The sequence below is a fragment of the Panicum virgatum genome, chromosome 2K (assembly GCF_016808335.1).
Source record: "Panicum virgatum strain AP13 chromosome 2K, P.virgatum_v5, whole genome shotgun sequence".
NCBI lineage: Eukaryota > Viridiplantae > Streptophyta > Magnoliopsida > Poales > Poaceae > Panicum > Panicum virgatum.
The window spans coordinates 29414747-29486835 of NC_053137.1; the positions used below are offsets into that span (position 1 = coordinate 29414747).

At 43.9% G+C, this 72089-nt stretch overlaps 1 long non-coding RNA gene and 2 other non-coding genes across 3 annotated transcripts; 1 reads left to right on the forward strand and 2 right to left on the reverse strand.

Annotated features, from left to right (window-relative positions):
- Positions 1 to 27474: 27474 nt before the first annotated feature.
- Positions 27475 to 29343, reverse strand: LOC120672975. Its single transcript, XR_005674432.1, has 2 exons — positions 28121 to 29343; positions 27475 to 27680 (listed from the first exon to the last, which is right to left on the reverse strand). It is a non-coding gene; the product is annotated as an uncharacterized LOC120672975 (long non-coding RNA).
- A 7489-nt stretch (positions 29344 to 36832) lies between these two features.
- LOC120696295 lies at positions 36833 to 36939 on the forward strand. The gene has a single exon (XR_005684073.1). It is a non-coding gene; the product is annotated as a small nucleolar RNA R71 (small nucleolar RNA).
- Positions 36940 to 45157: 8218 nt separating this feature from the next.
- On the reverse strand, positions 45158 to 45264 carry LOC120696332. Its single transcript, XR_005684109.1, has one exon. It is a non-coding gene; the product is annotated as a small nucleolar RNA R71 (small nucleolar RNA).
- Between the last annotated feature and the right edge of the window lie 26825 nt (positions 45265 to 72089).

The window sequence follows — 72089 nt, forward strand, 5'->3', positions numbered from 1 at the left end:
AAGTTGTTCAGTTTTTCAAGATCTACAACTTTAATGTTATGCAAATTTGCACTAGATCAAAGGACTTGAAGATATTTTCAAAAGTTCAAATGAACTCTAATTAATCGAAGAGAAATACTTTTTGGTAGCAAAATACAACAAATTTAGGACTAAATTGCAATAAAGTTGCCAAAGTAATGATTACTAGCACAATTGCAAGAAAGCCCTTAACAAAATTGAAATTACTCCCTAAGTTAAACTCTTTTGCAAAAAGGGACTGGTAACTTTTCATAATTACAAATATACCCCTAATTTAGCACTGAAATTTTTGTAACTATCAACAAGGATAAACACCAAGTTCACACATCATTTTATGTTTTAAAAGCTAGACACCCGAGGTGTCACAGGTATTTCATGGCCACGAATAAATTCGCAAGCGCACGGAGTACCGCCGTAGAATTTTACCCGAGAGTAAACCGGAGTGTCATTTATATTTCCACTTGTCAATGGTTGATGTTTGGGCCTCTGTTATGTTGTATTTCTTCTCTGGTGGGCCCTCCAATCCATGTTGTGTACGTGTAGCGGCGTTTGATTGGACGACGTCTTGCTCCTTGACTGAAAAGGGTATGATTGCCCTTCATTTCCTGCTAAATCCTGCTCTCATAGAAATCTAGAGGGATATGTATAATTCGGTGATTTATTAGTAGCATGAGTGTAAGAAATGCAAGTTCATCCATTTATTATGGCTATATTGACCCTTAGAAATGGTCGTTAGTGAGCGTCAATAAGAACCCCCCAAGCTGAACTTTGCTCGTCCCTGAGCAAAGCTAGACTTTAGGTTATTGATTAGGAGTTGCTGTAATGTTTTATTTCTTCACCATGCATAAGTTACATAAAAACATTCTACCTTGAATTGAATAAGTTGGTCAAAATTTGCTCACCCATTTTACCTTAATCTCCATGGGGCTTTTGACTTTCTCCTTGTCTTGGGCTGTTGAGAGATAGAACAATTCATAAAGCACCACTTACCCATTCCTTGCTCAAGATTACATCCGGAAGTTTTCAAAAGGTTTTTGAAATAAAAAATCAAGTTCCTCGAATTACACTCTCATTCGCTCAAAGTGTTTGTATCCTCACCAAGGCCTTTTTGTATGCCTTCTTTTTCCTACTTCTAAAATTCTTCTGTGGAGCTCAAGGTAGGGAAAAGAGCTAAGGCATGCTTGTTTCAAATATTTTGCAAACCCAAAGATCAGACCCAAAGAGTAAACTAGTCATACAACCATGATCGAGAAGTGCATGTGTGTGGTTGTTTGGTGGATGGAGTGAAAAGCAAAAAAAAAACAAGATGCTCCATGTTTTAGTCTCTCCCTTCTAATTATTTTGGGCACGGCCAAACTCCTTATATTTGCATGGACCTTCATGTGTCCATTTTTTTTATAGGCCTTCATGTGCCCTCATTTTTTTTCAATACATAGCTCATGCCTTTATTGGAGAAAATTTTGGGGAGAGACTTCATGGAGTATGGAACATAATAGGGGCATGAATGAGTGGATGCTATGGAAAATGCTATCCTTCTGGTGTGGAAGTTTTAGCATATAGAGGTGGTGTGTACGTGATTCTCGATCATGAGAGTATGAAAAGAAACTCACAAAGGTCACAACATTTGACAAAATTCAAAATGATGCAAGCAGCATGTAAATAGATTGTTTCTTTGTACGATTCATGCATATGGCTCTGGTAGGTATATTTCATCACCGAGGAATTTTTTATTTTGTGGTTTTCAAAGATAAAAGTTCCGGACATAAAATTTTACTCAGAACAAGCTTATAGCAACTCTAATTCATCATATCGTATTCCTCAACAGCTTAGACTCAGATCATGCACTCGCAACCCACAAAATTTCAGGTTCAGGATAAACCTTTTTTTTAGACCAACGAACTCAGCTCCCAGAGAATATAAGTTGTAACTATGCATGAAGAGGAAATTAAAATAGAGAAACTGTTCATCATTTCAACTGGAGAACTTAGGCATTCTTACTGCTCATGAGAAAACAAAGCAAATGATACTAAGGGAAATAAAGACATACAACTTCTCTCTTTTTTTAGCAATGCAATGTAATATGATGAAAAGGAAAATATGCAAATGAAAGATACATGTTACCTTCGGGGACTCCTCCCCCCCGCCCCCCCCAAGCTGGCTTACTGACCGGGTGCGGGGTAATACCCATAGTACCGGTAGAAAGCTTGAGCTTCTTCATACTGCTTTCAAAGCAGTTCCATGGTGGCTTCGTGATTTGTTTGTTGCTGCATGTGGTGTCGTGCGGTGTCTTCAATATGTTGGGAGAGAGTTCCTCGGGTCTGCTGCATCCTTTCATTGATTTCACCGACTTGGATGTTGAGGTCGTTAAGCCCTGAGTGAGGTCGCAATAACCTCTGGCTGAAAATGTGCAACGAATAGAAAAGAGTGGGGGTGCTCCACCTGAACTGGAACCACTGGCGTATGCCCAGATGGTTTGTGTGGTTTGTTCCCACTCAGAGCTGCCAGCGCTCTGCCATGATGAATCTCCAGCTTTAGGTTGTGAGACATATCAGTCCCAACCGGACTGCTGTCCGGATGAGGATCCGGTCACTCCACCTGCGGGTGCATGCCCTGCATATCCGTGAAAAGCTTTTGGTGGAGGCGGCGGCATATCCATCGCAGCATTCTGGAATCTACTTCTGGTCATCCTCCCTAACACACTACTCCTGCGAGGTGCTTTGATGGGCTGCTACTCAAAAGTGTAACCACGGCTTTTGTATAAGCGAAGTCCCGGGTTAGGAAGCGGGATGTCGTTTACATAGCCGGGGAAGAAGAATATGATGGAGCCATCTGGAGCACTCTTCAGAGTGTGTCCTTGAACCAAATAAGCCAAATCGATTTTTGGGCGAGGAGTAGAAATATAAGTAATTTGAGCCCAGTTCAAAACACCCAAACTTGTGGCAAATCGAGTGACCAAAGAAGTGCACTCAACGGGTCCGACCATTCAGAAATTTCCAAGCCACTGGCGAACCATTTCTTGCACGGGGGCAATCTTTATTTTGTTCACCATGGCATAAAGAATACGAAGTTCATCAACACGAATGGTCCGGACATCCTCTCTGGGGAAACACGTGCGCGCAAGCCACTTATGCATCAGATGCAAGGTCGGATGTTGGATATCATTGCAATGAGACTGCGTATACGTGTTTAACCCAGAAATGGAGTGCCAAAAACTCTCTTTGTGATTACCGCGGGTTACTACCTCAACATCAGCAGAGCATTTGTGGTGAAAACCCAAGACCGTGCTTAAATCCCTCCAGGACATGACAAACTCATTTCCGAAAAATCGAAACGAAACACCCGTGTCTGTCTCCACAAGAGTGCAAAGAAACTGAATTGTCAAGTCCCGGGAACCCATTTCGGTAACATCGGCAGACGAAGACCAGCCCACTGCTTTCCAAACACTAGCAAATTCAGCATCCATACATGTGCTCTCGAGCAGTTCTTCAACGAACCCCAAGTTTTACCGAAGGTTCGGCCCTTCGGGATGTTGTAGGCTTGGTGTTCGTGCTCTCCTCGGAGGTCGATGTGGGAGTCGTCCGGCACCTCTCTTCTTGTTGTTCGGTCTGCTCCTCCGGCGCTTGGGACTCGGCCTGCTCATCACGGTGAGAGATTCTTGGTGCAGGAGTGGACGATCGGTGAGAGCTCGATCGACTTGAGCTCGACTCCATCACCTTCTTGAATGCATTCGAGAACTTCCTCCCGACGTTGCTTATACCTGACATTGCAGCAAACAGACAAAACAAAACACTCAGAAGGATTTTGTGAGAGTTAGTGAAAACCAATTTTAGCCGTCCGAGAGTTAGTAGTCCTTGCGGGGCATGGTTGCCTCTCACAAAAATCGTCCTTGCTGGTGATAACACTCCACAAAATCGTTCTTGCGGGTGGTGACACACCACAAAACCGTTCTTGTGGGGTAGTAGTATCTCCACAAACACGTTCTTGCAAAGAGAAGAAGGTAAACACAAAATGCAAATGGAATGCAAACGAAGATGCAAGGGAAGGAAATATTTTTCTTCTTTTTTTTCTTATGAACTTGGAGAGAAACAAGAGCAAAGAGAGTAGAGGGGAGGAAGAACACGAGGTGAAACTGGTAGAACTCGGGCAAGGGGAGTGCCATTGGCTCCCTGTACACAAGGTTAAATAGAGGGAAGCCACCCCATGGTCGGCCGACCAAGGTGGTCGGCCGGCCATGTGTCTAGGCCAATTTTCGTCCTCATTTTTCAGTGATGCTTAATGACTACCACATGCTCCAAAAATGACTAAATGAGTGCAGGGGTAGACCTGTGCAGGCCTAGGAGTGGCCCCAAGTGCACTTGGACAAGAAAATCATCCAAGTTCATGCATGCACTACACTCCAAATTTTTGTGGTTGCCATTTTGTTCCAAAATTGCCCCTTGGGCATTTATCTAATTCCAAAATTCATGGTGGTTTATGATGCAAAAGATGGGGAAACTAAATTTTAGAGTCTTTTGAACGAGACATTTTGTTTCGTCAGCCTTGATTAGCTTGATGAAAAAAAATTCCAAAGTGTGGCATCACATCGTAAAAGTTGTCGGAAAAATTCATACCTTGATGTGGTGTCTGGGGTGCTTGGGATTATCAGTTGATCCTCTTTTGATCGGGTTGAACTTCTCATGATACATATCATCCCGTGGTACTGCCCCTAGAGGTAAAGTAGAAATTACTTACCTGGATTGCATCGTGATGTGGTCATTTTCTCGGTTGATGCAGTGTTCATTGTTGTTGGTGATCAGGCAACGACAATAGAGCACATCATTCAAATGGAGAATTTGAGTCTTTTTCAGGGTTGGATGCAATCATGATCAATTCAATTGCCGAAATGTTGACTTCTCGAAGTCAAGAGTGCCAAGTAACACTTGTCTTGAACTCGACTCGAATTCATCGTGAAATTCATTGGCGAATTGAAATTGATCGGATACTACCCCTGTCTTCACACAAAGAAGGACAGCATGGTTGTCCTGGCAGACCACTGGCCACTAACCATATAGATTTTCCTTAAATAAATTCTTTGACCTACACCTTCCCCGGCAACGGCACCAAAAATGCATGTTGATGCCTACCAACGTCACCACTGAGCATCAGCGATGATGCCCGTAGACGTCAATGGAGTGATAGGTATTTCATGGGCCATGAATAAATCCGCAAGTGCACGGAGTATTGCCGTAGCATTTTACCCGAGAGTAAATTGGGGTGTCATTTATATTTCCCCAGGGAAGGCGGCGATGTGTAGAATTTAGTTAAGTTAGGGGGAATCAATATGGATTAATGTCAATGATCCGAATAGGGGAATAATATTTGTGATAAAGGGGGTAGTGAACACACAAGCAGAACTAGATAATTCTGTCTAGGATATCACAGAGGAAAGAGCAAGATCAAGGGAGACTAGAGCCATAATCTATCATACTCTCATGAGCAAGCTGAATTGAGTCGTTCATACACAAAGGAAAAGCCTGATCGATGGACTAGGGAGACCGCATCCAGATGAATAGGAGGAGCCTGAACATCCAACGGCTTTATATACCTCCTACTCCTCTATCCGAACGTGGAGGATTGCTAGGACTCGAATAGGGCTGTCACCACCTGCCGGCTACCTCTACAAATTGTGGGATAGATTTGCATTCAAATGTGGTTATCATCCCAAGCACCACGCCTATGCTAACAAGCACCACTCTAGCCTTGCGCAAGGACACCCTTTTTCTAGCCGGGGCCTTAGTTCTAGAGCGCCCAATTAAGGAAGATGAAACAAAGCCATGATACAAGAACTAGTCAACGCATATGAATCACACAAGGCAATCATAACTCACGAGAAGAATCACATACACAACATGAGCATATGAACCAAAGTACTAAATAAATAAATAGACTCTAGTACAAACTCAGAGCGTTACATAAAGAGAAGGTAAAAGACATACCAGACACTCCATGAAGACTCTAAGACCTCGAACTACGACTCAAACCCGAACTCCTCTAGTCCTGAGACCTCTACATGTGGAGATAGACTACATCTTGAGAGAGTAGCTTGTGGGGATGACGGAGATCTTCCATCTCCTCCATCTCTTCTCTTTCTTCCATGCCTTGAATTGGAGCCCCTCCCCTCATATATATAGAGGGTAGCCACCCTCACCTCAGCCAGGATTTAAGCATGGGGCTCCTTGAACTGACATTGTGAGCCAATGAGGGACTGACACGTCGAAGCCTGAAGGCAGTGGGGCCCATGGGGTGGTCGGACGACCACCCCACTGGGCCCACCGACCTTCCCTTTCTTCGGTTGGGCTGCTCTCTGGGTCCACTTAACAATGGTTGATGCTTGGGCCTCTGTTATGATGTATTTCTTCTCTGGTGGGCCCTCCAATCCATGTTGTGTACGTGTGGCGGCGTTTGATTGGACGGCGTCTTGCTCCTTGGCGGAAAAGGTATGATTGCCCTTCATTTCCTGCTAAATCCTGCTCTCATAGAAATCTAGAGGGACATGTGTAATTCAGTGATTTATTAGTAGCATGAGTGTAAGAAATGCAAGTTCATCCATTTATTATGGCTATATTGACCCTTAGAAATGATCGTTAGTGAGCGTCAACAACTACCCATTCGAACAAACCAAGATGCCCTGGACACCTAAATGCAGTCTTATGAATATCCTCTTCTGCCATAAAAAATTGATTATACCTAGCATTACCATACATAAAACTAAGCACTTTATGCCCTGCAGCAGCATCTACTAACATATCAGTTATCGGCATAGGATAACCATCCATCGGTGTAGCTTTGTTGAGATTTCGGAAATCAATGCGGATCGGCAATTTCCTATTTTTCTTGTACACAGGAACCACATTGGAAATCCATTCAGTATATCTATACTGAAAAATAAATTTAGTCTCAATTAGCCTTGTGATTTCAGCCTTTATATCTGGTAAAACATAAGGGTTGCAACACCTTACTCCCTGCTAATATGGCCGATATCCCGGTTTTATAGGCAAACGATGCTCAACAATGGATCGGTCCAAACCAGACATCTCATAATACTCCCAAGCAAAACAATCTTTATATTCCTTCAGTAAATTCTTCAACTCAAGTCTACAAGAATCTTGGGCTTCTGTAACGATCAGAATATGACGAACAGAGCATGTTTCCTGTCACTGCCTGCCTGCAGTGACAAAGTGGCTGTCGTTCGTCATAAACAAATCGAACATAATAACGCCACGTGTATGATGACATGTGATGTGGGAGCTGACATGGCGAGTGATGTGGCAAATGATGTGGCAATTCACATTCGGCCCATATAGCAATGGGCTTTTTTATTTGCGATTACAATAGGGCCAATTGGCTCAAATTCTTTTTGACCCAGCTACAATACAATTCGAGCCCATATTATGTGCCAGCCCAATTAACTAGAAAGCAATCACAAAATATAAACAACCATTTGCATAATTATATTATAATCACATTCTAGCCATAACAAACCATATATTCCAGCCATAATTAATTTTCCATCATGTTTCCATACAAAAGCATATAGAATACAGTTTCCAACATGTTTCAATGCAAAAGCATAAAACATGAATACAAAATGATCCATCCACCATCCAACTACATAAGTCCCAGCCGACTAAAAAGTTCATACATGTAGTGCCAAGTTCCTGCACAAAAATCCCACCTAGCAGCCACTATCCACCTAGCAGCCACTACTATATGCCAGTAGCCAACCTGCATCCTGCTAGCAGCCAGCCAGCAACTAGTGCCAAAAAAAATCCTGCATTCCAGCAATCAACGTAGAAAGAAAACTCCATCCACCAAAAGCGCAAACCTGCAAGCAACCAGCAACTAGCACCAAGTTCTAGCAGGCACATACACCACCATGTTCCGAAGTACCAAAAGTGATCACAGCCTCGAAGTTCAACTACACTAACACCAGCCATCAAATTCCAAGCTCAGCTACCACATTCCTGCCATCAAAAGGTGCATGTTTTCAGTTGCTAGTGAATAAAAAGTCCATTTTGTTTGGACATGGAGGCAACCAAATGAACAGACAGTGTTTAGAGAGTAATAACAATATCTTGATATGGCTCTTTTCCAGCAAATCCAAACAAATAGCACTTTTCCAGTCACAACTAAATCCAAACAAATGGCTCCATTCCAGCAAGTAATAATCTAGAAAAACTAGGGTATCTAGATCAATGTAACAACTTTAAATAATCCAGCAAGTAATTGAAATAGCAGAGTAATAGGCAATTTTGATACACGCACCATGAACCCAAAATTCAGCCACCATTGAAACAGTACAATAGTCTAGATATTGTAACACTCTAATTTAAATTTCATCTTTTAAATAATAAATTTAATTGGCTTTATTTAATTTTCTAGAATTTATATAAAGTAATTAAAATTTATTTTAGGGCTAACATGTTTGTGCATTCATGCTGGTGCATAATTTTATTTGATTAAGTGTGGTTTGAATTAGAAATAGAAAAGGAAAGGAAATAGAAGAAGAAGAAGAGCAGAACCAAACCCAGCCCATCAGCTAACCCAACCCGGCGGCCTCCTTCTGCACGCAGCCCGCTTCTCCGTTTAGGCCCAGCTGTCAGCGTCTTTCCTCCACAGACAGCGCCGCTCCGCGCCCTCCTTTTCCTTTCCGATGCTGATGAACCGGCCCCACGCGCCCAGCCTTGCTTTGCGCGCTCACGCCCCCGTGCTCGCATGCACCCCTTACCCTACCCAGCGCCGCCGCCAGGAGGCCATCGCCCCTGCATGCCCCTACTCGCCTCCTCATTCCCCGGTGTGCTCCCACCGCCCATGGTCCAGCCTCGAACAAATCGATGCTGCAGAAGTCGAGCAGAAAAGCTATCATCGTCAGCTGCTTCAGAAATCCCCGACAAACCCCCCCCCCTGCGTGGCATGCCTTGCCTCTCCGTGGGGCCGTGGCGCCGTGCCCTTGCAGGCGTGGCCCTCGCGAGGCCAACGAAGTACCTCGCCGCCACCGCAGTTCGTTTTCCTTCTCCATGCTGCCCTACGTACCTGGCTAACATTGATCCTCCGTAGCCTCATGGGCACATAGGATGGCTCATCCTTTTGGTTGCCGTCATTGGTTCAACCTGCTAGCTAGTCCTGCATCAATTAATCTATCACGTCATGCCAGGATGTGTTGGAGCCCAGAACAGCTGCTGCACCCCTCGCCTCACTCCCTCTCGCTCATACTCGCCGGCGACCTGAGGAGGAAGATGAACAGCACGATATCGACGATGAACGCCCTGTATGTTGGCCTTTTCATTTAACACAAATTGGCACCTTACAATGGAGGACGAACATGGTTATTTATCACCCGTGCACACACCCTGGAGCCATGACCTCCATGCATGCGCTCGCCACGATCCATGCGCCACGGCCTCCACGACTCCGCGCGTCGCGCGCTCGACCCGGCCGCATCCTGCATGAACGGCTCCACGTTCCCAGCCTCCATCATCTCCTGTCTTCACGCCTAAGCCCCTAGACTCGATCAACACGACTCGCTATTCACCTACGACCCGGTCAGCCTCACCAGCTCCTTGCATGACGATCATGCACGATCACACAACATGCAAACATGCAGCGAGCCAACATGTGCCACCCCGCAGCAACCTCTAGCGCAGCAGCGCCGTGGCCCGCGAATCAGAGGCCGCAGCATGCGCAGTGCACCACACCGCGACCCAAACTCACTGTCCCCACCTGGCAGGCAGCCGCGCTGCGTGCGCACCCTGCAGGCCCACTGCCCAGCGACGCAGAGCTGCACGCTCTCTTTTTCCCGAGCCGCTGCCGAAGGCCCTCCGCTCCACGCCGTGACCCCGCTGCCCAGTGGTCCATGGCCCACTCGCCAGACCCCTGCACGCCCTCTTCCTTCTAGAAGCAGACCCCGAGTCTGGGATCACGCCGCATGGTTGGTGCGATCCGCATCCCCCGCGCATGATCAGCACCCGTGCGCCGCCGTGATCTCCGTGATCACCTTCCGCGTACCCCTCTCGCTCTATAAACCGAGGCACCGCCAGTCGCCCTTCCCATCTACTTGAGCTTCCTCCCATCGCCGAGTCATCGCAGCCCTTCCTCTCGGTTGCAGTAAGTTGCCGCCGCCGCCCACTTCCTGTCCATTGGCACGACGCCGCTATGGCACCGTCTCATCCATCTCGCACCCCCTTTCTCATCACAGGACCGCCAGAAGGAACCGCCGCCGCTCGACGTCGCTCGTTGTCGCTGTTCTCGGAAGTCCCAGTTCGAGCTCTCCACGTCCCGAGATCAGCCCGCGCCGTCGTAGCTCTCCCCAGTGCCCTAGGTGAGATCCCCGTGCCGAGATCTTTCCGTTTTGACATTTCCGGGCGTTTTCCGTGAAGCATAGATCTATCTAGGGTGGAGCAGGGAGCTTCTGTAGGTGCGTTCATGGAGTATAAGCCTGTTCATCACGTTCTGATGACCAGAGGTAGGAGAAAGGCTATGAGTCCTTGGATCTGAAATCTATGGTCCACAATAGATGTGTTTCATACCCCTTCGTGTGGACCCGGTTCACCGTAGACCACAGTTCTTTCTTCTCTGGTCCATGGATCCTATAGACTGAGTTCACAGTACAGTACACAACATATCTCCACGTGAAGGCTGCTGTATAGATGCACTTTTACAATTCAGACCCTGTCCTTAATTGATATTGCGGCACAACTTTTTTGTGTCATGCTAATATTGCCTTCTAGCTCCCGAATACTTTGTTAATCACTGTTTTGACCCTAAACCTTGTACGTAAGACACCCCAGAACATGTTCTGATGCAAGTTTTCGGGTTACTATTCACGCTACAGTACGCCCATTACAGTTTAATCCCTGTGATTTGCGCAGTATTTCAGATAAACCCTTGTATCTTATAACGCTTATATCTTTTTATTTATAGCTCCGTTTTTATTGGTTCTTGCGTCCACGCGATCGTTGTAACACGTAGAATAGTTCTAGCTTAGTTTTGTTTGCTATTCTTATGTACTGTTGTACTGTTTCTTAGTGTTTTCTCTTGTTTGCATATATGTATATGATTGTGGACTTGTTTTGGCGTTGCGATCGTGAGTAGACGTTGAGCTACCGGAGAAGCATCAGTACCAGTGCCAAGAGCCATCTTCAGAGCAGTTTGAGCAGCAGGATAACTTTTGAGGAAGGCAAGTATAACATGAACAACACCTATCACTTTAAATACATTTTCATACTGCATTTTAATACTGTATGCCTATAAGGATTTCCTAGCCACATTTATCCTTTATATATATCCTTGGGATGCATTTTGGTTAGTTGTGCTAGGTGCCGCGCTATAACACATAATGGTCCTTTTTAATTAATTTGATTAATGGTATATGCAACTTAATTCTGAGAGTGGCCCTCTGTGTGGCTTGAGTGGCTCACGTCTCGTTAAGATTGGTTTTGTTAGAAACATGGTTTAGGGGGCCAGCACGGTGCTTACTGCCTGGTTGGCCACTCTCTATAAGGACCGGTTCATAGAGCGACAACCTGGGATAATAGCGCTACCACAAGACTGGAATGGGACGGTCTTGGCTTACTAATTAGGTCATTTTGGTTCGGGAGTAACTTACCGACGGGGCATGGGGGGTGGTGAGCTTCAATGGTGGCCAGGCTACGAGGTTGGGTCTGCGTACCCCTCGAGGTGGTTACTATCGTTGCGGAGCCTGATTCCTTAGCGGTTACACCTTACCAACGTGATCCTTTGTAACGGCCTCGTAGTGAGTCGCTAGTCATCTCACCTAAGGAAGTGTGATGAACAACTAGCGTAGCTCACGACTTGTGGGCAAAGATGTGCAACCTCTGCAGAGTGTAAAACTGGTATACTAGCCGTGCTCACGGTCATGAGCGGCCCAGATCCTCCTTTTGATTAGTGGGGTTAACTCCTTCCGACGAGGGGGTGCCTCTCGGGGTTACCTTGGTGGTTTCGGTTTGGTTCTCAGTAGTAACATGATTAATTTTGATTAATTACTATGTAACTGGGTTTGTGGTAATTCATCAACTTGTAGTAAATAATTTTAATAAAATTCTGCCAATACTTAAAAGCTAATGTAGTCAGTCAGCCAACCTAGAGCCTCATAGTTTGTGTTATACTTGTTGAGTACAAGTTGTGTACTCACTCTTGCCTCTTCTCTACTTTTTCCTCTTGGATTTGCTACTGCTGCTCAGTTCCTGCCGACGCGAGGGAGTTCGCTCAGCGCTTCCAGGACTACGAGGACTTCTAGGTGTTCGTCTCCCAGTCAACGTCCCTGTGGCGCCCTGCTCAGCTTCGGAGAGTTTTATCGTATTTGTACTTCGCTTCCACTGTATCAGACATTTATGTCATTAATGTAATAAATAACATTCGTATTCGCTTTACTATATCTTTTTATGTGATATGTGCTATGATATACTGTTCATTCTGTTGTATATACGTGTGACTTGATCCTGGCACGTATATGATTGCTCGGTTTATGTCCTTTTATAAACCGGGTGTTACAGATATGGATGCAAATGCACAAGGGAAAAGTTAAAGCTATGTAGCTAAGCATACAACTAGCTTAGGGAGGACTGATCTGACCTTGTCCAAATGCTATCATTTGTCGAAGGAGGCTCTGAGTATCTGCTGCCATCTTTTCCAGGTTCTCAATCTCCTCATCTTGTTTTTCCACTTTTGCATTAGATTCATATGTCTGTGCCTTCACTCTTTCAAGCTCCTCCTGAAGTACTGCAGACTCTAGCGTCTTTGCATCTAGTTTGGCTTGTATCTCTTTCATTGCATTAGTTGTCTTGGCAGCGGGCTGCTAAATTCCAACATTGCGCAGAAATGTATTTGACTTCGGTAGCACTTTGGAAACAGCTTCAATAGAAGCCTTAGCTTGCTGCCAATCTTCTACTGTGACGATGATTATGACCGAGACACAGTTTGGTCATAAACAGTCGTCATAAACAGTCTCTATTTATGACAGATATGTGCTCTTTCATAAGGTAATCGTCACAGAAGCCCAGATTTGTTGTAGTATTTGCATTCAGGATCCAAAGTAACACTAATAAACATCGGTCTTAGTCTATCACCATCCCCAATATCAATTTCTTCTAATATATCGGCCGATATAAACCCGAGCCCCAACTTCCCTTCTTCGAGGAACTCATCCATTAGGAACTATCTGAAGAACCAACTGCTTGGATTGGTGTAGAATCATAATCAGCCACTCGTACGAAACCTTTCGGCATCATGGAAACCATGTTCACTGGTGCAGCCGATGAATCAGGATCGTGTTTATCATCAACTTTTGGCTTGACACGCCAAACTTGTAATTTGACTCCCTTCTTGTTCAGAGTCAGCTCTCGTTCTTCTTCTATTATCTCCAGTTGGCGTAACCTCTGAATACGCGTCTTCTGCGATCTGGTCAAACCTGCTGGACACTATTGGGGTTGACTAGTGCGATGTGTGAATGGATCTCTCTTAGGATCCCTGTGCATCGACTGATCATCCTGTACTCTATCATCGGCCATCTGTTCCAGCCGATCATGTGCAGGTATTCTGCCTCGAGAAGAATCGCGAAGCATGATTCTGCCCCGCCCCCCAGCCGATCATGCACGGGAGTACGCTCGCGTCCGTTTAATTCATCATTGAAACGTGGCCTTTTATATGATCAGCTATCTTGACGCCTGCCGTTGCACTCGGGCCAGTTACCAGCTAATGGCAAAGTCAAACCTTCCTCCCAGCAATAAATGAAGAAAGGACATATCCAATGTTCTTTCTCACAGCGTGTCTCCTCTTCTCTGCGATGTTGTCTCTCATGATCACATTGGAATTTATTCAACAGCATTTGCGATGTGACATGTCTTTGTGGCGCTGAAGAACGTTCGGCATTAACTTGAGGCCTTTTTCCCATGACTTCATTGGCCGATATCTTTGCATCTGGGTCAACGGCTCCAGATTCTTTAGCTATGGCAGAACCACTTTGAATTACACCAGTTCAAGTACTTTAGTGATCGATCCGAAGATGATTCAAACTAGATATACTTCACATGGTATAATTTGTGGCCCTTCGGGTAAAATCCCGATATAACCACTTGATATCGGATTGTAACACAAGTATATTTCCCGCACGAAGGCGAGTTAGAGATACAACATTCCACAATATTTTACATCACATAGATAAGAGGTATAATTTACATCAGAGTTTTTGAAACTAGTAAACCGAAGTTCTAGCTTTTACAAACTTTATTCTTAAGGAACTTAAAGACGTTCAACAGAAACTAGTATAAGAGAAGTTTTGTAGCAGAAAGAAAACATAACTATACACAAACGTCGTAGGATAGAAGCCATGATAAGCCCGAACATGACATCATTCAGCTGATTGATAGCTGGTCGGAGATGGTTCCCATTCCATGCACCAACCAGCAGGTAAGACACGCCAAGTCATACTAGTGTTTGGGTCTTCCAAAGTCATTCCTAAAAACAAGGTCAAAAGCAAGACTGAGTATGCCAATACTCAGCAAGACTGACCCGTCTAAGGGTATATAATAGCCTTTTAACTAGACATGCAAAGCCTGTGAAGGTTCTGGGGTTTATTTTGCTGAAAAGCAACAAAGAGTAGATCCTTACTTTCAAATTTTAGCTTTCAGATTCTAGTTGAATTAACTAGTCTAGATAAGCACCTATCTATACAAACATGGTAGAGGAATTATTTGCATCCAACAAGATTGAGTATCCTCTTTGTTCTAGTTCTTACTCTATGTGGTAAAGGGATCAAGAAGTCTCAATATCCGCGAGAAGCGGACGATTATGAATCGAATTTCCAACCTTGCAAGGGTAAACCTAACACACACGCTTGGAGCACTGATGAGTCACTCCCAAGCAACCGTTTGCTTCTCATTACGGATCATGGATTAGTGCCACTCTCCCCGACTACAGAGAACCTGACCTTCTCTGTACCCGTGGTTGTTGCAACATAAATTAACTTCCTATCTCTACGAGAGAGTGGGCGGTATGTCCATTTGCCGGGCCGATCAGTGACTAGGCTTGCCGCGTACCATATTTACGGCATATAGCTAGTACTTTCAAACGCTTAACCACCGCTACCACACACTGCGGCCTTATCATGTTCATCAACACAGACGGACTTCAACAAATCCGGCCATGATCCTTATAGTGATTGCAAGAAAGTAAACAATCAACTCCTATAAAGCTCGCGAGTGACAGGCAATCACTCGACTTTTACCGGTCCTATTAGCATAGCATCTATTCGGACTCAGATCTAGTGTTCAATCAATAGGAACCTAGAATTATGCATCTAAGTTTTTCATTCAACTCCAATAACTTAAATGCACAAGTAAATAACAATAAGTTGCATAATTTAAAATAATAGGATTATGCACCGGGGCTTGCCTGTAGTGGTGTCTATAGAGTCAGTTGACTTTGACTCTTCCGAATCGGAGTTCAGGATTTCAGTTAACTCAACAGTATTAACTTGAGCTTCAGAAAAATCCCGTCTGGCTCCTGGATGAGCTCGTAGGTTCCGTCGGCTAACGATGTTGTTTCTATATGCAATGCAATGATTGGAAATTAGTGAAGTGCTTGAGTATAGCTTTCCTTCACTAAAGAGTTGGAATTTAACCAATTAAACAATCCACAAAAAGGCTTTAATTAAAATTTGTAAAGGAATAAACAATATACAAAGAATTTTTTTTAAAAGCACGAGCTAAAGTTTAGTAAAAGATTTACAAAGGTTTTAAGGAGCTAGATGTGTTCTATAGAACACATGGTTCAAAGCCCACTTAAATAGAATTCTAAAATCAAAGATATGATTAAAAAGACTATAATCTAACCCTATTTTTAGAATTTGTTATATAAGAAAAATTTTCAAACTCATCACATCAGATGATAGAGCTAATTAAAAGGAACACAACAAAACTAATTTCACAATTTTCTGATTTTTCTACATTTTTCTAGGATTTTGCAAAGTTTACTAAAAAATAAAGAAAAAGGAAAAATCTTTTTGCAGATAGGACCTTGTGAAGTTTTGAATCCCAACAATTGGGTCCTTGGTCGGGATTAGAGGGGGGATGGGCGATGACCGGCCGATTCCGGCGACGGTGATCGCCGGCGGCGAAGGTTGAGTGGCCAGGGAGCTAGAGGTGGCCGTGGCGCACTTGTTGGAGGGGTCGTGAGGGAGGATTGGGGGCCGGAGGGTGCTCGTCGTCGGTGAGCAGAGCATGGCGGTGGAGGTCGATGGCGTTCCAGTAGCGCAGGGGTGAGTCAGTGGGGGAAAAGTGGCAGGGGAGTAGCAGCGTGTCCATGCGAAGCTATTAGGGTGTTTGGAAGGGATGGGGAGGATGAGCACGAGGGAAGGCCTGAAGATGAGTTTGGCAGGAGAGAATGCGAACACGGCGACGATGTCGACTTCTCCACGGTGGTCGGCGAGGTGTCGCACCGGGGAGTCCAAGGGGCGGCATGGCGCGAGGTAAAGAAGACAGGCAGAGGTGGTTTGGGTGGCAGAGGTGCTCTAGGCGCGACGTGTGGGCACCGAGGTAGCTCGGGAAGACAGTTCCCACGGCGGGCTGCTCGCCGGAGAAGAGATCCAAGGCCGGTGAGCTGCGGCGCGGTGTGGCGAGCTCGCGAGAGGCCAGCAAAGGAGGGAAGTGGGTCCAGGAGGTGCTAGAGAGGCCGGGTGGCAGGCCAGAGGTGGCGCGGGCGACCAATGGGCGGGGGAAAACCCGCGGCGGCGGCAGCGCAGAGACTCCGGTGAAGCTGGAAGTTGAAGACGAGTTGGAGGGGTTCATTTGTAATTTCTGAAAAGTTTAGGGGTTCTGCTGTAAACTAAAATTTCCCACTGATCTACGGCTCAAATGAAAAGGTGCCCAAAATGAAAGTTGTTCAGTTTTTCAAGATCTACAACTTTCTTGTTGTGCAAATTTTCACTAGATCAAAGGGTTTTGGAATATTTTCAAAAGTTCAAATGAACTCTATTGAATAAAGGAAAAAATACTTTTTGATAGCAAATTCATCACAATTTTGGACTAAAATGCAATAAAGCTGCCAAAATCATGATTACTTGCATAATTGCAAGAAAGTCCTTCACAATTTTGAAATTACTTCCTAAGCCAAAACTTTTTGTAATAAAGGACTTGTAATTTTCCATAATTACAAAAATACCCCTAATTTTGTATTGGAAAATTAAATTTCCACACAAAAACAAACTCAAGTTTCACACATTATCTTATGTTCTAATAATTAGACACCTGAAGTGTCACAACCTTCCCCCCTAAAAAGAATCTCGTCTCGAGATTCCAGATTAGGAATGGACTAGGATATTAGGTACCTGGATTCGTCCTAAGGAAGTCGGGAAATTTTTGTTGGAGATAATGCTTAGTTTTCCAAGTAGCTTCTTCCTCCGTGTGATGGTTCCATTGGATCTTGTACATTTTTACCTTCTCCCTTTCGGTACTCCTTTCTTTGCTATCAAGAATTTTCATTGGACATTCCACATAGGATAGATCCGGTTCTATTTCCAGATCTTGTTGCTCAAGAACTTCTTCGGGAACTTTAACACATTTCTTGAGTTGAGAGACATGGAAAACATCATGGACAGCTGCTAACCGAGAAGGAAGTCGAATTCGGTAAGCTACTAGTCCACATATTTTGAGGATCTCAAAGGGTCCAATGTAGCGAGGTGCTAACTTCCTTTTAAGCCAAACCGCTGAACACTTTTTGTTGGACATACTCGCAAATATATGTGATCCCCAACTTCAAATTGTAATGGCTTTCTCCTTTTATCTGCATAGCTCTTTTGTCTAGATTGCGCGGCTTTAAGATTTGCCTGAATAATTTTTACCTTATTCTCGGCCTCAGTTACTCTCCTGTCTGTGACAAACTCAAAGGAGTCCGGCATCTTCGGCCATACAATGCTTCGAACGGTGCCATCTTCAAACTGGACTGGTAACTGTTGTTGTATGAGAATTCTGCTAGAGCTAGACATTTATCCCAATTCTTGTCATATTGAATGACACACGCTCTGAGCATATCCTCAAGTATTTGGTTTACCCTTTCGGTTTGTCTGTATGTTTGAGGATGATAGGCAGAGCTACGAATCAACTTGGTTCCAAGAGAAGCCTGTAGTTGCTCCCAGAAACGTAAAACAAATTGTGCTCCGCGATCAGATATGATCATTTTGGGTACACCATGGAGGTGAATTATTTGATCAAGATGGATTTCTGCATACTTTTTAGCGGAGTATGTAGTATGCACTGGGAGAAAATGAGCAGTATTGGTCAATCTATCAATGATCACCCATATGGAGTCGTGCTTCTGGGATGTGTTGGGTAAGCCAACAATGAAGTCCATACTAATGTCTTTCCATTTCCAAGATGGAATTGGCAGGTGTTGAAGTACACCTACTGTTTTGAGATGACTAGCTTTAATTCTTTGGCAAGCATCACATTCAGAAACATACTTAGCTATCTCCCTCTTTATTCTGGTCCACCAATAATTCTGTCTAAGATCTTGATACATCTTGGTGCTACCAGGATGAATAGAAAACTTTGAGAGATGTGCTTCATCGAGAATTTGCCTATGGAGTTGATGATCCTTAGGAACAACAATACGATGGTCGAAGCATAAAACTCACTGGTGATCCAGATGAAAACACTTGTATATTTCTTCACCCTGAGCTAACTCTTATTTGATGATCTTAACACCTTTATCATGTAGTTGCGTTGAGATAACACTTTCTTGCATCGTAGGCTTAATAGCTATGTGATTCAAGCTCCCTTGTGGAATCATCTCTAGGTTCAATTTCCTCATTTCATTGCATAGAGTCTCGTTGAATGATTCTGCCTCTAAGCAATGACAATGTGACTTACGGCTGAGTGCATCCGCAACCACATTTGCTTTGCCAGGATGATAATGTACTTCAATATCATAGTCTTTGATGAGCTCTAACCATCGTCGTTGCCTCATATTCAAATCAGCTTGTGTGAAAATATATTTGAGACTCTATGGTCAGTGTAAATATTATAATGAGTGCCCATAAGATGATGCCTCCATATCTTGAGAGCATGAATAACTGCAACTAACTCAAGATCATGAGTAGGATAGTTCTTCTCATGAGTCCGAAGTGCTCATGATGCATAAGCAATTACCCGGTTGTTTTGCATAAGAACGCATCCAAGTCTGGTGCCAGAAGCATCACAATAAACATCAAAGGACTTGGTATTATCTGGTTGAGCTAATACTGGAGAAGTGGCTAGTTGCGCTCGAAGAGTGTGGAATCCTTCTTCACACTTATCATCCCAAACAAACTTAACTCCTTTCTTTAATAACTCCGTCATAGGTTTAGCTATCCTGGAGAAGTATGGGATGAAGCGGTGATAGTATCCGGCTAAGCCAAGGAAACTCCTTATCTGATGGACTGAAGTAGGAGGCTTCCAATCCATTACTTCCTAAACTTTGCTTGGATCAATGGATATGCCTTCACTAGAGGTAGTATGTCCCAGAAATTTCATACTATCTAACCAGAATTCACACTTTGAGAATTTAGCATATAAGCGATGATCTCGTAGTCTTTGAAGAACAACTCGCAAATGGTTAGCATGATCCTCTTCGTTCTTGGAATAGATTAGAATGTCGTCAATAAAAACAACGACAAACTTGTCCAACTCTAGCATAAACACCGAATTCATCAGATACATGAAATAAGGCGGTGCATTGGTATGGCCGAAATACATCACCAGATACTCATAAAGTCCATATCTGGTAGATAAGGACGTATTCGGTATGTCAGATGGTTTGATTTTGATTTGATGGTAACTGGAACGTAGATCAATCTTGGAGAAAACTTTAGCTCTAGCTAACTGATTAAACAGGATGTCAATGCGTGGAAGGGGGTACCTATTCTTGATTGTCACCGCATTATGGGGCCTGTAGTCCACGCATAGCCTCAAACTGTTATCCTTTTTCTTTACGAATAGGGCTGGGCAACCCCATGGTGAAGCACTTAGTCGAATGTAACCTTTGTCCACAAGGTCTTGAAGCTGAATCTTCAATTCTGCTAACTCATTGGGTTGCATCCAGTAGGGTCTTTTAGAGATAGGAGCTGTTCCTGGTTATAACTCAATCAAAAACTCAATATCTCTATCAGGAGGTAATCCAGACAAGTCATCCGGAAAAATATCCGCATACTCGCACACTACCGGAATGTCTTCTAGTTTGATATCTTTCATGGCAAAGGTACAAGGAGTGATGTACTCTTGTGGTGGAAGATAAAGGGTAGTGGCTCCTTGATATGGTGAATCAATCTCAATAGCTCGGGAAGAGATATCTAACAGTACTTTATGTTTGGTCATCCAATCCATACCCAGGATAACATCCAGCCTTGGTTGTTCATAGCATTCTGGCCTTGGGTAGGCTTCTGGTTTCGAGGGCAATTCCAGGCAAAGTGAGCAGGACTTCCGCAAGTGAAGCAGCGATTATCGCCATCTGGGCGGTTGGGTTGTTGAACATTTGGTCTTAGCCCAGATTGTCGCTGTTGAGGCATAGGAGGTCTAGCTGTTCCTTGCTGCTGAGGTGGCCTGAAAACCCATTGCCTAATGGGGGATTTCTCTGCGGGGCCCTAGGAACTATATTTTGCACCAAATGATACCTCGGAGGCTGCGCACCAGAGGGTCCAGTTGGTGCCTTCTGCTTCTTCTCAGCACGATGCGCTGCTATGCAATCATCCTGAGTAATGGTGAGGTTCACCAGCTCATTGAAGCTGTCAGGGCGGACAAGATTAAGACGTTCCTTGAGCTTGGTATTGAGACCGCGGCGAAAACGATCCCGCTTCTTGGCATTACTATTGGCATGATAACCAGCATACTGGCACAGGTGATTAAAGACCTGTGCATATTGTAGCACCGTGCGGGTTCCTTGTGTCAGTGCCAAGAACTCATTCATCTTTCGGTCCATGAGTCCTTCGGGAATATGATGCGCCCTGAAGGCGGTCCTGAATTCGTCCCAGAGGATTACATGGTCAACAGGTAGCGTGGCGCGATAATTGTCCCACCAGATACGGGCGGTGCCACGTAACTGCTGGGCAGCGAAGAGGGTCTTGTTTGCTTCAGAGCATGGTACTGGTAATAAGGTGAACTTTGATTCTATGGTCTGAAGCCATGCATCTGCGTCCAGGGGCTCATCCGTCTTGTGAAATAGTGGGGGCTGGGTACCAAAGAATTCCTGGTATCCAGCTGCTTGGGGAATATGATCCTCACGTCCTCGCTGTTGAGGGCGTGGTTGGTTTTGTTGTCCCTGTACTAGTTGTCGTAGCAAATCAGTTTGTAGGGCCATAACTTCCGCCAAATTAGGAGGTGGCGGTTGCTGAGATCCACTAGCCTGGCCATGGCTAAACCCTTCCAGGGTACCACTCGTTGAGCCCACCATCTGAATCATGGAAGATATCCATTAGATTACAATTCATCTTTGCTTCCATTATCAAATGGTATAGTGCAAAACAAAGATAGTTGGAAATAGAATGAGGTTGATTGCAGTAACATGCACGTCTCACATGCTATCCAACCAATTCAACTCAAAATGTAAGGAATAACAAGGTTTCCACAAAAACATCGCCATTTATTCCAAGCTTCATGTTACAGTCATGGTGATGGATACTACAAAAGTCACAACCTTAACCTACTCCCATACTGTTATACTACAACAAGTGATGTTCCCATCCAAGCTATCTTACATCACTTCCTATTTACACAGTTCTACTTCTACGAGGAGTCAAGCCTAAAAGTTTCTATGATTTAGAAATCATCAAGATTACCGACTAAGGACTCGCTACCTAGAGAAAGGTCTTTGTTCTGAGTTTTGAGCTCTAGACCTTCGTGCTCAGAGTCAATTTCAGAAACTCCTTCAATCTCTTCGGGGTCTTCTTCTGCATTTCCCTCAGGCTGGTCTGGGATATCGGGTGGTATTGGCGGCACTTGAAGAAACTTGATATAAGCATTAGCATCCTCAAGCTCCGAAGTAAGGTCATGAACCTGCTCCTGGAGGAACTCTATCACTATGTTGCGCTGGCTGAGAAGGGCATCGCTCTCGACGATTTGGTCTTCTCGGTGGCCTATCGCCTCCTCACGTTGAGCTGTCATCTCGTCCCGGGTGGTAACTGTTACTTGAAGCTCTTCCACCTGAGCGATGTGCCTATCCAACTTGCTATGAGTGACCTGTGCCTCACTAGCCAAGTGGATAATTCTGCGCACTATAACCCCTGAAGGCGAAGCTGGGCATTCATAAACCTGACCATCATATGCACCTTATCTCCCGCTGAATCCCCAAGTAGGTGCGCACAGTGCTCCACCCGAAAGGACCACTCGGGGTCATGGTAGTGTGTGGCGGGGAATAGGCCGATAGGGTATCCTGCCACTTCGTTGGGATGCTGCTAGCAGAAGGTAGTAATAGCCTCTAGAGCGACAGCTTCGATAGTGTCGGCAAGGCGATATCCAAATGCCTCGATCTCTATAGGCTGCCAGTGAGCTCGGAAAGGGTGCTGTGGTATAGTCATCTTCACATTGCAACGGGTAACTCCTTCCGCTGTGTATGTGTAGCAGTCATACTGTGGCGGCTCCGTGTAACAAAACAGCTAGAGAGATTCCCACAGAAGGCGAGGAAAACCCTCCCAGTGGAGTCTGTTAGTGTGGGTGTGGCCCGCACCATCCTGAGAAGTGCCCGAAACATCAGCCATCTGAAACAAAAATTCAAATGGTGAGATGTCGCCAAAAAGGGACACAAAAAGCTGTAGGATGTGATTCATTGAAACGTAAAGTTTCAGAAGAACCATGAATGATCCAACTATTGCAAAATTAGTTGATCACTTGAAACTTCCTTGAACAATAGATCAAGGATACAAAAACTCGGCCTAATCTCAAGTACTTTACATCTCCTAAGATCAACTAAATCAAGGTTTTAGAACAAGGCACTCACCAGATTAAATCAAACAAGCACTCTAGAATTCCTTAAAAGATATTCAAGCATATCATTTAAGTTCTAGCAATGCATGCACATTCTATCGTCCTCACAACCACAAATAACTGCCAAATACCTTTGGCCTTACGTGGTTAGTTTCAGTGGCATACTTTAGATACGTCTCTCTTTATACCTAGTCGATAGATCCTAATCATTCTTAACCTATTGATCCATGGTTAGTGTACCTGCAGAAAACACATAGTTAATAGCCACCTTGTAATGCCCATAAATCGTCACCCTAGGGCTTTATGGTCTAAGCACAGTCCTTAACGAGTCCAACGTAATTTTGTAAACACTTTGTTGAGCACATCTTTTATTCAGAACCTTTTTAAGATTTGTTGTACCATCTGGAGTATACTTGCCTGCTCTAATACCAGCTGTGGTAGAACCACTTTGAATTACACCAGTTCAAGTACTTTAGCGATCGATCCGAAGATGATTCAAACTAAATATACTTCTCATGGTATAATTTGTGGCCCTTCGGGTAAAATCCCGATATAACCACTTGATATCAGATCGTAACACAAGTATATTTCCCGCACGAAGGCGAGTCAGAGATACAACATTCCATAATATTTTACATCACATAGATAACAGGTATAATTTACATCAGAGTTTTTGAAGCTAGTAAACCGAAGTTCTAGCTTTTACAAACTTTATTCTTAAGGAACTTAAAGAGGTTCAACAGAAACTAGTATAAGAGAAGTTTTGCAGCAGAAAGAAAACACAACTATACACAAATGTCGTAGGATAGATGCCATGATAAGGTCGAACATGACATCATTCAGCTGATTCATAGCTGGTTAGAGATGCTTCCCATTTCATGGACCAACCAGCAGGTAAAACACTAGGCCAAGTTATACTAGTGTTTGGGTCTTCCAAAGTCATTCCTGAAAACAAGGTCACAAGCAAGACCGAGTATGCTAATACTCAGCAAGACTGACCCGTCTAAGGGTATATAATAGCCCTTTAACTAGACATGCAAAGCCTGTGAAGGTTCTGGGGTTTCTTTTGCTGAAAACCAACAATGAGTAGATCCTTACTTTCAAATTTTAGCTTTCAGATTCTAGTTGAATTAACCAGTCTAGATAAGCACCTATCTATACAACACATGGTAGAGGAATTATTTGCATCCAACAAGATTGAGTATCCTCTTTATTCCAGTTCTTACTCTATGTGGTAAAGGGATCAAGCAGTCTCAATATCCACGAGAAACGGATGATTCTGAATCGAATTTCCAACCTTGCAAGGGTAAACCTAACACACACGCTTGGAGCACTGATGAGTCACTCGCAAGCAACCATTTGCTTCTCATTCTGGTTCATGGATCAGTGCCACTCTCCCTAACTATAGAGAACCCGACCTTCTCTGTACCTGTGGTTGTTGCAACATAAATTAACTTCCTATCTCTACGAGAGAGTGGGGGGTATGTCCATTTGCCGGGCGGATCAGTGACTAGGCTTGCTGTGTACCATATTTACAGCATGTGGCTGGTACTTTCAAACGCTTAACCACCGCTACCACACACTACGGCCTTATCAAGTTCATCAACACAGACGGACTTCAACAAATCCTCCCATGATCCTTATAGTGATTGAAAGAAAGTAAACAATCAACTCCTATAAAGCTCGCGAGTGATAGGCAATTACTCGACTTTTACCGGTCCTATTAGCATAGCATCTATTCGGACTCAGATCTAGTGTTCAATCAATAGGAACCTAGAATTATGCATCTAGGGATTTCATTCAACTCTAATAACTTAAATGCACAAGTAAATAACAATAAGTTGCATAATTTAAAATAATAGGATTATGCACCGGGGCTTGCCTGTAGTGGTGTCTATAGAGTCAGTTGACTTTGGCTCTTCCGAATCGGAGTTCGGGATTTCAGTTAACTCAACAGTATTAACTTGAGCTTCAGAAAAATCCCCGTCTGGCTCCTGGATGAGCTTGTAGGTTCTGTCGGCTAACGATGTTGTTTCTATATGCAATGCAATGATTGGAAATTAGTGAAGTGCTTGAGTATAGCTTTCCTTCACTAAAGAGTTGGAATTTAACCAATTAAACAATCCACAAAAAGGCTTTAATTAAAATTTGTAAAGGCATAAACAATATACAAAGCAAAATTTTTTAAAAGTACGAGCTAAAGTTTAGTAAAAGATTTACAAAGTTTTTAAGGAGCTAGATGTGTTCTATAGAACACATGGTTCAAAGCCCACTTAAGTAGAACTGTAAAATCAAAGATATGATTAAAAAGAGCTATAATCTAACCCTATTTTTAGAATTTCTTATATAAGAAAATTTTTCAAACTCATCACATCAGATGATAGAGCTAATTAAAAGGAACACAACAAAATTAATTTCACAATTTTCTGATTTTTTTACATTTTTCTAGGATTTTGCAAAGTTTACGAGAAAAATAAAGAAAAAAGAAAAATCTTTTTGCAGATAGGACCCTGGGAAGTTTTGATTCCAGTAACTGGGTCCTTGGTCGTGGTCAGAGGGGAGGATGGGCGTTGACTGGCCGATTCCGGTGACGGTGATCGCCAGCGGCTAGGGTTGAGTGGCCAGGGAGCATGAGGAGGTCGTGGCGCACCTGTTGGAGGGGTCGAGAGTGAGGATTGGGGGCCAGAGGGTGCTCGTCGCCAGTGAACAGAGCACGGCGGCGGAGGTCGACGGCGTTCCGGTGGCGCAGGGGTGAGGCAGTGGGGGAAAAGTGGCTGGGGAGTAGCAGCGTGTCCAAGCAAAGCTGTTGGGGTGTTTGGAAGGGATGGGATGGCGCTGCAACGATGGGTCAACGGCGGGCAGAAGCTCGCCGGAGTTGGAGGAGAGTGCGGCGGGGTTTTGGCCGGTGATGGGGCTCGGCCTGGCCTTTTATAGGCCAAATGTGGGGAGGATGAGCACGAGGGAAGGCCTGAAGATGAGTTTGGCAGGACAGAAAGCGAACTCAGCGACGACGTCGACTTCTCCACGGCTGCCGGCGAGGTGTCGCGCATGGGAGTCCGCGGGGAGGCATGGCGCGAAGTAAAGAAGACAGGAAGAGGTGGTTTGGGTGGCGGAGGTACTCTAGGCAGGACGTGTGGGCGCCGAGGGGGCCCGGGAAGACAGTTCCCGCGGAGGGCCTCTCGACGGAGAAGAGATCCAGGGGCGGCGAGCTACGGTGCGACGTGGCGAGCTCGCGCGAGGCTAGCAGAGCGGGGGGGGAGTGGGTCCAGGAGGTACTAGAGAGGCCGGGTGGCAGGCCAGAGGCGGCACGGGCGGCCGATGGGCGGGGGAAAACCCGCGGCGGCGGCGGCGCAGAGACTCCGGTGAAGCTAGAGGTTGAAGACGAGTTGGAGGGGTTCATTTGTAATTTCTGAAAAGTTCAGGGGTTCTACTGTAAACTAAAATTTTCCACTGATCTATGGCTCAAATGAAAAAGTGACCAAAATGAAAGTTGTTTAGTTTTTCTAGATCTACAACTTTCATGTTGTGCAAATTTTCACTAGATCAAAGGATTTTGAAATATTTTCAATAGTTCAAATGAACTCTATTGAATAAAGGAAAAAATACTTTTTGATAGCAAATTCATCACAATTTTGGACTAAAATGCAATAAAGCTTCCAAAATCATGATTACTTGCATAATTGCAAGAAAGTCCTTCACAATTTTGAAATTACTTCCTAAGCCAAAACTTTTTGTAATAAAGGAATTGTAATTTTCCATAATTACAAAAATACCCCTAATTTTGTATTGGAAAATTAAATTTCCACACCAAAACAAACTCAAGTTTCACACATTATCTTATGTTCTAATAATTAGACACCTGAAGTGTCACGTTAGCCAATTCCGACATCAAGATTCTAGTCTTGGCTCACTATAACAAAACAGCAATGTAAATATGTTTTATTCATAGCCTAGATGTGTTTTATTTCGTCTTTAATGTAGTGTAGATGCGCTTTGCTAAAACGTGTCTGGAGCGTTACCACACAGACCGTGTCAAGAAACATAGATACATTTTGCTAAGCGTATCAAAAATACATGACATGCTTTTCTAGAGACGGTGAATGACGTTTTTATTCAGGGGATGTATGTACGCTTTATTTTTTTCCTCCCTTTTTCAGTCTTGCGCTTTTCTTTTTCGTTTTCCTTTTGATCATATTAGTTTATAAAGTCATGTAGGACATTCCTTTGCCATATTTTTTTCCTCATTTATGCAGAATCATATTTCACTTTAATTTGGTCATAGCTAGTGTGGAATTTATCTGATATAGAACACTCATATCGATAAAATAGTTTGAACTATTTACTAGAAGGGCCTATGCTGACCCGGGGGCTCGCTTTTTGGGAAGCCCGAAGAGATCTTCAAAAAGTGGGTTTTTATGATCCAATAAAAAGTACACGCTAGGGAAACCACGCCTGGCCTGAGCAAGTATTCATTTAATATTAAAGCTCCTCTCAACAAACCAATCAATCATCCATATACAATATGATGATCTCACATATATACTGCCCTAAAATTTATAGATTTAGAATCTATCAAAAACATTTCATGTATGCAGATACTTGTATTTCACTTCTCCACATTGCTTCATTCAGCAGATTTTCTGTATGGACTTCGTGATCCTGCAGATTAAATAAATAAATTCATTGTTATATGGTATGAAAATGTGAGCACAGACTTAAAATGGTGTAACTACAAAAATATCCAATTGGAGATAAAAGTAAAGTTATTTTCCTCTTAAATAATCATGAAAAAACTTAGCAGGGAATCAACGTGTGAACAAAATTCTGTCAAGTCTTATTCAGAAAAATCATCATTATTTATACTAGGACACGTGTAATTAATTTGAACTACCAGACTATTATCTTTCAAGGTCAAATATTCTATGACATCACTATTGACGAAAAAGGCTTCTCTGTAAAATCCTATATTGAGAAATCACATAGTAATCTACATGATGATTATAGATATCACAGTAGTACAAAACTGTAATGCTGAAAGATATATGACTTTTTTATGCGCAGAACAATTATCTCTTGCATATTAAGCATTGAACACTTACATATCGCCTGCAGCTTCTGATACTTTGGTCACTTATCCAAAAAGCTTATGATGGAGCTCATCAAGCACTCCCAAATATCCTGTCTTTCAGTTTCAAAAGTAAACGATTACCTGCCATTAGTTTAGGAACTTCTTGGAACTACGAGGCCATGAAAGCTCAAATATTTGATTGTCAAACAACTCAATATGGATGACATAACAAAATTGAAAAGAAAAGCCCCACAGGGAAGGAGTTCTTCCCTCCACTGCATCTCATGCCAAGTATGAAATGAGCTACCACGGAAGGGATTCAGATGCAACATCTCATGTCATTTGCATGCAACCAATGCTCAACTGCAAACAGGAAACACCTCTGCATGACATGGAAATTTTATTGGGCAAGAAAAAAACTCAAATATGGAACATCTAACAAAAAATTGTATAAAAATTATGCATTCTGCATATAAGATAGTAATGACGACTATTGTTATCTGAATATCTTATCATAACCAAGAGGCAACGCTATTCATTCACTATGTGCCGCAAGAAAAAACTTCTTGTCTTGCCTATATTACACATGATGTTTGATAAGAAAGAAAAAAAAACTACAGTATGAGGTAATAATCAAGAGTCCATTTGTGTCTATAAATGAAACAAAGACATGTATTAGGTAGTTAGAAGTAGTCTTCGCTGCAACTTGCAAGTACGAAATAGGATCTAGTCCTTGATCTGATAATAAATAAACAAGATAAAAAATATGAACCTGATGTGCTCGCTGAAAGATTGACTATGCCGCTCCCCTCTTCCCTGAATCTCCATCGTCAATGAAAAAAAGCAAGATCTATAGACTAGGCATAACTGTACCAAACCAGTGATGGATCTAGCAACAGTGAAATGCAGAGGCCGGCAGCTGGGTTGGAGGAGAAAGCATGAGGTCACTGCAGCATCGGAACTCCACCAGATGCATCAAAGAGCCATGGCGATTGCTGGGAACACGCCAGTGGGTAGATGCGTGTTTGAGTGGCGGAGCATGGGAATTGAAACGGAGGGAGGTGAAAAGCGCTAGTGCTGGCAGGAGGCGGCGCATGTGTAACCGGCGGCGGACGACGCAGGGAAACTGTGGCGCGTGGCGCAGGGGAATGGCGGCGGGCGGCGCAGGGGAGCGGCTGCATCGGTGGGCCGCGCAGGGGAGCGGCGGCGGCGGCGGCCGCGCACGGGATGCCTACAAGATATGGAGCGGTTGGATAAAAGAGATTTGGGGGACGTGGGACTTAAAAGATAGGTTAAGGACTAATCTTGTCACATTTTCAGTAAACGTATTAACATTCGTACCTAGATGGTACAGGGTGATGAGCGTAGATACGTTAGAGAAAGCGTTAAAAGTAAAGCATATCTACACGGCTAATCTGTTGTAGTGGCTGGACTCTTGTCTTTACTGATGTCCACCATGTTCGTACCAAACAGATGTTGATCAATTTTCATTGTCTTATGGGCACCTCAAATTTGAGTCTCTCTTGCTTAAAAGCCAACTGAATTTGCTGACAGAAGACCTTGCATTCATTCGTATCATGAGAGGTTGCATTGTGCCACTTCAATATTTTATGTTTTTGAGCTCCTCTTCCGATTGAATCTTGTGATATGGCTTCAACTTAATTAACCTCTCTAACAATAATAAATCAAATATCTTGTCAGCTTTGGTGATGTCGAATCCAAATGACTCGGGCTCTTTCTTCCCGAATGGACACGACACCGGCTTCTTGTTGCCTTGAACCCACTCTGCCGATGCAACTACTTCTTGCTCTCCATCGAAATCAGGATCACCAGAGTATTCGACGTAATTAACCTTCTTCTGAAAGTTTCCTCATTTCTGCTCATACGGTCGAACCTCCCCTGTCATCCGACTTGCCATCTGACTGATGCTTTCGAAGTCTTGTGATGCATATTTCTCTTTAATGTGTGGCAAGAGTTCCTGAAAGACAACATCAGCAAGTTGCTGATCTGACAGCACTAACTGTAGCACCTGTTCTTGACATCTCTGAGCCTTTGTATGAACACAGGTACTGACTCATCACTCCTCTGGCTTCAACTAGTCAAATCGGTCAACTTTAACTCAGTAACACTAGAGAAGAAGAACTGATGAAATTTTTTCTCTAAATCAGCCCAATATAAGATGGAATTGGCTGGAAGCATGGTGAACCAAGCAAAGGCCGATCCTGACAGAGACATAGAAAATAATCAGACCCTGAGTGCATCCTTATTTGCCGCCTCTCCACACTGCATGATGAATCTGTTAACGTGTTCCAAAGTGGAAATGTCTCCTTGTCCCAAATATTTGGTGAAATCGGGAACTTTGTACTTGTGCGGGAAAGGAAGCTGATCATAAGCAGGAGGGTAGGGGGTCCTGTACATGACAAATTGTTGCTTTGGCCTTAACCCAAACTATTCCCTCATCACTTCAGCTATCTTGGCAGCCCAAACAATCTGCTCGTCAACCACTGGTACCTGCTGAGGAGGAACTGGAACTGTTGGTTGTGTGGCCGGCGCAGGTTGTGGCGATGCAAGGGTCATCGGCTGGGCTGACGATGCCATATTGGATGCCTGCTGAGCCATCTGACTAGATGTCGGCTGATAAAGCACAATCTCAGACGTGGCCATCTGTTTTGATGCCGATGGGCTAGCACCGACTGCTGGGCCATACACCGCACGTACGACACGTTGACATGTACACGGTGCTTAAGTGCCAAATCCGACTGTCAACCATACTCAATAATAAAGAAAAACTACATGCCTTACTCACATATTTGTATCACTAACCCTGCTCCACAGTTGTTTTCAAGTTTTGTACATTTCAGATGAGCAAGAGCGGAATAAGACGAAAACACACAGTAGACGCCACATAACTATGCAGAAGATCGCATCTAGCGTCACCCACTTACAAAGAGGGCCCACCTAGCAGAGCAAACGGGCGCGTCACGTATAATGCACACAAGGAAAGATACGAGGGCCCACCTGTCAGCCTGCCAGAAGAGGATGAGGACGAGGGGCACCAGGGGGGCGGCTGAACCCCAGGTTGGGCCGAACGTGCCCTGCCTCCCGTCTAGGTGGACTTCGAGGAAGAGTAGCTACCAAGTCTCCTGATTACCTTCCATATGTGCATTGGCGGGAAACCGACCTCCACTAGTATAAATAGGCCTCTCCTCCACCCCCCCCTCAACACACACACACCTCTCATTCCACTCTCTCCAAGAAGGCTCTCTCTCTTGCTCTCTTAGCTAGGTAGTGGAGCTAGGCTAGTTCTTCTTTAGCAAGCAAGTCGTCCTTGGGGTCATTGAGCAATCCTCGGCTCCCGGTATGGCTTTGTATCCGACTTGTCAGACTTCTATTCATAATATAGAGTTGTGCCATGATTGCTTTACTATCTTGATAGTTTATCAATCCATGCTTAGTCCATTCATGAGTTATACTAAGGTCTTGGTTAGGCCAGATGATCCGGGTACGGATAGAGGTTCGTTGTGCTTTCGGGCTTGCTCTAGTATTTTTCTTGTCCATCCGAAGGGTGGGAGACCCTGGGACACTAGAGTAGTGACTTCATACACGAGAGTGGTGCTCGGGTATGCGGCATCCTTCGGATATGACCGTGCTCCATGGTGTGACTGGGGTAGACGGCAGGTGGTCACAGCCCTGTCCGTTCGGCGTAACAGTTGTGTTGCGTTTAGCGTATTATGTTCGGGTTCGGTGTAGGAGTTCTTGCAAAGAGGTAACAGAACGGGACGTTCTCCAGTGCGGGACCTTCTCCCCGCTATCCCACTTTCCTGGCACCTGCAGTCCTAACCATGTCCTAACATAATCCCAGCTTTGGATAGAAGCACTAGGACACCTAATCTAGCCTAAGCTCCAGCTGACTTAACGTAGGATAGAGTAGTCTCTTTCTTCTGTTGTTTCTCTCTTTTATTCCTTCCCCTTGGAATGTGGATGTGTGCTGTGTCGCATTACCTGTTGGCGCCTACCAATGACACCTAGTGATAATGCCCGCAGACGCCAATTTGGGACGGTAGTATTTCATGAACCACGAATAGATCCGCAAGCGCACGGAATACCGCTGTAGCATTTTACCCGGGAGTATACCGGGGTGTCATTTATATTTCCACAGGGAAGGCGATAAGTGAGAGAATATATAGATCAGTTGGTGAGCTCTATCTAGATTGGATATTGTCATGCATAAAAAGGGGTAAGATAATAATATGGTAGGAGGTAGTGTGACACACACACAAACTACTCTCTTGGATAAAAGAATAAAGATTACTTTAGGCCGGGAGCAAGTAAAAGTTAGAGCTCGAGTCAGCTGCGCTAGGCTAGCTATATCTACACTTTCTCATTAGTTAGTTCGTCAGAGATTAAACTACACAACAGGGAGACCGCTATCGAAGTAACGGGAGGAGCCCGTACACCCCGGCGACTTTATGTACCTCCTACCCCCCATACCGAACGTGGAGGATTACTAAAAGGCACGGATAGGGCTATCACCACCTCCCGGCTACCTCTCCAAACCGTGGGTATAGTTGACATCCAGCAACTCTTAGCTAATCTAGACACCATGTCTACACTAGTAAGAGATACTCTAATGTCCCGCGCGGAGCCCCCACCCTCTGGATGGACAGACATCACACTAGAGCAATCATATGAATACTGGAGCAGTTGATAGAGTTCTAAGAACAAAAGACTAGCCATCTCTAGCACAGGGCGATCATGCATTGCAAGCATTGAATAAAAACGCAACTATGACAAGAAGCATATACTCGATAACTCAGAATATACTTCAAGCAGATATCGGTAACCATAGTCTAATTCAATTACAAACGACCGAATATTACAAGAGAGAGCTAGAGATGAACCCATACCAGACTCTCGAGCAACTCCGGCGACTCGATGACTCCTACACTTCTCCTAAACTCCACTAAGCCTAAAGACTATGCAAGGAATGCAAGAGAGGAAGAGGTGTGTGTGTGTGTTCTATTCTCTACCCCCCTTCTATTTATAGCAGGGCGCCACCAGCCGCAGCACCCCAAACCGACGCTGTGAGCCCACAGGGAAGCGCCACATGCCTTGGTTGAGGCGGTGGGGCCCACGGGCCTGGATGGCCGACCAGGTAGGTCGGTCGGCCTGCCCGGGCCGCCAACCGCCCCCAACTTCCTGGAGTGGGCTTGTCTTGGTCTCCCCTTGTCCTAAAGTTGAGGCACGACCTGCCCCAGCTAGGTTTGCTTTAGTTCTTGGGCTTCACTTGGTCCATTCGAGCCTGAATCGGTACTCTGATATTTTCTATGATTTTGTGTCGGGCCAAAGTGTGCTTGTAACCTGCATATTAGCTTGAAAACACAACTTGCATATTCTAAAAGGTAAAGTGTGATTTAGGAACTTTATTGGATAAGGATGCATGTAAGAAATACAAACTCTCATGATTTTCTGATCAAGTTGACGCTTGGAAATGGTTGTTAGTGAGCATCAACAAGATCCCCAAGCTGTCCTTTGCTCGTCCTGAGCAAAGAAGGACAAATCAGGTTGTTGATCAGAAAATCACTTTGACTCGTACCTTACCTGTCATGTCATAGTCTAAAGCAAAGAGATTCATCTATAAGCTTAAATAAGTTGGTTAGCATACCTTTGCTCAATTACCTTACTCCCTCATGGGTCTTTTTAGCTATCTCCTTGTCTTGAGCTGTTGAGAGTTAGAATGGTGCATAAAGCAGTACTTGTTCATAGATCCTCAATCCATCTAGAGACACTTTTTTTTGAAAGATTTTTGAAAATATGGCAAAGCTCCAGGATAACTCTCTCGAGGCACTCATCTTGTATTTCCTTACCAGGGCAGTGTTTGCCTTTGATCTTCTCTACTACTACAAGCCTTTGTGGAGCTCAAGGTAGGATAAGAACAGAGCACACTTGTATTCTATTTATTGTAAAGTCAAAGAGAGGATCCATGGAGAAACAAGTCATGCAATCTCGATCAAAAGGTGCAAGTGTATGAATGGATGGATAGATGGATGAATATGGCTTACTCCTTGAGGTAATGGCTTTTCTCTCTCGAATCATCCCTGTCTTTCTCTCTTTTTCTTTTTCTTTTTATTGAGACATGGTTACCCCATTTTTCTCTCCTTTTTTTGGGTCATGCTTCTTTGGCATGTCATATTTTCTCTTCTTTTTAGGGCAACCATAATCTGACTTTATTTTATTTCAGGAATGTTCTACGAGAGAGATCACCAAGACATGGAGCATTTATAGATCTGAAGTGGATGGTGGTGCTAATTCCCAATGTAGGAATATAACAAATGGATGGGACGTGTACGTATGATCGAGAAAGCATGAAGAGGATCTTACTAGGGTCACCCAATTTGACAAAACTCAACAGAATATCAAGCAGCATATGTATAAGGGTTTTTCATGGAATATGACATATGGCTCTGGTAGGACATTGCATATCGCTGGGAAACTTGCCTTTTAATTTTTTTTTAATTTTCTTTTTTTTCGAAAACAACTCCAGACTTCAAGCATCACTAGAACAAGCTTGCATAACCTTATTTACCATATCTAAACTCACAACAACTTAGACTCGGATCAGGCATATGCAACCCACAAAACTTTCAGGTTTATTGGCAACATATTTGTATAACCAACGAATATAAACTCAAGAGAACTCTTATTTTCAAACTAGGCACAACAGACATGATAGAGCAAAGCAAAACTCATCCTTTCAACTTATCAAAAGGGAGTTAAGACATTCTTACTGCGCATCATGGAAAAGGGAAATAAAGCAGTAAATTTTTATTTTGTTTTTGGAAGTTTTTATCAATTTTTATTGAAAGTAAATAAAGGGATACAATTGACTTAGGGAAGGGAACCTCCCCCAAGCTAGCTCTTAGTTTAGGGTCAAAAAGTAGGACATTTCTCCATACCTGATCAGGTTGAGGTCGTTTCGTCCGTACCTGGAGAAGTAGTAGCGGTCGATGACATCTTGTTCTTCTTGCGCCACACCTTCTTGGTCTTCTTTGGTGGTGTAGGTGGTGCAGGAACAGGATCCTTTGATTTACCCTTCTTCTTAGACCTTTTTGAGTTTGCTGGATCTTCTTTCATAAGTGTCTTCATAAAAGGTATAAGACTATCTTTCTGAGAGGGTGTGACTTCGACTTCTTTGATTTTCTGAGAATTTGGCCCAAATTTGACCCGGATCATCAAGCATTGCTCTTTCTTGGGTCGGAAGTCAAATTTCTCCTCTTTACCATTGATATGGAGTCGGATTTCTCCGGCCCCAACATCAATATGTGCATCTGCTGTATTGAGGAACGGCCGTCCTAGAATGAGAGTAGTCTCCTTCTGATTATCCATATCAAGTACCACAAAATCGACTGGGACAAAACAGTCCCGTACTCTCACGGGGACATCCTCAGCGATTCCTTCTAGGTGCCGTACTGAGGAGTCAGCCAATTGCAACTGCATGGGTGTCGGTGTCAACTCTGTGTAGTTGAGTTGGTTGAAGACCGCCTTCGGCATCACACTAACACTGTCTCCCAAATCACATAAGGCTTTGTCGAAGTTCTGTGCCCCTATCGAACATCTGATAGTTGGGAATCCTAGATCCTTCTTCTTCTCGGGCAATTGTTGAAGTATAGCTGCACTGCATGCCTCAGTGAGCTTGATTACTTCGGTAGTTGGCAGTGGTCGCTTGTTGTTGATTATGTCCTTGATATAACGAGCATAGGTCGGAGCCTTCATCGCATCCATCAAGGGTACATTGATGTTCACTTGTTGTATTATCTCAACAAAGCGGCTGAACTACTCATCTGTACTTGGCTTACTTGCCCTCATAGGGAACGACAATACTTGGGTATCATAAAATTCATGCGGAGCCGTCTTCCCTTCATGAACCTTCTCGGGTTCCTCCTCCCAAGGTAGTTCTTCTGCCACCGGGCTTGCTTTCTTCCTGTTAACATGGTTAGGATAAGGCGAGTCTTGAGTAGTTTTACCTCCTCGTGTGGTTATCACCTTAACATTCTCCAAAGTAGGGGGCATGGTAGCAGCCACTTGAGCTAGTTGAGTCTCAATCATCTTGTTGAAACTAAACTGATTCTTGATGGCAGTGGAGAATCCATCCATCTTGGCATGGATGGTCTCCATAGATTTGTCTGTAGCGGCCAACTTCTTCTGAAGGGACTCACTGATCTTCGCTTGGCCGTAGACAAGATCTCTCAAGGTAGGCTGGTTAGGACCGAAAGAATTCGAATTCCCATTACCTCCTTGGTAATATGGACGTGGTTGATTCCACCCCTGACATCCTTGTGGACGAAACCCATTGCTGCCATTGAGGAATAGAGCTTCTTCTTGGGTTTCTGTGCAATTGTCGCCCAAATGTCCAACATTTCCACAGACCTCGCACGTCATGCGAGTTTCCAAGGCTTGAAGTGTTTGCATCTGAGCCTTATCTTGGGAATAATCCTCAAATTTATTGAGGAGGAGATCAATCTTCATAGCGAGCATGTCGGCCTCCTTGACGGAGTGCATACCATGCTGGCGCGGTTGGAGGCGATCATCGTTCCAACCTTGGTTGGAAACCATCTTCTCGATCAATGATGTAGCTCTTTCAATGGTCAGCGAGAAGAAAGCTCCACCCGCAGCGGCATCCACATGATCACGGGATGACTGTATCAACCCGTTGTAGAAGTTCTGTAGAATGAGCCAATTATCCATTCCATGGTGCGGACACGCCAAAATATACTCCTGAAGCCTCTCCCAAGCTTCCGGAATTAACTCATTTGATGTCTGCTGGAAGTTTGAAATCCGACCACGAAGAGCATTGGTTTTGCCCATCGGGAAGAACTTCGAGAGGAACGCCTTGGCACATTTGTCCAAAGTATCCACAACAGCCTTGTTAGTATAAAACCATTGCTTCGCTCTCCCCAAGAGAGAAAACGGAAACAGACGGAGCCGGATTGCATCTTGCGATACACCCTTGATAACAAAAGTACTACAGAGCTCCAGGAACTGCTGGAGATGAGCGCTGGCATCCTCATTGGCCCTACCACAAAATGGGCTGGCCTGCACCATCGTAATGAGACCCGTCTTGATCTCAAAATTTTCTCCTCCGGTATTAACCTCGGGTCCGGTCGGGACCAGGCTAGTAGACGGAGCGGAGTAATTGTTGACGCTCCTTAGCGCCCCGATTTGTATACCGCAAGCGCACGGTTCGTGTAGCTTTTCCCTTAGAGTATTCCCCCAAGGTTTATCAATCCGTGGATCGACAAAGAACTACCTAAGGTTTTCCATCTAATCTAATGGATCTATCCTAACATGAAGCATTGATTGCATATAAAGGGTAAACCTTTAATAGATATGAGTGATATGTAAAGGTTGATCTCATCCATGAACATAGGCTTAATCATAGCAAAACCAAAGATATGACTAGGCCTATCGTCATCTAGTTGTAGTTCAAGCTAACGAGCGGATAAATCATACATCTCAATCAAAAGCATCTTTAAACTCAAAATCTCCAATCCGATCCCTCGATACCCAACCTACTAAGTGGTTCCGCCACCCCTTTCAACGGGATACCCTGAAGCAAGTCGAACCCCCTTTGGTAGTTCCGCCATGAACCTCTAGCCACCATGACTACAAGATCATGCTAAGCGATCTATCTCGATAATAGATCTAAGATGAAGCAAACCCAAAGAGAAGAACGAAATCGAAAGAGGAGAACATGATCGCTAATAGATTCGGAAGACATGATTATCATTACTCACATAATAGATTCATTTGGATCATCACCACCATGTGCACACCATCGATGAATCCAACTAGCTCTTGAACTCCGCCATGGCACAACCACGCAGGGAGGCCACGGCGGCTAGGGTCGGCCTAAGCCATCTCCTAGACAACTTCGAAGACTTGCGGCGGCTGTCATCTCCCTCCGGTTTTGACCCTAGGTTTTCGTCGAGTTCTGGGTGGATGGATGCCTCGAGTTGAATAAGGTGCGAGCTATTTATAAGCCAAGGAAGCCACCGATCGAAGGGGAGGCCAAACCGCCTCAAAAAAGGGCTGGGCCGGCCGGCCGGCCTACCCCTTTTCGGGCTCGCCTCGGTCTCATCTTTGGCGTGTAGACTCCTCGCATCTTCTAGAGTTTCTGTCCTTCACGATTGCACCCCTTTGGACGTTGTTATCTTGGAGATATCTTCGAGGAAAGGATAGGATAGGGAATCCTTCCTTAAATCTACATTTGCTTTGCTTAATCCCGAAGTATCTTGATCTCATCTTCGTGGGCTTGGTCCTTTGGGCTCTCTTGGAGGATGGATGTGCATGAATGTGCTTCAAATCAACATGGGCTTTGGTCCTTCCTTTGGGCTTTGGCCTTCGTCTTTCTCCGTGTTAGCGCTCGATCACGGGCCTCATCATTTCATGCTCCAAAATAGGCCAAAAACCTGCAAAAACGAAGTTCCTCCAAAATATATGTGCATATGTGAAAATGACCAATAATTAGGCCGGGGTTAGGACGGTTAGTGATTTTGATATTGAATTCATGCCATTATCAAGGATAAACAAGAGATAAAAGGGGTACTTAACGAGCGCCAACATTCCCCCCATGCTTAAACCTTGCTCGTCCTCGAGTAAGTCCAGGAGCTTTGCTTATAAAGAAATCGGCGTTGCCCCTCAATGTCCTCTCTACACTTAGTCATACATAACAAGACATATTGCTCTCTCAAGTATTTAGCATTTAAGTTGATGTTGTGACCGGCTACTTTTTCATTATGGAAGATAGACTAGCAATTAAAGAACAAGCCACAATAATAAATAAATGCAATGCTCTCAAACTTAAGCGAACTTCAAACCTTTACCTTGTTTCATCGTGAAGAGTTTTCAAAAGAATGCATATCAAACATAAGTGAGGTTCTCTTGCAAAAGATCATGGAAATAATCATCTCATCAAGTCGCTCAAGCCTACATTAGATTGTCTTCAACCTATTCAACTCATATGTAAAAGTGGAAGGCTTATGTGGAGCTTGGTAGATAAAAACAATCCTAGCAAAACATTATACTTGAAATATTATCAAACTAAGAGAGAGATCTAATGGAATTACCGAGACTAGTTAAAAAGGCCATTGGAAAATAATGTTGGAGAGGGGAAAAATGAAACACACACATTTAGATAGGTGGACATGTGCAAGTGGCAAATGGATGATCCCGAGACACAAATGAAGTTCTCGTTATCGGATTGCACATGGTTGGAAGATTTGAGTATGGAATAGTTCTTCAAAGTAACTTGGAAAATTAATGAAGCCAAAAAGAGCTAAGGAGCATTTTATTCTTCTCTTTTTTTTCTTTTTCTATCATTTTTCTATTTTCCTCTTTCTTTCTCTTTTTTTTCTTTTTGCTCCTTAGAACTATTGATAACATAGAATACTTACCCAGCCATCCCCCCATGCTTGAACGAATGCTCGTCCTCGAGTATGAATAGTGGGAGAACCAACTAGCTAGGGTAAGTATCTCAAATTCACCTTCTTCTTCGTAGAACCACTTGAATCTCGGGGAGCCTTGTCTCCCAAAACTTTTCTTTATATGGTGCCCTTGATTCTTTTGATTCCATCGAAATGATAATCCATACTCAAATTGGGTTGTGGTCAAGGAGGTAATCATAAAAAGATATTTTTCGTTTAGGGTGGATATCCAGCGAGGTTTGTAAAATTCCCGAAGTAGAAACTCACAATGCATGGATAAATAGGCTAGCAAAAAGAAGGTTACACAAAAAAAACGGAATGACCAGCTTCTTAGTCTCGTACCAAAGAAATCAATCTTAATTCAATTCATCAAAATATAAGTTTGCAATCTAAAGGTTTCATCATGAAAGAATATGTATGTATAGGCTTTGGTAGGTAGAACTTTGCAAGAGATTCACAAATGTAGATAGCATAGGAATTAAGTTTTCAAATTAAACAACACAAGGTGTAAGGTCATCGGTAGACTTAAATCAAAGAGCAACATAGAATATGTGGGTTTAGAATTTAGTAATTTAACCTCCACAAATAAAAGAGCCGGTATTTAATCATTTTAATTCCATTTAATTGAGAGCAAATGGTCAAGTCATATACAACATAGCGTAGGTAAAACAAAGCGGCATCTTCCATCATTTTTCCATAAGCATAAGGCATTGCCAAAATGTATCAATGTGGTGAGCACAAAGTGATGGTGATCCTACACTTATTGAAAACAAAAACAAAACTAGGTTGTACTCCTAGAAGCCATGTGATAGGTTGAGAGATATATACAAAGGTTGCATCTATGGTTGAAGGCATATATGTACAAGCATTAAGAAAAAGAGAGAGTTGAGGAAGAATTACCGTCCTTCTCGATGCTCGTAATGAAGTGTAGCGCGGCCTCCCCCATACTTAAGCATTGTGCTAAGCATGGAAGAAGAATCATGAGCATCTTGTGGCAACCGTGATTATCTTACTCCATGAGATCTTTCTTCCTTGTCCACGAAATCCTCCCCCATGCTTAGCATAATGCTAGGCGTGGGAGGAGAAGATGGACCATCTTGAAATTCTTGAAGTCCTTCCCTCATGTGTATGAATATTATCTTCAATGTGTCTTCACCTTTGTTGCCTCAATTTCCTTCAACTTCTTCTTGTACTAAGTCATGGTCCCAATCCTTGCTTCTCATCGTTGTCGCCTCCTTCAATTCCTCGTTGTCCCATTGCTGCCTCATCTTCACGAATTTTTCTTTCAATTTCCAGAACAGAACATATACTGAAACATTTCTCCATTGCGAAGTGCACAAATTTTTCTTTCCAATGAGTCCTTATTCGCCAAAAATTGATTCCGAACAAGAGAGTTATGTCCATTTTATCCCAGTGCTGCAATCTGTCCCGACGAATTTCAGAACGCTCAACGTCCAATATTCTTGCCATATCTCCTTGTACGGGTCTTCAAATTCATTGATCTTAAATGCGTTGGAATGGGAATTTGATGGAGCTTCTGAATATCAAATTTTTGCTTCTTGTACAGCTCTGAACATGTTCTCAAATTGATGAAAACAGCTGCGTCCTTCTCAGGTTTCGACGATGTTAATGATCTTGATTGAAATTCTTTTGGTCTTGAACTTATGGGAGCGCTTCTTCATGCCTGCAAAACATTTTAAATGCACACTACCCCGGGGTGACGGTCAGGAGTAGAAACAAATGCAAACAAACCTACCATTCCTAAGATCTCAATTTGTGGCATAGCTAGCTTAGCAAAAAAAAAAACCTAGTGAGTGTACGTGTGTGCTAGTGTAAATGCAAATGAGAGGAAGGTATATAAACAAAGACAATGTTTACACCTAGTTCTAAACACCATGTTTACAACTAGATTGCCGAACTTCTCCATAGCCACAAAGACTTATTTAACCAAGGTCAAAACACCATGTCTATTCCAAGATCAATAGGCCTTCATAGCACAAGAAAAAAATAAAGCGCATTGCAAAGCTTATAAACCAACCAAATGCAACCTGATAGCTTGGTAACTAAATGATGATGGTCTTCAATCATGTCTAAACACCATGTTTACACAAGATTGCAAAAAGGAAAATGCTCACGTGAAGCATTAACATGGATATGAAAGCTTTCATCAATAAAGTTGAGACCAAACTAGCAAAATGAGTGCATGAACAATGGAATGGATGCAAAGTGCAAATGCAAAGTTAGCAAAAACAAGTGTTAGCAAGGTTAAAGGGACCTTTCGATGTTGTTCCGCAACTAGTTTATTCAAAAACAATTGCTAAGAGTGACAAAAAGCCTTCGCGACACTTCATAAGAAGTGAGGCTTTTGTCAATGAAAATGTTATTTATCGAAAAGGACCAAACAACTGAGCTAACAAGGTTTTAGAAGTAGGTTTATAGGTTTTCTATATTTTTTGGCTTAAAACTAAAATTTTGAAGAGAGAGTGTTGGGTATAGAAATTCTATCTAAGGTGGTTTTTTTAAAAAAAACTAGAGAGAAACAAAAGTCATTTCATGCTCCAAAATAGGCCAAAAACCTGCAAAAACGAAGTTCCTCCAAAATATATGTGCATATGTGAAAATGACCAATAATTAGGCCGGGGTTAGGATGGTTAGTGATTTTGATATTGAATTCATGCCATTATCAAGGATAAACAAGGGATAAAATGGGTACTTAAGGAGCGCCAACAGTAATCACTGAGTGTCTTCTGGGCCATAGCTCTAGGAGCTGACGACGATGTGATGACTGGATCAACTGCCGAGAGTGATCTCCAAGGTGATACGAGACGAGCTCACGTCCTCCTCAAAAGTGACTCTGGATCGGAATGAAAGTTTTGCGGCAAGTCGAAACTGGTCATACACTACCCTGTTTTCATATCAACGAAGACAAGCCTGTTTAGCAAGCGAATACCAATTTCGATTTTGTTCACAACTCTGTCTATATATTTTACTCTGTGCCTTCCCCGGCAACGGCGCTAAAAATGCTTGTTAGCGCCTACCAACGTCACCTAGCGATGACGCCCGCAGACGCCAATTTGGGATGACAGTATTTCATGAACCACGAATAGATCCGCAAGCGCACGGAATACCGCTGTAGCATTTTACCCGGGAGTATACCGGGGTGTCATTTATATTTCCGCAGGGAAGGCGATGAGTGAGAGAATATATAGATCAGTTGGTGAGCTCTATCTAGATTGGATATTATCATGCATAAACAGGGGTAAGATAATAACATGGTAGGAGGTAGTGTGACACACACACAAACTACTCTCTTGGATAAAAGAATAAAGATTACTTTAGGCCGGGAGCAAAGTAAAAGTCAGAGCTCGAGTCAGCTGCGCTAGGCTAGTTATATCTACACTTTCTCATTAGTTAGCTCGTTAGAGATTAAACTACACAACAGGGAGATCGCTATCGAAGTAACGGGAGGAGCCCGTACACCCCGGTGACTTTATGTACCTGCTACCCCCCATACCGAACGTGGAGGATTACTAAAAGGCACGGACAGGGCTGTCACCACCTGCCGGCTACCTCTACAAATCGTTGGTATATTTGACATCCAACAACTCTTAGCTAATCTAAACACCATGTCTACACTAGTAAGGGATACTCTAGTGTCCCGCGCGGAGCCCCCACCTTTCGGATGGACAGACATCACACTAGAGCAATCATATGAATACTGGAGCAGTTGATAGAGTTCTAGGAATAAAAGACTAACCATCTCCAGCACATGGCGATCATGCAATGCAAGCATTGAATAATAACACAACCATGACAAGAAGTATATACTCGATAACTCAGAATATACTTCAAGCAGATATCGGTAACTATAGTCTAATTCTATTACAAACGACCGAATATTACAAGAGAGAGCTAGAGATGAACCCATACCAGACTCTCGAGCAACTCCGGCGACTTGATGACTCCTAGACTTCTCCTCAACTCCACTAAGCCTAAAGACTATGCAAGGAATGCAAGAGAGGAAGAGGTGTGTGGGGTGTATGTGTGTGTGTGTGTTCTATTCTCTACCCCCCCCCCCCCCCGCTTCTATGTATAGCAGGGCACCAAAATAGCCGCAGCACCCCAAACCGACATTGTGAGCCAACAGGGAAGCGCCACGTGCCTTGGTTGAGGCGGTGGGGCCCACGGGCCTGGCCGGCCGACCAAGTAGGTCGGCCGGCTTGCCCGGGCCGCCAACCGCCCCCAACTTCCTAGAGTAGGCTTGTCTTGGTCTCCCCTTGTCATAAAGTTGAGGCACGGCCTGCCCCAGCTGGGTTTGCTTCAGTTCTTGGGCTTCACTTGGTCCATTTGAGCCTGAATCGGTACTCTGATATTTTTTGTGATTTTGTGTCGGGCCAAAGTGTGCTTGTAACCTGCATATTAGCTTGAAAACACAACTTGCATATTCTAAAAGGTAAAGTGTGATTTAGGAACTTTATTGGATAAGGATGCGTGTAAGAAGTGCAAACTCTCATGATTTTCTAATCAAGTTAACGCATGGAAATGGTCGTTAGTGAGCGTCAACATTACCCTTGCTTATTATTTACTTGGACTTACCCCTGTTAGAGTTTTGCCTATTGCTTGAGGCACAATACCATGGTTAATGTTAAGTACAATACCTTTGCCACTGCTCCTTTGGGACACAAATAAATGACAATACCCTTACTCTCCAGGTGAAATCCTACAACAGTATATCCGTGCGCTTGCGGATCCATCTGTAATCGTATTGATTATACCACGAGAGTGGCACCCCTTGGGTGCAGTTGCTAGGATGGGTTCGGCGCCCTCATTTCTAGTGATTGCACTAAGGACCACCAACAGACAATTCTGAGGTTGTTATCGAGGTCATTGCAAACCCGGTATCGACTTAAGAAATGCCAACAAGCATTTCTGGCATCGTTGCCGGGGACGACATGTGAACAAAGTTATTGTGCTAATATTAACTTAGGATTTGTACTTAGGATATAGTCTTTACTCTTTTAGGCTAATGTCACTTTATGTCTTCTTTTATTTTTTGATTTGAAAGAAGACAGGGGTAGTGTATGACTGGTTTCTCTCTACCGGAAAACTACACAAACAATCCAGAGAGGCTCATGAGAAGGGCACGATCACGCGTCATTCCTCCTCTCGCTCTTCTCCCGGCACAGGAACCCATTCAGGAAGCACCACTTGTTCCTGAGGCTATGGCTGAAAAGACTCTCCGCGAGTTCTCCGTCCCCTCCACCGACAATGTGGCCACTGGCCCTAACATCAACGTCGGGGATGTGAACTTCAAGCTCAAATCAAGCCTCATTAACATGGTGCAGGCTAGCCCATTTTGTGGCAAGCCGAATGAGGATGCAAATGCACATTTGTAGAATTTTCTTGAGCTCTGTGACACCGTTGTCATACGGGGTGTCACTGCCGATGCAATCAAGCTTTGTCTGTTTCCCTTTTCCTTCTTAGGGAAGGTGAAACAGTGGTTTTACAAAGAAAAGTACATTGACACCTGGGCAAAATGCTCCAAGGTGTTCCTCGCAAAATTCTTCCTGCTAGGCAAAACAAATGCCCTGCGCGGAAGAATAACAAGTTTCCAGCAGACGGAGATGGAATCCATCCCAGAAGCTTGGGAGAGGCTGCAGGAATACATCCTGGCCTGTCCTCACCATGGTATGGATGAGTGGCTCGTTCTACAAAGCTTCTACAATGGGCTCACAACGACATCCAGAGCTAATATTGATGCTGCTGCTGAAGGAGCCTTCCACAAGCTGACCATTGCCAAAGCTAAAGAATTGGTCGAGAAGATGGTCTCCAATCTGGGTTGGAGCGATGAACAACTCCAACCCTGTACGAAAGGCATGCATACTGTCAAGGAGACGGATATGATTGCCGCAAAACTGGACCTCCTCATCAAGTAGATGGAGGAAGAAAGCAAGCAACAAATCCATGCTCCCGTCTACGCCATGGGTTCGCACTTCACGTGCGAAGTCTGTGGTAACAATGGACATTCGGGGAATAACTGTCCCGAAACCCGTGAAGACTGCACATACCTCAACAACAACAACAACGGGTACTGTCTACCACAAGGAGGCCAGGGGTGGAACCAGCCACGTCCACTATTTCAGGGAGGTAACAACTATAATCCTTCTTATAATTCGAATTTCAATTCGAACCAACCTCCGTTAAGAGATCTTGTTCTTGGCCAAGTTAAAATCAACGAAAATATAAATAAAAAGCTTTTAGCCAATGATAAATCCCTGGAAAGTTTAAATGTTAAGCTTGAAACTTTGTCCTCTATGCTTAAAAACCAACTAAGTTTCAATAAAATGATCGAAACCTAGCTTGTGCAAATTGCTGCTGCTTTACCTACTGTTGAGAGCGGGAAGATCCCAGGGCAACCCGAGAGTCCCGTTGAAAATGTTAGCATGGTGTCTACCGTACGGGGTAACTCATCCCGGAGGCCACCACGCAATAACCATGCAGGTAGGTACAATCCCCCAAGGAACGATGTTTGGGATTGCATGGTGGTAGCAGTGCAAGAAGATCCAGGGGTCCCCATGATCAGCTGCTCGATCTACATCAAACACTTCGAGCGATGCCTATGCGATCTGGGGGCAAGTGTAAACATAATGCCCAAGGTAATCTATGAAGCACTTGAATATCCTGCTCTTTCCCTAACAATTATGCTTGTAGAGCTTGCAGATTCGACCATCCGGTATCCCGAAGGGATAGCCGAACACATCTTTGTACGAGTACGAGATTCCTTCATCCTTGCCGACTTTGTGGTAATGGATATGGAAGGTGACCTCGGAGTCGACTTCGTACTTGGGCGACTTTTCCTAAGGTCCGCCAAGGCAAGGATCGATGTCGGAAAGGGAGAAATCCGCTTCCGAGTCGGTAGGGAGGATATGTTTTTCAGGTTCAAGAAAAGGGAGGAGCAACACTTCATGATTCAATAAGGCAGTGAAGGGCATGCACTCTGGGGTGCACCGGAACCCCAGCCAGAACACCGACCCTCCACACCTAGAAGAAAGAAGAAGGCGAAGAAGGTGTGGCGGAAGATCGAGAGTTCGGCCTCGTCCAGTTCTCCAGGATGAGCCGACCAATGGTAAGAACGATGGCGAAGAGTCATGCACGTCGGACTATAAACGACGCGCCTTTGCCAAAGGTAAATTGGTATTTATCTCATATTTGCTTTCTCCACTTTTCAAATTTTCTTTGCACCTCATTTAATTTCTCCACTGCATGTTTGAAATTTTCAAAAAAAATGTTTTCTGCATGCTGGAATTTTTCTAGCAACTTTTCCCTTTTCACAAAAATACCAAAAATGTTTTCTGAGTTTAGAAATCCTTTGGGAAAAATAATTTGAACATCCTTTCGAGCAAACTTTTGGCCGTGCACCATATTTCAAAGTTCTTGACCGTTGAGGAAGAAACAGGACAAAGGGGGTAGGGTCGGCCGACCCCATGGGTCGGCCGAACCAGGGGCAACAGCTCCTGGGCCCCACCTTCTCCAACGGCTCTATGACCATTATGCCTGGCTCCTCCTCGGGTGCACACGACGAGTTTTCTTTAAATAGAGGCCGAGAGGGGTGTTGAGCACTCTCATGCTCACACACTCACTCACACTCCCTCTCACACATTTTTGCTCGGGTTTCCTTTGGATTTTGGCTCAAGTTTGATTGTAAGAAAACTCTCTCTCTCATTTCTTTGCTGCAAGTTTGTCTACACGCTTGTAGGAACAACTTTTGGGTAAGAGTTTCATTTTCATTTCACTAATGTAACCCGAATCGAGTTGTTCTCGTTCGTTCTTGTTGCAAGCATGAGGGGTGCAGGGCGGAAGATTTTCGGAGCTTTCAAGAAGATGATGGGGTTAGGCTCATCCCGTTCGCGGGGTGGGTCAAGCTCTCGTCATTCCTCCGAACCTACACCAACACCAACCACGATGACCTATGAGCAAGACGAACAAGAAGAACAATTTGAGGAGCAAGCTGTAGAACCGTAAGCCAAGGACATGTAAATAGATGAAGATGATGCACCGTACCTCGACTTGCGAGATGACCGCGAGCGTCAAGCCTACGCCATGATCAAGAATCAAAGCTTTGGTCGTATCAGAGCTTTCGATCCGGACCTTCTCGAGAAAATAGGTATGGATGTTGACTTTGCTCGTGTTTGGCATGCGGTTGGACGGGATGGCTTTGTGCCCATTGAGGAGAATGGTTCTCGTCTCCTCACCATCTAGTTTCTTTGCGCTCTTCGGGAAGTGGACGATGGTGTTTCTTTCCGACTTTTTGGAGTTGAACGCTATTTTAATTGGAGAAATTTCAGCCGCCTCCTTGGTTTTAGCACGCGCTTGCCGGTTTCCCTTGCAAAAGCTTGCCGCGGTTTTGATCGACATGAGTTTTGGGGTTTGATTTTGGGTCAAGTTGTTCCTTGCAAGTTTGCACCTTGGTGCAATGACATTCAAAGTCCGACTCTTTGTTTGATGCACAAGTGGGTGGCTATCACTCTCTTTCCAAGAGATGATCCACGACCAGTGCGGAAAGATGAGTTGATCATATTATACGCCATGGTCAACAAGATTCGAATCTACCCCGCAAAAGTAATGGTTAAGCAATGGCTCACAAATTTTTGGATGATGGGTCCTATTGAATGCACTTCTTTGGTTACCCGCATCGCATCGAACATGGGAATCTTAGACGGGAACCCCGTTCCTTTCATTGAGGAGCCCCGTGTTATGATCGATGAGGCGTATCTTGTTCGAGGCCACATACTCAAGAAAGGCCCGGATGACTCATTGATTTTCTTTTCTCTCGGTTATGCAAATGAAATCCCATTGCCAAACACGGGATATCATTTGTATAACTATCGTTCGCTAACCATCCCTCTTGTTCCACAAGAGGAGAGCCGCAGGCATAGTGTTTTCTGATCTTCTTAGCAGGGTTACAAGAAGCAGGGCCAGAAGGGGGGAATTCATGTAGCAGCAACCTCAGCCACAACCACAGCAATATGAGGCTGGAGGTTCGTCATGGCAGAGTGCTAGTTCCTCGGAGTGGGCACGGCAGGCTACAGGGCGCTAGTCCACCAGCTCCAGTTCCAGTGGACCCTCGCGACGTATAGCTTCATCTAGAGGTTTTGCCACTCTAACTCGGCAGATGGGCGAGCTGAACGTGCGCACCACCAACATCGACGAGTCGCTGGGCTAGCACATCGAGTCAACTCAAAACTGGCAGTGATACACAGGCAAGAGGATCCGCAACCTGGAGCAGCAACAGCAGCAAACCCAGGAGGAGTGGAGGGCATAGTACCGTTAGGCTGGGTTTAACCCTAACCAACAGCAGTGAGCCTGAAGCTAGCTTGGGGGAGGACCCCCACGAGAGGTACCTTGTGTCCAACTCTATCCTTTACCGCTTTCAAAACCTTGCATGAAACCAAACAAAAATTTACAAAATTCTGAAAATCCATAAAAATTTGCATAACTAAAATCAAATAAAAATTGGCAAAACCTATAAAAACCCAAAAATATTTACTTGCTTTCCAGTATGTGTAGTAAGCATGTGTAGTTTTTCCTTGTTGAGATGATGAATAGTTGCTATGTTAGTTCCTTTCATATGCCTAGTAATAACCTTGTGCTCTTCCTAAGTTTTGAGTTTGGTGGCTAGTTGTTCAAACCTTAAGCTTGAAATTTGTGGGTAGCAAAAAGTAGAATTCGAATCTAGGTTGTTGTGGGTTATGATATGGCTGAAAAGAGTTGCTATGATCTTCTCCTATGTGATGCTTGATATCCGGAGTATTTCTTTTCAAAAATACAAAAAAAAATAAAATCAAGTTCCTCGGTGATATGCAATTCCCATCCAGAGCTATATGAGTTACAAGTTGAAAAGCCTTTCCACATATGCAACTTGTTTTCTCATTGAGCTTAGTCAAATTATTGTGACCCTTTGAGAGAATTATTTCATACACCCATGATCAAGATCACGTACACGTCCACTCACATGCTATACTTCTACACTTGGAAGATAGCAAGTACATTCATCCATCCACTCACAAATAAAGCTCTATGTTGTACCATGACTATCTCTCTCCAACGTTATCATAAAAAATGTATGGGCTATACAAAAAGAAATAAAAGATGCATACCCAAAGAAGGTATCCCACATGCCCACAAGGCATGTCAAAAAAAAGAGAGAAAAGACGCATACCCAAAGAAGGTATGCTACACGCCCACAAGGCGTGTCAAAAAAAAAGAAGAAGAAAAAGAAAATATAGCCCATACTAAAAATTTTACAAGGGAGAGAGAAATCATATAAAGGAGTTCCTTCCACTATCCACACACTTGCACATCTTGATCAAGGCTTATGACTTGTTTCTCCTTTGGATCCGGTTTTTGACTTAGGAAAATATGAGAAGCAAGTTCGCCATCATATCCTCCATACCTACAGATCCACCAAAAAAGAAGCCTTTAGAAGTAGGATGGAAAAAGAAAGGTGCATAAAAAAGGGCCTTTGGTGAGGAATGAAACACACTTGAGTGATTCGAGAGATCACCCGTGGAACTTAAAACATTTCTTTTCAAAGAAAACTTTATAAAACCTCCGGATTGACGGTTGAACAAAGGAGTGGTAAGTGGTACTCTACAAGCCGTTCTGACCCTCAACCGCCAAAAGATGAAGATGATGCTATAAGACCCACAGGAGTAAGGTAAAAGATGCGAACAAGGCCACCTTATTCGGAATAAAGGTAAGAACACTCGGTTGTACCTTGTGCATAAGTCAGGAATGCGACATTGTAGCAACTCCTAATCAACAACCTAAGTCTAAAACTTTGCTCGGGACGAGCAAAGGGCTAGCTTGGGGGAGTTGTTGACGGTGCTTAAGTGCCAAATCCAACCATCAACCATACTCAATAATAAAGGAAAACTACATACCTTACTCACATATTTGTATCACTAACCCTGCTCCACAGTTGTTTCCGAGTTTTGTACATTTCAGATGAGCAAGAGCAGAATAAGATGAATACACGCAGTAGACGCCACATAACTATGCAGAAGATCGCATCCGGCGTCACCCACTTACAAAGAGGGCCCACCTAGCAGAGCAAACGGGCGCGCCACGCATAATGCACACAAGGAAAGATACGAGGGCCCACCTGTCAGTATGCCAGAAGAGGATGAGGACGAGGAGCGCCGGGGGGGGGGGGGGGGGGGGTCGGCCGAACCCCATGTTCGGTCGAACCTGCCCTGCCTCCCGTCCAGGTGCACTTTGAGGGAGAGTAGCTGCCAAGTCTCCTGATTACCTCCATATGTGCATTGGTGGGAAACCGACCTCCACTAGTATAAATAGGCCCCTCCTCCACTCCCCTCAACACACACACACACCTCTCATTCCGCTCTATCCATGGAGGCTCTCTCTCTTGCTCTCTTAGCTAGGTAGTGGAGCTAGGCTAGTTCTTCTTTAGCGGGAAAGTCGTCTTCGGGTCGTTGAGCAATCCTCGGCTCCCGGTATGGCTTCGTATCCGACTTGTCAGACTTCTATTCATAATATAGAGTTGTGCCATGGTTGCTTTACTATCTTGATAGTTTGTCAATCCATGCTTAGTCCGTTCATGAGTTATGCTAAGATCTTGGTTAGGCCAGATGATCTGGGTACGGATAGAGCTTTGTTGTGCTTTCGGGCTTGCTCTAGTGTTTTACTTGTCCATCCGAAGGGTGGGAGACCCGGGGACACTAGAGTAGTGACTTCATACATGAGCGTGGTGCTCGGGTATGCGGGATCCTTCGGATATGACCGTGCTCCACGGTGTGATTGGGGTAGACGGCAGGTGGTGACAGCCCTATCCGTCTGGCGTAACAGTTGTGTTGCGTTTAGCATATTCCCCGACGTTCGGGTTCGGTGTAGGAGTTCATGCAAAGACGTAACGGAACTAGACATTCTCCAGTGCGGGACCTTCTCCCCGCTATCCCACTTTCCTGGCACCTGCAGTCCTAACCATATCCTAACATAACCCCAGCTTTGGATAGAAGCACTAGGACACTTAATCTAGCCTAAGCTCCAGCTGACTTAATGTAGGATAGAGTAATCTCTTTCTTCTGTCGTTTCTCTCTTTTATTCCTTCCTCTTGGAGTGTTAATGTGTGCTGTGTCGCATTACCCTTGCTTATTATTTAGCTGGACTTACCCCTAATAGAGTTTTGCCTATTGCTAGAGACACAATGTCATGGTTAATGTTAAGTACAATACCTTTGCCACTGCCGTCCTTTGGGACACAAATAAATGACGATACCCTTACTCTCCGGGTGAAATGCTACAATGGTATATCTGTGTGCTTGCGGATCCATCTGTAATCGTATTGATTATACCACAAGAGTGGCACCCCTTGGGTGCAGTTGCTAGGATGGGTTCGGCGCCCTCATTTCTAGTGATTGCACTAAGGACCGCCAATAGGCAATTCTGATATTGTTACCGAGGTCATGGCAAACCCGGTATTGAGTAGTTAAAAGAGAGTAGACAAGGACTTGGCTAGGTAGCTGCAACTAATTGGTAGTATTTTGAACTGCGATCTGATCTGCTCTTTCTGATTTGAGTAGTTAAATGAGTCTTATGTTAATGCTATTTCAACATTTGGACCCTGGGTACTCTTAATGAGCTATGCCCATGGTAAATACAATTTCCTTCTTTCTCAAATTTTCCTTTGAAATTGCAGAACATGGCTTGAGCATTACGAGTATGACACTGATGACCTTGTGATTGTACATAAAGAAGGCATAATTGTCACGTAATCGCTTGTTCCTTTTCAATTTTCACCTACGTGCTTCCAGCTAATCATTCCATATTCATCTATCTGACAATTTGTTTTTGTGTGTGTTAAGAATCATGCAGGTGTGAGCAATTTGAAGTAGCATGGGAGCTCATGTACAACTTGACTTTCTAGTTAGCTAGTTTCCCTCTGTATGGGACAGTGAAACATCTATTTATCTTTATGCTTAGTATATAGTTACTGCATAGGATCCACAATGCATTTGTTTTATGTACCATATTTGGCTCGTGTGGCATTTTTGGAAGAACAATGTGAACTTGCTGGTTCAGGAGGTGTACTTGTGACTGAATTCTTGATGGATGAAATATAAATTTTCGATGGATGCAAACCATATTATTAATATGAATTCTTATTTCATATGTTGTGTTGAAATGTGTTCTGCAAATGTATTGGTTTCATTAGTATTTTGTGATGAACCAAATCGTCATGAAAGTGCTACCACATCAGATCCAATTTGTCACGAAAGTTATGCCACGTTAGATTCAAGTCACCGCCACATCATCCGCCTACAAGATTTTGTGATGTTTAATTGATCTTTAATGATGAAAATCTATCGTCATAAATTAGTGACGATAGAATAATCGTCACAAGATTTATGACGAAAAAATAGAGTTTCGTCACAAAAGATCTTTTATGACATGGTATAGGCGACGAATGGATTTTCGTCACGGGAGCGTCACAAATTATAAAACATGATGAAAATACCACTTTCAGTGACATAAATGTAACGTCACAGAACCTCACATGCTGGGAATCCCAAGGCTGATCCTCCCTGAACTGACAGATCAATGGAGGAGCTGTGAATACGGGGGTTGTTTGAGATGGCAGTGTAGTACTGGTGGTCTGCGAGGTTGCAGGGATGTTGCCATCTTCCAGTCGGCTACCTAAAGCCGACAGAGATGTTGCCGATGTTGTACCCATGGGAGCAAAGTTCCTTTGGCTAGGCTGCATGTAACACAGTCCTGTGTAGCCTTGGAATGTTCCCTCTCCTAGCGTCTTGATCACGGCGTTATGCACTGTATGGGTCATGACAGGTGCACTGTCGATGAACGCTTGTCGCACAGCCTGATGCACCATGTCTATCATCTTGTTGTCGCGTTGGGCCTCTGTTAGCTGTTGCAGAGCAGGAAAGTCAAACTTTTTGACCACTTCACCAGATCTAGTAGCACTGTAGGACTTGAGGCATTCGCATTTATATTTCTCCACAGCTTCAATCAACTCATTCTTTTGATCTTCTTTAAGCTTGTCTTCATCAACAGGGACATAGTTGTCATTATTGACATTAGATCCATCAACAGGCTTTGTCATGTTGAAACTTCTCGTCCTACCGAGCGTGCCAAAAGGTGTGTTGACACAAAAATCAACACACTGAAATCTAAAGGCACCGTTCTCCAAGTTTTAGAAAGTGTACCAAGCGTGCCAGTCAACTTTACCTATAAATTGACAAGAAATCAAAGATTGTTAAACCTGAGAGCGTATCGGCCGATTTTCCGAATATCTCTCACACAATGTATCGGCAGGCTTTGCTAATACAGAAAATGACAAGATATAATTAATGCATGTAGAAAGCGAGTCTGTGTATCAGTCGGTCTAGCCGATATGGAAAACGATAAAATCGGTTCAAAGCAGCCGATTGCACGTGCGTAACAATATAAAAGCTACGAATGTGTAACTTGAATAAAGCTACTTGATAACACCCGCAACAGATCTAAATCGGCTTTATGATATCGCTATGATATTGTTCAAGATCACAACCGATTACACGTGTTTCAAGACAGATGAATCTGATAAAAGCTAAAAATACAGGAAAAACCTATAAATCTAGCAATTATTGAAAATTGTGAATAAATCTAGACGAGAAAATAGTAATGCGCCAGAGATCAAAGCCTAGACAAAATCGATAACTTTTGATCAAAACCATAGTATTCCTTTATCCCATCGGCACTAGCATCATCGGCCGGCTCTCAAATTCCACGCATCTGTGCCCTTCAAATAGGAATATTCTCCTGGCCTAACGGTTGCCATTTAATCTTGACACGTGTCAAAAAATGGTGTCAACAAATAGAAAGCTGACAAGTCAAATACAAAGCCATACCAGGAGCCAAGGATTGCTCAACGACCCCGAGGATGACTTGCTTCGCTAAGGAAGAACTAGCCTAGCTCCACTACCTAGCTAAGAGAGCAAGAGAGAGAGCCTCCTTGGAGAAATGGAATGAGAGGTGTGTGTGTGTGTTGAGAGGGGGGGGTGAGAGGCCCTATTTATAGCTCTAGAGGTCGGTTCCCGCCAAGTGCACATATGGAAGGTGATCAGGTGCCTTGGCCACGACTCCCGATCATTCATCTCCATAAAAGAATGTAAAAACCCACCAAGTCGGTTCGAGAACTCCCTTTCTCTTACCTCAGTTGCTATCCAAGCAGGAAAGTGGACTAGAGGGAGGTAGAAATCAGGTAACACTAATTTATGAAAGTGAAGCCGGATCTAGAGTTGTACATGACCGAGTACGCGGCTATACATATAGTTTTCACCCTGCAGGGGTTGTACACCTGTACCCACTCGCCCCGACGCCCGCCGATCCGTCGACCGACTGACCTCGAGGCACAGGCCACGAAACTAACGGCTACGACACCATCATGTTCCCCCAGGTTGGGATGCACCCTCCCGCAAGAGGTCGCCCTGGAGTTGTGAGGCCCTCCCTTGCCATCGGGGTTCTATAAGGCCCATGCTACCCCCGCATTGGGCCTTCCCCGCTCAACCCATCTTACTAATAGGTCTGGTGATGCGCATAGCTAGCTCGGACTGGTCCACCCTCATAATGGATAAGTGGTGTGCACGTTTGACATAGTTCTGTCACCAAGTTCACTAACTCGAGCTATATTGCCGGGGCAAGCATATCCCACGCGAACCCTCCCTTGGTCCGCAAAAGGCGCCCATTACAGGTATCGCCTCTCCACACTCCTCGAGTAGCCATCCGTGTCCACCGACACTGTGGCGGAACCACCCAAAATAACTTGGATTAGTGCGCTAACCATCGTTGCAAAGGCAACTCTAATTCAACTCGCACGTACCTCGGTAGTTCCTCGAGTAAACTCTCGATTAAAGCCATGAAAACCGGGATCAAACAAGCAAACCTCACATGAAGGCGAGTCCAAAGAGTACAACAACACGCATTTCATACATCATAGAGTCTTGCAGCAGAATTTGAAATTATTACAGACCAGTTTTGAAATTGAGACAAGTACTACAGAAGTCTTATCTACAACAGTTCATCAGAGTTCATTTATTCAGCGGAAAGTAAAACACGATAACTAACGATAACATGACATCTCGATAAAGACCCTATGAGACATCACTCGGGAGTACAAGCGTCAGCACCAGCTAAGGATCCATCCCACACTACAGACCAACACAGAGGTAAAGCAGTTAAATCAACAAACATATCTTCATAAGTAATACCTAAAAACAAAGCCACAAGCAAGGCTGAGTATACTAATACTCAGTAAGACTTACCCGTCAACGGATATAACTTAGTCCACTTAACTAGACATGCAAGGCTTTTTGGCTAGAGGGGTTTGTTTTGCCGAAAAAGCAACTAATAGTAGATCCTTACTTTCATATTTTAGCTTTCATATTTCTAATATAATTAACCATTCTAGATGAGCATCTATCTCTAATCATCTATGTTGGAAAAATAATTAATCATCCATCAATATTCATCATCATCAACTTCCACTTGTTACTCTATGTGGCAAAAGTGTTAAGCAGTCTCATTATCCGTGAGTGGCGGAACGATTCGAATCGAGTTTAATAACCTTGCAAGGCAAAACCTAACACACACGCATTGGGAGCGAAGTCACCCACGCAACATTTCCCTTTTCTTCTCGTTTCGTGGGACAGGCCCACCGTCCTCGACTACAAGTACGACGACTCTGCACCCATTGACGGTGGGGTGGTAAGTCCCATGCCATGATCCAATCAGGTAATTTGCTTACCGATTACCATATTCTCGGCATGTGGTTAGTACGTTCAAACGCTTAACAAAGCTACCACTGCGGCCTTAGTACATTTTCACTAAACCGACGGGGTCTCAACCACAAATATCATCCCATGACCCCGCTCGTAAACCTTATGACTGCAGTATGTGATAAAACAGTCAGATCCTATAATCTCGCGAGTAGCAGGAAACTACTCGACTTTTACCTCTAGTATTCACAACATGGGTACCTAGGATCATGCATCTATGGTTTCAATCAACTCCTGAAAACTTAAATGCACAGATAAATAAATTACAACATAGATTGCATATAATTGAAAATAATAGGCATTAGATGCACCGGGGCTTGTCTTCTTGGGCACTGCTAGCTTTGGGCTCTTCCGAACTTTGGTTCGGGTCTTGGATCAGCTCAAGGGCATTCACTTGTGCATCAGCGGTGTTGGCCTCGTTGGCACCAACTCGTAGGTACCTTCAGCAAGATTGGCAGTTTCTATATGAATGCAAGGATGAAATTTATTAGAATAAGATACAAAACATATTTCTTTCCTTCACTATAGAGTTGTAAACATACTGTAAAATTTTCAGATTTTTTCTAGGCATAAAACAGAAGAAATAAATTCGACAATCTTAAACCACATATATCGAAACTAATTAGCACAGAAAGTTCTATAGTGTTTCTGGATTTCAAATTTTTACCAGAGCCTACTCTAAGCATGAGGAAGCTACAATAAAAATTTCATCATTTGAATCTATATACAAATTCAGTATTGCATTTACACATTTAAATACATGCATAAATATTATAGCTAGTTTTTTTAAGTAATCATGCTCAAACATTTTGTACAACATCTACACATCTATAAAGTGATTCTGTGAAAGTTTCATATAAAAACATTAAGTATCAAGACCAAAGCAAAAATGACAAACTAAGCAAGGTGACATCAAGAGTAATTAATATCTTCTGTTCTATTCAAGATCTGGTTCCCAAACTTTTCATTCATGGTGACATACTCAAGAAGAAGTACTGGTGCAAGTTTCATATTTTTCCAGCTAATTAAACTATTTATCTCAACATAGTGTCATTTATAAGGATTAAATCCTAGATCTAGCTACATAGATCTAAAAATTCTTAAACTTGGAAAGTGGTGTTCATTTAGTATCATAATAGCATGGAAAAAGTTTCATACACAGATCTACAATAGAACATCCAGAACAAAAATACAAAAATTTATCCTAGATCTAGCAAAGGCTAGGTTTTCATATAGCTACAAGTGTTATCTGGTGCTCAAATTTGTACACAAGGCTAAACATAGAATGAAGTATCTACCAGACAAAAATCACATAAAGTTACTGAGTGGAGCTCCTAGAACATTTAGAGATTATTTAATCTAATCTTTTTCCTAGATTAAAATGTTGACAGAATCTGAAGATGTGTGTGTAACAAAACATGTAGATCTTGTTACAAAGATTCCAAAACATTTGAATTTGCATTTTTATGATTTTTATATGAATTTATACGAATTTTCAAAGTTTGCTATTTTGAGTTCATTTACATTTTTCATCTAGATCCCTGAAATTGTGGCTTCTTCTCAGGAAAGGCCCCTGGCCAGAAACAGAGGAGAGACGGAGGCGCTGCTCCCGGTGAGCTCACTCGCCGGCGGCGGGGGCCCTGTAGGGGAAACGTAAGAGGGGTTCAAGGGCTACCTCTGGAGGGTCTTGGGGTTCGCGGAGGTGGGCTGAGGCGGCCTCGCCGTGAGCACCGGCGACCGGCGGCGGTAGCAGGTGGTGGCGTTATGGTGGAGGAAAGAAGGGGCGTATAGGGCCTGGAGCTTCACTGGGGGTCGAGTAAGGCTGTGGTGGGGTTCAAATGGGCAATGGGATGGTGCAGCGGCGACGCCTTGGCGAGCTGGAGCTCGCCTGCGCTAATGGCGTGGGCGGCGGTGGGGTAAAGGGTTCTGCGCGCGTGCAGGGGGTGAGGCACATTTTATAGATGGCCAAGGCTTCAAGGCGAAGCAAAAGAGCCCTGGGGGAGGTCTATTTGGGCCGCGCGAGTTTGACGGCGAGGTGGCGGCCGGTCGGAGCGGCGCCGTGCAAGGCGGGTGGCGTGTCCAGCTCCCAAGTGGCCTGGGACGCGTGGCTCACAGAGGAGAAGCCAGGGAGGAGCAGAATTGCTCGAAACCGATGGCGCGCGGCTAAAACCGAAGGGGTTTGCCATTGCCGGCGTATGGATGGCGTGCGGCGCGCCGTGAGGGAGAGAGAGGATATACAGTCAGTGGCAGTTTTGTGATTAGACCGAAGTTCATAATCCAGTTCTGTAAATTCAATTTTTCTCCTTCTTCTTGGCCTCAAATGAAAAACTTTTGAATACCAGTTTTGTTCAGTTTTTCGAGATCTATAACTTTTATTTCAGGCACTTTTTTATTTGAGTAATGGTTTGTGAGTTATTTTAAAAGGTTCAATTTCTCCATTAAAGGCTTCATTTAATTTATCTAATTGGGCTGAAATTGAGCCCACTTCCATTTTAGGCACATGTCACTAATTGTACCAGATTTTTCTATACAATATTCTTGGACATGTCACTAATTGTACCAGATTTTTCTATACATTTTAGATGATTTGGACATGAAATATAGTTGGAACCTTCTTTATTTGCCCTCACAATGTGAATCCAATATTTGAATTTGAATTTCATTTGTCTTTTGTTGCCATTAATAATTGTTTGTCCTCTCATTAATTCAACTAATTGCTCTAATGTGTTTATCATTGACTTTTAAACACATAGGGTGTCACAGCCTACCCTCCTTAAAAGAATCTCGTTCCGAGATTGGATAATGAACGGAGACAGATATAAAGTTACCTGGAGTAGAGTTGAGAAAACTAGGATAATGTTGATTGAGATAGCTTTCAGTCTCCCAGGTAGCTTCTTCTTCAGTGTGATGGTTCCACTAAATTTTATACATTTTAGCCACCTTTCGACGAGTACCTCTTTCCTTTTGGTCAAGAACTTTGATAGGATGTTCATCATAAGAAAGGTCCGATTCCACGAAGATTTTTTGCTGTTAAATAATTTCCGTAGGAACTCGAACACATTTCTTGAGTTGAGATACATGGAACACATTGTGAATTGTGGCGAGTTGCGAAGAAAGTCACAGTCGATAAGCCATTGGCCCACATTCTTCAATGATCTCATAGGGTCTGATGTAGCGAGGAGCTAATTTGCCTTTGATTCCAAAGCGTTGAATGCCTTTGGTTGGAGAAACCCGTAGGTACACATGATCACCAACATTGAATTGCAAAGGCTTTCTCCTTTTATCAAAATAGCTTTTCTGCCTAGACTGAGCTGCCCTCAAGTTTTCTTGTATTACTTTTTTACTTGTTCCTCAGCTACGACCACTAAATCAGGTCTGAATATTTTACGTTCGCCAGTTTGTGACCAACTCAAAGGAGTTCGACACTTGCGACCATATAAGGCTTCAAAGGGTGCCATTTTCAAGTTGGCTTGATAGCTGTTATTATACGAGAATTCCACTAGAGGTAAACATTTGTCCCAATTCTTGCCATAATGAATGACACATGATCTAAGCATATCTTCAAGAATCTAGTTTACTCTCTCGGTTTGTCCGTTAGTTTGAGGATGATAAGTAGAGTTTCGGATCAATTTGGTTCCAAGAGCTTCCTGGAGTTGTTCCCAAAAACGTGCAATAAACTGAGCACCATGATCAGAAATGATCGTCTTGGGTACACCATGTAGGCATACGACACGGTCAAGATAAATCTCAGCATATTTATTGGCCTTATAGGTAGTATGTACTGGAATAAAGTGAGCTATTTTTGTGAACCGATCAACAATAACCCAGACAAAATCATGATGTTGCGATGTATTGGGTAAGCCCACAATGAAATCCATGCTGATGTCATCCCATTTCCATGATGGAATAGGCAGAGGTTGGAGAGTTTTAGCAATGTTTCAAATGACTAGCTTTTACCCTCTGACAAGTGTCACACTCTGCAACATATTTAGCAATTTCTCTTTTCATTCGTGTCCACCAGAAATTTTGCCGAAGATCCTGGTACATTTTGGTGCTACCAGGATGGATTGAGAATTTAGATAGATGTGCCTCATCAAGAATTTGCTTTCTGAGTTCCTGATTTTTAGGAACGACCAAGCGACTTTCAAACCACAAATACCTTTATGATCCACACGAAAACACTTGTATTTTCTTTCATCTTCTAACACTTTTTGTTTGATAATCTCAACACCTTTATCATGTACTTGTGCCATGATGACTTGGTCATATAGTGTTGGTTCAATAGAGGTATGATTCTAGAGGTATGATTCAAGGTCCCTTCAGGAATTATCTCCAGATTTAGCTTCTGCATTTCAGCACATAATGTCTCGTGGTATGATTCAACTGAGAGACAGTTACAGTGAACTTTACGATTGAGAGCATCAGCTACAACATTGGCTTTGCCAGGATGGTAATGAACTTCAAGATTTGATTAATTCCAGCCATCTTCTTTGCCTCATATTTAGATCACTCTGAGTGCAGATATATTTGAGACTCTTAAGGTCAGTGTAGATGTTGCAATGAGTACCTATAAGATAATGCCTCCAAATCTTGAGAGCATGAATAACCGCTGCTAGCTCAAGATCATGAGTTGGATAATTGAGTTCATGAGGTCAGAGAGCTCAGGAAGCATACGCAATAACCCGATTTTCTTGCATAAGAACACAGCCAAGACCAGTACCCGATGCGTCACAATAAACATCGTACGGTATACAGTTGTCAGGTTGAGCTAAGACTGGTGCTGTGCTCTTAAGGTGTGGAAAGCTTCATCGCATTTTGCATCCCAATTATATTTCACACCTTTCTTTAAAAGCTCAGTCATTGGTTTAGCAATTTTGGAGAAGTCCCAAATGAATCTGCGGTAATAACCCGCTAAACCAAGGAAACTACGGATTTGATGAATGGAAGTAGGAGGTTTCCAGTCCATCACTTCTTGAACTTTGCTGGGATCAACTGTTATGCCTTCAATGGAAATAGTGTGCCCCAAAAATTTCACACTGTTCAGCCAAAACTCACATTTCGAGAATTTAGCATATAGTTGGTGGTCACGGAGATGTTGAAGAACAATACGCAAATGTTGCTCATGTTCCTTTTCATTTTTGGAGTAGATCAAGATATCGTCAATGAAAACCACAACGAATTTATCAAGTTCTGGCATGAATACCGAGTTCATGAGATACATGAAGTAGGCAGGAGCATTTGTGAGACCGAACGACATGACTAGATATTCATATAACCCATATCTTGTCGAGAAAGCGGTCTTCAAAATATCACAAGGTCAGATCTTGATTTGATGATAACCCCAATGAAGATCGATCTTGGAAAAGATCATGGCTCCAGCCAATTGATCAAACAAAACATCAATGCGAGGAAGAGGATATTTATTTTTGATAGTAACCGCATTGAGAGGCTGGTAATCAACACACAACCTCAAACTGTCGTCTTTCTTTTTTACGAACAGAGCTGGGCAACCCCATGGTGAAGAACTTGAGTGGATATAACCCTTGTCTAAAAGTTCTTACAACTAGATTTTCAGTTCAGCTAATTCTTTGGGTGGCATTCGGTACGGCCTTTTTGATATAGGAGCGGTACCGGGCTGAAGTTCAATAACGAATTCTATATTCCGATCTGGTAGCATTCACCCTCCGGATGGACAGACATCACACTAGAGCAATCATACGAATACTGGAGCAGTTGATAGAGTTCTAAGAACAAATGACTAACCATCTCCAGCACAGGGCGATCATGTAATGCAAGCATTGAATAATAACGCAACCATGACAAGAAGCATATACTCGATAACTCAGAATATACTTCAAGAAGATATCGGTAACCATAGTCTAATTCTATTACAAACGACCAAATAATACTAGAGAGAGCTAGAGATGAACCCATACTAGACTCTCGAGCAACTCCGGCGACTCGATGACTCCTAGACTTCTCCTAAACTCCACTAAGCCTAAAGACTATGCAAGGAATGCAAGAGAGGAAGTGAGAGGTGTGGTGTGTGTGTGTTATTCTCTACCCCCCCTTCTATTTATAGCAGGGAGTCACCAGCCGCAGCACCCCAAACCAACGTTGTGAGCCAACATTGAAGCGCCACGCGCCTTGGTTGAGGCGGTGGGGCCCACGGGCCTGGCCGGTCGACCAGGTAGGTCGGTCGGCCTACCCGGGCCGCCAACCGCCCCCAACTTCCTGGAGTGGGCTTGTCTTGGTCTCCCCTTGTCCTAAAGTTGAGGCACGGCCTGCCCCAGCTGGGTTTCCTTCAGTTCTTGGGCTTCACTTGGTCCATTTGAGCCTGAATCGGTACTCTGATATTTTCTGTGATTTTGTGTCGGGCCAAAGTGTGCTTGTAACCTGCATATTAGCTTGAAAACACAACTTGCATATTCTAAAAGGTAAAGTGTGATTTAGGAACTTTATTGGATAAGGATGCGTGTAAGAAATGCAAACTCTCATGATTTTCTGATCAAGTTGACGCCTGGAAATGGTCGTTAGTGAGCGTCAACAAGATCCCCCAAGCTGTCCTTTGCTCATCCCGAGCAAAGTAGGACAAATCAAGTTGTTGATCAGAAAATCACTTTGACTCGTACCTTACCTGTCATGTCATAGTCTGAAGCAAAGAGATTCATCTATAAGCTTAAATAAGTTGGTTAGCATACCTTTGCTCAATTACCTTACTCCCTCATGGGGCTTTTTAGCTGTCTCCTTGTCTTGGGCTGTTGAGAGTTAGAATGGTGCATAAAGCAGTACTTACTTGTTCATAGATCCTCAATCCATCTGCAGACACTTTTTTTTGAAAGATTTTTTGAAAACATGGCAAAGCTCCAGGATAACTCTCTCGAGGCACTCATCTTGTATTTCCTTACCAGGGCAGTGTTTGCCTTTGATCTTCCCTACTACTACAAGCCTTTGTGGAGCTCAAGGTAGGATAAGAATAGAGCACACTTGTATTCTATTTATTGTAAAGTCAAAGAGAGGATCCATAGAGAAACAAGTCATGCAATCTCGATCAAAAGGTGCAAGTGTATGAATGGATGGATAGATGGATGAATATGGCATACTCCTTGAGGTAATGACTTTTCTCTCTCGAATCATCCCTGTCTTTCTCTCTTTTTTTTTGTGACACGGTTACCCCCTTTTTCTCTCTTTTTTTTGGGTCATGCTTCTTTGGCATGCCATCTTTTCTCTTCTATTTAGGGCAACCATAATCTGACTTTATTTTATTTCAGGAATGTTCTACAAGAGAGATCACAAGACATGGAGCATTTATAGATGTGAAGTGGATGGTGGTGCTAATTCCCAGTGTAGAAATATAATAAATGGATGGGACGTGTACGTGCTTATGATCGAGAAAGCATGAAGAGCATCTTACTAGGGTCACCCAATTTGACAAAACTCAACAGAATATCAAGCAACATATGTATAAAGGTTTTTCATGGAATATGACATATGGCTCTGGTAGGAAATTGCATATCGCTGGGAAACTTGCCTTTTAATTTTTTTTTGAAAACAACTCCAGACTTCAAGCATCACTAGAACAAGCTAGCATAACCTTATTTACCATATCTGAACTCACAACAACTTAGACTCGGGTCAAGCATATGCAACCCACGGAACTTTCAGGTTTATTGGCAACATATTTGTATAACCAATGAATATAAACTCAAGAGAACTCTTATTTTCAAACTAGGCACAACAGACATGATAGAGCAAAGCAAAACTCATCCTTTCGACTTATCAAAAGGGAGTTAAAACATTCTTACCGCGCATCATGGAAAAGGGAAATAAAGCAGTAAATTTTTATTCTGTTTTTGGAAGTTTTATCAATTTTTATTGAAAGCAAATAAAGGGATACAGTTGACTTATGGGAGGGAACCTCCCCCAAGCTAGCTCTTAGTTTAGGGTCAAAAAGCAGGACCTTTCTCCATACCTGATCAGGTTGAGGTCGTTTCGTCCATACCTAGAGAAGTAGTAGCAGTCGATGACGTCTTGTTCTTCTTGCGCCACACCATCTTGGTCTTCTTTCGTGGCGTAGACGGCGCAGGAACAGGATCCTCGGATGCTGGATAGACGATTTCCAGATCTTCCCATACTGTATTGGTGATGAAGTCAAGGATCTTCTTATCATCTTCCACTGGCTCGGTTGGTGGAGTATGAATTTCCCAATCCTCCCAAGTTGGCTTGGAAGAGGGGTGATAGTCTTGATCATCCCAACCAGTATCTGCCCATAGCCCTTGTTTCTCACTATCCTCATAAATCAGGAATACCTCTTTCTTGTTTTGGAATTTAAATTTCATGGTCTTTCCCATGATACGGAGGCTGATTCTTCCTCTCCCCACATCAATTCTGGCATTTGCATCCTTGAGGAATGGTCGCCTAAGTATGAGCGGAATTCCAAGATCTCCTTCCATATCAAGGACTACGAAGTCCACCAATATGTAGGTATTCTTGACTTTTATCATTAACCTTTCCACAACTCCTTCTGGATATCTTATCGTGGAATCTGCCAGCTAAACACACATAGTGGTAGGGGAAATTGATGGATAGCCTAGCTTGTCGAAAGTCACCTTGGGCATGATGTTAATGATGGCTCCAAGGTCACAAAGGGCGTGATCAAATTCACAATCAAAGATTGAGCAGCTGATCATTGGGGTTCCGGGATCTTCTCTTATTGTGGCTGCCAACTCACCCCATACACCTCTTCTTGGGCATGTGAGCTTCTCTGCATAGCGGAGGGATGTCCTACTAAGGGGCTCTTTCCACATAGCATTGATGACATTCACGCTTTCTAGAGTTGATTCGGGTTGCCCCGGAATCTTCCCTAGTTCAGCAGCAGGTGTAGCAGCAGCTAGTTGAGCCAATTGAGTTTCTAGCACCTTATTGAAACTCAGCTGGTTCTTCATAGCAGTGGATAATCCATCCATCTTGGCATGGATGGTCTCCATAGATTTGTCTGTAGCGGCCAACTTCTTCTGAAGGGACTCATTGATCTTCGCTTGGCCGTAGACAAGATCTCTCAAGGTAGGCTGGTTAGGACCGAAAGAATTCGAATTCCCATTACCTCCTTGGTAATATGGGCGTGGTTGATTCCACCCCTGACCTCCTTGTGGACGAAACCCATTGCTGCCATTGAGGAATAGAGCTTCTTCTTGGGTTTCTGGGCAATTGTCGCCCAAATGTCCAACATTCCCGCAGACCTCGCACGTCATGCGAGTTTCCAAGGCTTGAAGTGTTTGCATCTGAGCCTTATCTTGGGAATAATCCTCAAATTTCTTGAGGAGGAGATCAATCTTCATAGCGAGCATGTCGGCCTCCTTGACGGAGTGCATACCTCACTGGCGCGGTTGGAGGCGATCAACGCTCCAACCTTGGTTGGAAACCATCTTCTCATTCAATGATGTAGCTCTTTCAATGTTCAGCGAGAAGAAACCTCCACCCGCAGTGGCATCCACATGATCACGGGATGACTGAACCTGTTGTAGAAGTTCTGTAGAATGAGCCAATTATCCATTCCATGGTGCGGACACGCCAGAATATCCTCCTGAAGCCTCTCCCAAGCTTCCGAAATTGACTCATTTGATGCCTGCTGGAAGTTCGAAATCCGACCACGAAGAGCATTGGTTTTTCCCGTCGGGAAGAACTTCAAGAGGAACGCCGTGGCACATTTGTCCCAAGTATCCATAGCAGTCTTGTTAGCATAAAACCATTGCTTCGCTCTCTCCAAGAGTGAAAACGGAAACAGACGGAGCCGGATTGCATTTTGCGATGCACCCTTGATAACAAAAGTACTGCAAAGCTCCAGGAACTGCTGGAGATGAGCGCTGGCATCCTCATTGGCCCTGCCACAAAATGGGCTGGCCTGCACCATCGTAATGAGACCCGTCTTGATCTCGAAATTTTCTCCTCCAGTGTTAACCTGGGACCTGGCTAGCAGATGGAGCAGAGTAATCACAGAGTGTCTTCTAGGCCATAGCTCTAGGAGCTGACGACGATGCGATGACTGGATCAACTGCCGAGAGTGATCTCCGAGGTGATATGAGACGATCTCGCCTCCTCCTCAAAAGTGACTCTGGATTGGAATGAAAGTTTTGCGGCATGTCGAAACCGGTCATACACTATCCTGTTTTCATATCAACGAAGACAAGAAAACAAAGCCAAGTTAGCCTGTTTAGCAAGCGAATACCAATTTTGATTTTGTTCACAACTCTGTCTATATATTTCACTTTGTGCCTTCCCCGGCAACGGCGCCAAAAATTCTTGTTAGAGCCTACCAACGTCACCTAGCAATGACGCCCGCAGACGCCAATTTGGGACGGCAGTATTTGATGAACCACGAATAGATCCACAAGCGCACAGAATACTACTGTAGCATTTTACCCGGGAGTATACCGGGGTGTCATTTATATTTCCGCAAGAAAGACGATGAGTGAGAGAATATATAGATCAGTTGGTGAGCTCTATCTAGATTGGATATTCTCATGCATAAACAGGGGTAAGATAATAACATGGTAGGAGGTAGTGTGACACACACACACACAAACTACTCTCTTGGATAAAAGAATAAAGATTACTTTAGGCCGGGAGCAAGGTAAAAGTCAGAGCTTGAGTTAGCTGTGCTAGGCTAGCTATATCTACACTTTCTCATTAGTTAGCTCGTCAGAGATTAAACTACACAACAGGGAGATCGCTATCGAAGTAACGGGAGGAGCCTGTACACCCCGGTGACTTTATGTACCTCCTACCCCCATACCGAACATGGAGGATTACTAAAAGGCACGGACATGGCTGTCACCACCTGTCGGCTACCTCTACAAACCGTGGGTATAGTGGACATCCAGCAACTCTTAGCTAATCTAGACAACATGTCTACACTAGTAAGGGATACTCTATTGTCCCGCGCGGAGCCCCCATCCTCCGGATGGACAGACATCACACTTGAGCAATCATACGAATACTAGAGAAGTTGTTACAGTTCTAAGAACAAAAGACTAACCATCTCTAGCACAAGGCGATCATGCAATGCAAGCATTGAATAATAACGCAACCATGACAAGAAGCATATACTCGATAACTCAGAATATACTTCAAGCAGATATCGGTAATCATAGTATAATTCAATTACAAACGACCAAATATTACAAAAGAGAGCTAGAGATGAACCCATACCAGACTCCCGAGCAACTCCGGCGACTCGATGACTCCTAGACTTCTCCTAAACTCCACTAAGCCTAAAGACTATGCAAGGAATGCAAGAGAGGAAGTGAGAGGTGTGGTGTGTGTGTGTGTGTTATTCCCTACCCCCCCTTCTATTTATAGTAGGGAGTCACCAGCCGCAGCACCCCAAACCAACGTTGTGAGCCAACATTGAAGCGCCACGCGCCTTGGTTGAGGCGGTGGGGCCCACGGGCCTGGCCGGCCGACCAGGTAGGTTGGTCGGCTTACCCGGGCCGCCAACCGCCCCCAACTTCCTGGAGTGGGCTTGTCTTGGTCTCCCCTTGTCCTAAAGTTGAGGCACGGCTTGCGCCAGCTGGGTTTGCTTCAGTTCTTGGGCTTCACTTGGTCCATTTGAGGCTGAATCGGTAGTGATATTTTTTGTGATTTTGTGTCGGGCCAAAGTGTGCTTGTAACCTGCATATTAGCTTGAAAACACAACTTGCATATTCTAAAAGGTAAAGTGTGATTTAGGAACTTTATTGGATAGGGTTGCATGTAAGAAATGCAAACTGTCATGATTTTCTAATCAAGTTGATGCCTGGAAATGGTCGTTAGTGAGCGTCAACAATTGTGCGAATCCAAGCGTCCGCATCCAAGGGCTCATCCGTCACGTGGAACAGAGGGCGCTGAGTTCCCAAGAAATACCGATACCCTGCAGCTTGAGATTGATGGGTATTGTACTCATCTTGCTACTGCTGCTGCTGCTGCTGAAGCTGCTGCCCTTGTACGATCTGGCGAAACAACTCAGTTTGAGCGGCAAGCACTTCCGCAAGATTAGGTGGCGGAGGTGGCGGTGGTGGTTCACTACTACCACTTGCTTGAAAACCACTAGGGGTTCCACAAGTAGGTCCCACCATCTAAAAGATAGAATTTCAAGCATCAGCGATATGATTCATATAGCTTCCAAGATGCAATGAACAAAGACGTAACACAATAGAACTTCAACAAAATCTGGGTAAACAGTTTGTGCAGCGTCAGCCGTTACGAATGAATTTGTAACTTTTCTTCTATCCAGTGAAAGTTACCAAAATTTTGACAGAAACTAGATAATTTAACGTGCTACAACTTTAGTATTCAACTCGAAGTCTGATTCGGAGGTTAAGGTGGTCTAAAAATTCAGTTTCCTCCTCTCTGGAATTCCATTTTTTCAGAAAACAAAGCTGCGGTATCTTGACTATAACTTGGGCTATTGTAACACCCGGTTTATAAAAGGATATAAACTGAGCAATCATATATGTGCCAGAATCAAGTCACACGTATATACAACAGAATGAACAATATATCACAGCACATATCACGTAAAAGATATAATAAAGCGATTACGAATGTTATTTATTACATTAATGACAAAATGTCTAATACAGAGTATGCGGAAGTGTAAAACATATACGAAGTCTCTCGAAAGCTGGGCTCCACAGGGATGTCGACTGGGAGACGAACGCCTAGAAGTCCTCGTACTCCTGGTCGCTCCGGGTGAACTCCCTCGCGTCAGCAGGAACTGAGCAGCAGTAGAGTGTCCCCAAAAGAACAAGAGGAAAAAGTGTAGAGGAGGCAAGGGTGAGTACACAACTCGTACTCAACAAGTATAACACAAACTATGAAGCTCTAAGGTTGGCGGACTCAACTGCATTAGCTTTTAAGTGTTGGCAAAATTTTATTAAAGCTATTTACTACAAGTTGATGAATTACCATAAACCCAGTTACATAGTAATTAATCAAAATTAATCATGTTACTACTGAGAACCATACCAAACCAAGCCACCCGGGGAAACCCTCCTAACCAAAGGAAGATAACCCCACTAATCAAAAGGAGGATCTGGGCCGCTCATGACCGTGAGCACGGCTAGTATACCAGTTTTACACTCTGCAGAGGTTGCACATCTTTACCCACAAGTCGTGGGCTACGCTAGTTGTTCATCACACTTCCTTAGGTGAGATGGCTAGCAAGCACACTACGAGGCCGTTACAAAGAATCTCGTTGGTAAGGCGTAACCGCGAAGAGTTGGATCGGCGATGATGGGGCCCACCTCACGGGGGTACAAGCACAGGTTTGCAAACCAAGCATAGACCAAGCCGGAGGAGCAGGGACCATTGAAGCTTACCACCCTTTGCCCCGCAGGTAAGTTACTCCAAACCAAAAAGACCTAATTAGTAAGCCAAGACCGTCCCATTCCAGTCTTGTGGTAGCGCTGTTGTCCCAGGTTGTCGCTCTATGAACCGGTCCTTATGGAGAGTGGCCAACCAAGCACTAAGCACCGTGCTGGCCCCCCTAAACCATGTTTCTAATAAAAACCAATTTTAACGAGATGTGAGCCCCTCAAACGGGCCACTCTCAGAATTAAGTTACATATACCATTAATCAAATAAATTAAAAAGGACCAAGTGTGTTATGGCGTGGCACCTAGCACAACTAACCAAAATGCAACCCCAGGGATATATATAAAGGATACAAATTGGCTAGGATATCCTTATAGGCATACAGTATTAAAATGCAGTATGAAAATGTATTTAAAAGTGATAGGAGGTGTTCATGTTATACTTGCCTTCCTCAAACTGCTCCTGCTGCTCAAACTGATCTGAAGATGGCTGCTCCGGGTACTAGTACCGGGGCTCCTCAGATGGATCAACGTCTACTCACGAACACATGGCTAAAAACAATACACAACATAAAGATACATGCAAACAATAGCATATACTAAGAAACAGTACAACAATACATAGAAACAGCAAACAAAACTAAGTTAGAACTATTATACGCGTTACAACGATCGCGTGGACATAAAGAACGCCTAAAACGGAGCTAGAACAGGAAAACCATGCTTAAAACAAGATCCAGGGGCTTAACTGTAAGAAAAATAGAGTTTCTGGGGTTTTCTGCAAAAACCGAGGGCCTAAACATAATTAAACCTTAGATCTGGAGTCTAACCCGCAAAAACACCAAGGCTGGATGGCGGGTTCTATTTTTAAGAAGCTCAGGGGGGTCCGTGTAAGATTTTGGGCTGAACTGCAAATACTTTTGAATGGCACAGGACTGCGGGTTGATTCCCAGGAACTTCAGGGACTCTTTAGCAAAACTGGCAGGCCGAACGGGTATCTGCAGATTTGATCCATTGGATCGAGATCTTGCAGCTCAGATCAGATCCAAAGGCGATCTAATCTCGCGCGTCCATTCCAGATCGGGCGGTCCAGGACTGATCCGATCGACGGCGGCGGCAGGACTCGCCAGGACAGAGGTCCCGCGGCGGCGCCGCGCTAGGAACTCGCCGGAGTTCATGTTTCCAGTGCTCCGGGGGCTAAATCAACTCGTGTTTGGGTCTAGAGGGTACTACACATCACGCGTAATCCACCAGAGGGTTGAGACGGGTTCGGGGATGCTTGGAGCGGCGGTTTCAACGGTGGTGGCGGCTCTGGGTGGCGGCGCTCGCCGGCACAGGGGGTTTCAGGCCATCCCAGTGCGGGAAAATGGGTGCATAGGGCTCGTGGAGCGTGCGCAAGGCAAGGGCAACCCTTTGCCGGGCTTGTGCGGGGCTGAGATTGGTCGCAGTACGCCCGCCACGGCGGGGCTGCGCCTGTGCGGCAGCGGAGCGCCGGTGAACGACGTCTCAGCCATTTTTGTGGGATGACCCTTTGAGTTTCGCAGCGCGGCGCCGCCGCGGGACCTCTGTCCCGGCGAGCCCTGCCGCCGCCGTCGATCGGATAGGTCCTGGACCGCCTAATCTGGAATGGACACGCGAGATTAGATCGCCTTTGGATCTGATCTGAGCCGCGAGATCTTGATCCAATGGATCAAATCTGCAGATACTCATTCAGCCTGCCAGTTTTGCTAAAGAGTCCCTGAAGTTCCTGGGAATCAACCCGCAGTCCTGTGCCATTCAAAAGTATTTGCAGTTCAGCCCAAAATCTTACACGGACCCCTTGAGCTTCTTAAAAATAGTACCCGCCGTCCAGCCTTGGTGTTTATGCGGGTTAGACCCCAGATCTAAGGTTTAATTATGTTTAGGCCCTCGGTTTTTGCAGAAAACCCCAGAAACTCTGTTTTTCTTACAGTTAAGCCCCTGGATCTTGTTTTAAGCATGGTTTTCCCGTTCTAGCTCCGTTTTAGGCGTTCTTTATGTCCACGCGATCGTTGTAACGCGTATAATAGTTCTAACTTAGTTTTGTTTGCTGTTTCTATGTATTGTTGTACTGTTTCTTAGTATATGCTATTGTTTGCATGTATCTTTATGTTGTGTATTGTTTTTGGCCATGTGTTCGTGAGTAGACGTTGATCCATCTGAGGAGCCCCGGTACCAGTACCCGGAGCAGCCATCTTCAGATCAGTTTGAGCAGCAGGAGCAGTTTGAGGAAGGCAAGTATAACATGAACACCACCTATCACTTTTAAATACATTTTCATACTGTATGCCTATA